We start from the raw sequence: 68,955 nt of genomic DNA, 5'->3' as shown, positions 1-68,955 counted from the left end.
TTATTCAAACATCTCGTGTTGTTTCTCCTGTGAACGTCCTCTGAACAAAACAGCCATGGAGTGTCCCTAATATTTTGTCCACCTCAGGTACAAACAGACCATGAATCAGGTTTAGATGATCTGGGATCAGTTGTCATGCAGAGAAACCTCTCAGACGGCGTTCGCTCTGAGCTCTTTGTGTTTTCAGGGAGTTCAGGTTCAGAGAGTGAACACAAAGCTGAACCAGGATCAGTCTCTGCAGACCCTCTCTGTCCTCAGTGGGACTTTTACTCTGAAAAACAGACTCTTATTTTGGTAACTCCCCTGAAAAATGTTTCTTGGGGGAGAGGGGGCTGCACAGACTGATCCAGGGTCAGAGTGATAGGAGGCAGGTCTGGGGTCAGGTGGTCTGGGGTCAGGTGAGGCTGGTCTCAGAGCAGCAGGTTGAGGTCGGCCAGCAGAGCGTCCACGTCGGCGATGGGAGCTCTCCAGTAGTTAAAGGAGGAAAACTCTGCCAGCTCCACCTGCAGAGGAGAGACAGGTGATGTTAGACCACACCCCCACCAGGAAACATCGCACCTTAGAAGAGACAGGTAACTCACAGCTCTGTCTTGAAAACAAAAAAAAAGTTGTAAATGTGCTAAAGCACAGGTTAGCATGTAACAGGGAACTTAAATGTAGTTAGAAAAAACAGATAGTCCTAAAGTTAAACAGCAAAAAATAAATCCACGTCTTTATACAGCAGCTAGCTAGATGCAAAATCAGAGATGCTAAATGTAAGCTAGCTAGCAGTGTTTCATTGACAGGTTAAGAGGCTAGCTGTCATGGTGCTAGCTCAGCTGTTTCTGTTCAGACTGTCGAGTCTGACTCAGCAGCTGATGGAGGAGAGTTCATCTCTTCATCTGTTTCTGTTCATTTATTCACCATCAACTGTCAGATATGTTTAAAGACCTTTCTAGAACTGGTCTGACAGAGGCTTCAGAAGCCGGCGGTCGATTAAAGTAATTTTGTAGAAATTACTCCACATTTCCACTTAAATCCTGTTCATTCCCATGGAAAGTTTCTGGAAAACTTCCAGAAACTTACTGGATATTTTCCACCCCTCTGCAGCGGCTCTAACCCTGGATCCAGGTGCTGCAGTAGAGGACGGTGTGTGTGGCACGTCCTGAACACCTGAGCCCGCTCGGTGTGATGAACACATGAAGCTTCACTCTGTCATCTCTCACCTCCTCGTCCTGACTCCTCAGTTTGGACTTCTTGTCTTTTGCTTTGCTGCCATTGGTCAGAGGACTGTCAATCAAACCCAGGTCCTCCAGCTCGGACAGGTCGAGGGCCGGGATTGGCTGCCTCCAGAACAGGAAGGAGTCGTATTGGCTGTTTGACTTCTCCATCATCTCTGAACCTGGAGTGAAAACAGACGTTAACACACACACTCCAGTTTCTCCATGTTTTCATCCTCCGACCTCCACTTCAACATGAGTAATAACCAAACATTTAGTTTGTGACCATCAGGACGCAAACACATTAAACACATCCATCAGTCTGGACTCTGGTTCAGATGAATCTGACCCTGGATCAGTGACTGAAAACAGCTTCAGTTTATTTTAAACCTTGTTTTGGTTTTATTTTTAGTCTGTTTACAGGTCAGGTAACATAGAACATAACACTGATCTGGAAACAGTTTCCTCCTCTAACATTAACATTTACAGTCAAGATGAAACATTAATGATCTGACTCTTTATTTAACTGAAGCTATTGAACTGAACCTGATCTGATCCAGGATCAGATCTAAACTCAGCTCAGTTAAATAGAAAGCTCCCGTCAGTCCCTGTGAGTCGTTTCCATCTAAAGAAACTATTCTCAGCTGATCCTTTCTCCTTCTGACTCAGCCTTTTATAGAGCTGCAAACTCCAACAGGACCTGAAGGCCTCTCAGCTGTTTACAGCTCAGAGTCAAAGATTCTCACCTCAATGAACCAACCAGGAATCAGACCAAGTCCAAAAAACATAACTATATATCACTGTACCAGACTCCATTGAGAAAAACAGACATTGTACTGGGAGCTGCTGGAATACCTCTGCCTCCATCTGTTAGTGTGTTTTCCAGCAGCTCCCAGTAAAATGTCTGTTTTTCTCAATGGAGTCTGGTATAGTGATATATAGAGATGTTTCTGGTTAAACTAAAAGGATCTGACTTTAATAAAAAGCTCTGTCTCTCTTTGCAGTGCTCTGGGTCCAAAAAACATGAGAAAATAAAACCCAGGTTCAAAACAGCAGATTTTTCCTTTAAGTCAGTTTAAAATAACCTCAGCTGCATCATGTGTCATTATGCTCTATATTTATATTCATCATTCTTCATTCATCGTGATTTAATAGATGCTCCAGACACGTCCTGCTGATATTTAAAATCCCTGATATTTAAAGGCAGATCCGGCTCCTCGGTCAGGTCTGATTTATTTATCAGATTTCTTTCTATTTATTGTGTCAGACGCAGTTTTCCCTGCGGGTCTAAACCTGAATCTGGGTCATCGAGTCTCAACAGACTGAAATAAACCTCAACACTTCACTGACTCAGCAGTTTCTCTCTCGATTCTCGACGGCTTCAGCTGCCACCAAACTACATTCACATTTTCATCGATTTAACGTTCGGCTGGGTTTATTGTTCGGAACTAATCCTGAGGCGTTGGCCCGAATCTTGGCGGAAAATGACGACGACACGCGACAGTAAATTTTGATGAAAATGAGTCACTTTGACCTGTGTGCACGTGCCGTGTGTTATTGATGAGGTGATGTGATTAAAGGAGGAGTCCAGGTTTTGTTTGAGGCGTTGGCCCGAGGTTCTGGGTGAAGCAGACGATGGATCCACCGGATAAATCCGATTTTACACGACGATTTACGGATATTTCTCACGTTCATTTACCGCAAATTCAGATTCTCTGATGTTTTTCTGTCGTTCATCGGTTTTTACCGAGCAGCACTTTTCACCGTCACCGGCTTTCACCGACACAACGGACACACATTCACCGTTAATCGGGAAAAACGACGGAGGAGAATAACGTCTGTTTACCTGTTTGTTTCCGGTGTGAAAATAAAGGTCTGTTCTGCGGTTTGTTTGTTCTAGATCCTGGTCCTGGTTCTGGTTCTGGTTGCGGACGGTTCAGGTGCCGCTTCTGTCTCTGCCGCCGCTGCAGGTGGAATGAGCTCTGCGCCTGCGTCAATTCACCCGAATATACACACACACACACTTCCTGTTACAGATTTCAAAATAAAAGCAAACTACATACAACGAAGGAAAACCTGCAACAAGAGACTGCAAACTAATAAAAACATATTTTATTTATTGCTTTGATTTATTTTTATAATAAAAACGCAGTAAAACGTAAAATGTGAATTCAAATATTTATCAAATTAGTTTATGAGCATTCAGACACTGAGAGAATTCCTAATAATCTTTAATAATTATTATTATTTATTAATCTATATTGATCCAGTTCAGTCTGAGCTCTCACTGACCCACACACCGAGCATTTATATTCAACTATGTGTACGGTTTATTTTGAAAATAAGATTTCCGGTGTCAACTCTGGAAACTTGACGGTACCGGCACAAAGACACACACACACACACACACACACACACACACAGAGACGCAGCCATCTGGTGTTGTATTCTTCATCCAGATAAAATCTATAAATAGACTGAAATGAATCTGTTTCTGGACAGTGTTCTCTAAAACTAAAACAAATCAATATAATCAATAATCGATATAATTACAAACTGATAATCATGAAATAATAAAAAGATAATATATATTTCCAGGTGCAGTACATGTTTCAGTCAGAGGGGGCGCTGTTTGATTTAAGTACTGTAGCTGAGCACAGCTGTGTGTCCTCGTCATGTTTCAGTTCACTCCTCCTCTAAACTACTCACACAGATCAATAACTGATCAATATTAATCAATATTGATCTGAAACAAGTCAAAAAACTGAACCCAGGTCAGTGAATCATCTGACGGCCCCTCAGATTTATCTGGTGACCCACTGGAGGGGCCTGATCCTCAGGTTGAGAACCAGTGGGCTAAATCCTGCAGCCACGGAGCTGAGAGTTGTAACTTGTAATAGATTACTGTGAGGCTGTCGTCCTCAGTGCAGCTGCTGTGATGAGACAGCTGTGAGACGTTGTCTCCGTCAGCAGGAGGCGCTGTCTGACCGAGGAGCAGAGGGGGGGGGGGTTTCCTGGTCGGAGCCACACCTCAGAGAGAGAGAGAGAGAGAGAGACTAACAGAGAGTCAGATCTGGATCCTGGTCTCAGTCTGCAGTTTTCAGTCTGGGTGTTCGCTGCTGTCTGATCGTCTCTGGTGAGTCTGCTGCTGCTTCTCCTGTTAAACTGTTCTCAGATCAGATCTACTCACAGGAGACATCTGTAACATCTGTGACATCTGTACTCTCTGTGACTGACCTGGTTTAATGTGTTTGACCTCTGACCTCTGACAGTTTTACTTAACAGAAATGACCTGTTGATTCTTTATGTAACTGACTGTACATTTACAGAAAACTGAGGTTTTATCAGGAGTTTTTCAAACTGTGTCCACAGACTTTTGGCCTCGTAGTCAGAGCAGAAACTCACAGTTAATAAGTGATCAGAGCTTTTGTCCAGAAAACAGTGAAAAGTGTAAAGTCTCATTTTCTTTTGTTGTCTGACAAACAGAAACACAAATATATAACAAAGAAACGTGTGTTAAGAATAAAACTGTCAGTTCCTAATCAGTTTTCTAAAGATTGACCAGCAGCAGTGATGGTGACATTAAACTGACCTGTTAAAGTCTGGTCCTGGATCAGGGTTCAGGTTCATTGGAAATAGATCAAGGGTCAGGACAGATTTCAGTGTAACACCGGTGAAGGGTAGTTTGGGTTTTTGTCTTTAGATGTTCTGGCTGGTTAGCAGGCCTGGTTAGCTTAGCTTAGTGCAAAGACTGGAAGCAGAGGGAAACTGTTAGCCTACTGTAGCTCTGACAAGTCTGAAAAAAGTCAAATAAATCTGCTGTGATATCAGTAATTTACAAAGAGAGCTGCCATTAAATGTTAGTCATTACCATCAAGTTGTACTAACATTAGCCAGAAAGTTAACGTTAATTTTAGTGCATTGATTATGTTCTAATTATATTCTGGTTCCCTAAATGTTAGGGTTATGCTAACGTTTGCTAAAGCTAATGATATCAAGCTAACCTGTTAGCTGTAACAAGCTATACCAAGCTAACATGTTAGCTATATCAAACAAATGATTTCAAGCTGAGGTGTTAGCTTGTTGTAGCTAACAGTGAATCATCACAGACATTAAAGGTTCCAGTTTCTCTGGTCAGAGAGTAGCTAACATCTGTAGTGTGGAGGCTAAAGGTCAGAGGTCACAGGGTTCAGGTAAACTCTGCTGTAGCTGAGAAATGTTTCAGAAAACCTGGAACTAAAAATATCCTCCGGTCTTCGCTCCTCGCTGCTGCCTGTGACGTGGTCAGTCTGGTTTCTGGGTTTTCAGTGAGGGGGAGGAAACGCTGCACAGCCTGTTCTCTGGAGGTCTGAATGTTTCCTGGGGAATTATTTGACCGTTACACTGGTTTCACATGCTGAGGGGGAATTAACAGGTCAGTGTGGAAACTCCTGAGTTTAAAATAAAGTGTGAGATTGAAACAGAAACATGAATCAGTTATTAGAACAGTGGCTGATTAATTTTCTGACGATTGACTTTTTGATTACTGATCAATTACTCATCAGCTGATTCCTGCAGCTACAGAACAGACTGTGTTTCTGGACTTCTTCAGACTCTTTTTGTTCCTGGTTTTGGTTCATTAATGTGATTTTCTGTCGATGGACTCAGGAATGATGACGACCTTTTAAAGAATCAGGGACATGTGAGAGGACAGGGGTCCAGCAGAGACCTGATGTGGATCAGGATCGTGAATGACCAGGTTGTTACTCTGATAACAAACTAACTGTTGTTTAACTTCAGAGTCTGTAAACTGAGGACTGGATGGTTCAGGACTCAGGAAGTCTGCACACATCTACAAGAGGTGGTGTCACATTAAAGATCTGGGTCCATCAAAACCTGATCCAACTCTGACTCATCGCTGATTCTGGTTCCTATCCTCAGTCCTCAGTCTTTAGTCCTCAGTCCTCAGTCTTTAGTCTTTAGTCCTCAGTCTTCAGTCCTCAGTCTTTAGTCCTCAGTCTTTAGTCTTTAGTTCTCAGTCCTCAGTCTTCAGTCTTTAGTCCTCAGTCTTTAGTCTTTAGTTCTCAGTCCTCAGTCTTCAGTCTTTAGTCCTCAGTCTTTAGTCTTTAGTTCTCAGTCCTCAGTCTTTAGTCCCCAGTCTTTTGTCCCTAGTCTTTAGTCTTTAGTCTTTAGCCCTCCATCCTTAGGTCCAGTAGCAGATCCTTGTCTGTCTTGCTGAGTCTCTGCAGATGTTTTCAGGACTTCCTGTCTTACTCAGAGGTTTTCAGTCTGTGCTGGTTCTGCTCTGTCGTCATGGAGACCTGAACCTGTTGAACTCTGTGTGAGAATCTTCAGCTGCTGCACAGATTTTTAAACTGGGCTCAGTTTTTCCTGCAGAGGAACAGGAAGTGAGTCAGAGTGGCGTCGGTCTGATCGGGTCCACGGTGTCGGCCTCAGCACCGTGTGGCTGCTGGACTCTGACCTCAGTGTTTGTTAGTGTGGATTTAACCTTCAGCCTCACACACATACACACACACAAGGAAGTTATTATCAGCTGCACTCACACACACTGTTAACACAACTCTAAAATCTGTTCCTGGTTCGTCAGGGAGCAGAGACATTTCAGGACTGAAGAAAACCCAGATCTGATCTGATCTCTGATGGAAAACTAAAACCAGTCCAAATTTAAGGTGCTGGTCTAAATTTTCCGTGTGAGCAGGGCTGTGAAAGTCCTGGTTGTGTGGGGGACAGGAGAGACCGTTAATCAGACGGAAAGTTTCTCCTTTAAACGAATGAAAAGAGTCATTGTGGAGCTGCTCTCTCTCTCTGCAGACACACTGAGGCTCATAGTCTCTCTACCACTCTGACCTACTCTCTCTCTCTGACCTGGATACTGTGTTTACTGTCAGGACTGAATAACTATGGTTCATATTATACAGAGTCTCACAGTGATGAAGTGTTTCTGTCCAACCTGAAGTTAGCTTCAGCCTGGTTCCTCCACAGGAAATAAACTGTGACCAACTAAAGTTTCTGATCCTTCCAGGTTTAGTTCATCAGTCCTCAGTCTTTAGTCCTCAGTCCTCAGTCTTTAGTCTTTAGTCCTCAGTCCTCAGTCTTCAGTCTTCAGTCTTTAGTCTTTAGTCTTTAGTCCTCAGTCTTTAGTCTTTAGTCCTCAGTCCTCAGTCCTCAGTCTTTAGTCTTTAGTCCTCAGTCCTCAGTCTTCAGTCTTCAGTCTTTAGTCTTTAGTCCTCAGTCCTCAGTCCTCAGTCTTTAGTCTTTAGTCCTCAGTCCTTGCCTCTGAGCTCTTCTACAAAAGCCTTTCTTCTTAGAAAGTTAGTGAGAGTTTGAAAGAGCGTGAGTAGAAACACAACGAGGCTGTAAAGGTGGACTGGTGAGTAGATGGGTTTTCATGTTAACGTCCCCGACAACCTCTGTAGTCTCATTTAGACACTCGTTAGCAACCGCCTTTTTTAAGACACGTAAAAGCTTCAAACATCAGGAGTGGGGGATTTACTGACCCATTTTATGTTGGAGAATAAAACCTGAAAATACTGATGAGTTATTCCGTCACTGTGGATGATTCCCTGAGTAAAGTCTGGTGAGGTCTGTAGGTCTTAGTGGACTCTGGGAGTCTTCTGGTGGACTGTGAACAGGTCTGGATCTGTGGGCGTAGTTACCTGGCAGTCATGTGACCTGGTTGGTTTGTCAGAGCACCACAGGTGTGACAGGTCTGTGTGAACCCTCAGGTCCTGACGAGGAGCAGACGTCAGTTTATTCTTCAGACGTGTTTAAATAAAGTTTTCTCCTCTCAGCTGACTGTCCTCTCATCATGTGAGTCTGTCTGACTCCTCTGGGCCACCGTCCCTCTGTCTTAGCGCTGCATTCACTGTCTGCTGGAAACAATCCTGTTGTTGTTTGTGCCTCAGACTGTCAGGTCTGATGAAGTCTCAGCTGATCTCAGATCAGGAGGACGTCACATCGCTGCAACAACACTCTGATTCTCTGAGAGTTCTCTTCCTGTTTGAACCCAGACCACCATCTTTACCTGAACCTTCAACAGGTGTTTATTACCATGACAACAAAGCTCCATACCTCAGGTACCTGAGAGCTAAACATTTCTGACTCAGATCATCAGTCGAAAAGCATGGTGAGAAATAAGTTCTAAAAACAGGATGTGACAGATTTCAGAATAAAAGCTCCATCTGTTTTTCTTCCTCTGACTTTGATCGACTTCCTCAAACTTTATTTCTCTTTTGAATCTGAGTCAGTTTTAGTTCCTGATTCCAACTGTTAAACCAACGGACCGGGCCGTACCATCTGAGGGCAGACAGGGGGGTCTGTCTGTGTGAGGACCAGTTTTTAGTTTTAGATCCTAGAAGTGAAGAGACTCCGTCCTCAACAGCTGTTAGAGGGTTCAGGTTCTGGTTCAGGTTCTGGTTCAGGTTCTGGTTCAGGTTCTGGGTGTTGGGGAATGCATGATGTCACTGAGCGTCCTCACAGCTGAACAGAGAGCAGAGTGTGGTTCACTGTTCGTCCTCCTCACACTGACATCATGGGACAAATATTCAACACACACACACACACACACACACACACACACACACACACACACACACTCAGGGTCATGAGGTTTAGGTCAGGAAACAGTCTGACCCAGACTCACACTCACACTCAGGCTCAGACCCAGACCCAGACCCAGACCCAGACCCAGACTCAGACTCAGACTGTGATGGTTCCTGTGGTCTCAGTCCTGAATGTTGATGTTCAGTCTGAATAAAAGATTCTCTGTTTGTTCTGAGAGAAGCTGCTGCGTCGTCATGGTAACCACATCAGCTGCTTGTGTCTGTTACTGAGGATGACGATGGTCGGTCAGTTTACAGCCGGTGCAGACTGATTATTGATTATAGATACAGACAAGAGCAGAGACAGATGTGACGTCCTCATAATCAACCCAAACACATCAGTCATCTGGACCCCTCAGATATCATCCTGTGATCTCCTCTGGGGGTCGTGACCCTCAGGTTGGGAATCAAAGGACGTCGATCTGATCAGTGACTGTAGAGACATCTCGGAGCTGTGGACTAACAGACTGACTGATGTTTATCTCAGGTAAACTCTATCTGGTCTTTTTACTGAACCAGGTGGAGACAGGTCAGTGTCGGCCATTTTGAAATCCTCACATCACAGAGACAGCTGATTATTTTAAATTATCTCTGTCGTCAGATGAAGATTCAGACTCAGACTGTCAGAGTCCACAGATCAAACAGTTTAGACGTCCAGATCAGTGAAACAAGGTTCTCACACGTTCATCTTAAAGAAATAAAAGATTAAAAAAGCTTACTTTATGCCCAGTTTGACTCCAGCAGATGCTAACGTTAGCCAGCTAACCCAGCTAACGTTAGCACCCACTGGTAAAAGCAGGTTCCCCTGATATCAGTTCTGGGTTTTATGGTTCAGTTCTTTTCTGTGCTGCCCAGCTAACGTGACTAAAGCTGGTCTTAGCTAGCTATCTTCACCTAGCTAAGGTATAAACAGATGGCCATATCTTGCTATTTAGCTAGGTTAGCTAGCTAATGTTAGCACCTGCTGCCGTCAAACTTTGCTTCTCGTCACAGTCTAAGCAGCAGAATGACAACTTAAGAGTTGCTAATGTCAGGTTGGTTGGAGAACCTCTGCAAAGTTGGACCTGGAAACAGGATTTTCATTGGTCAGTTAAACTGAAGAGTCTCAAGCTGCAGTCGACTGACAGTTTAATATTAAAGTTCATCAGTTTCAGTCAGGAAATGAGTTTATTTACAGAAAGTCTCACTTTCACACCTTTAATACTTTCACTGACTCTGAACAGTCTTTAATAAAACAAATGTGGATCAGGACTCAGACAGGATCTGTGTGATCTAGCTGGTTAATGTTTGAACTGAAAGTTTAAAGAAAGTGAAACCGGTTTTACTCAGACCACTGAGGTCCTCTCAGACCGGCTGAGACAGGAAGTGGGTCAGTCGTGTCTGAGCTGAAACCCGGCGGAGCCTCGGGCAGTGAGGGTGAATTCCTCTCTGTAGATAAGTGCTGGATGTAAAGCATGAAGCTACACGTCTCCTGAGTCTCCGGCCTCTCACATTCTTTCTTTATCATCTGCTGAAATGAGCTGGACAGACTCCAGAGGTTCCTCCTGCATGACTGAGAATAGAAACACAGGCAGAGTTTAATGGCCTGCTGTCAGACCTGAACCTGGACCTGGACTCTCTGTGTTTGAATCTGGGCTGAATTTATTTTCCTGCCGTGTGTTAAATGTCTGATGGATGAAGTTCAGTAATTTAATAAAAAAATCTTTTAGAGCAGAGAAACCAGAGTGAGTCAGAGGCAGGAGGAGGAAACAAAGTCTGTGTTTTATGGCTCTAATCAGTTATTAGTCTGTTTGTGTCTCACCTGAGGGGTCAAAGGTCACCTCTGTGTGTGTGTGTGTGTGTGTGTGTGTGTTTGCAGCTGTTTTAACTGACAGTTCAGTTCAGCTCAGTCTGAGCATCAGATTCACTTTGTTTCATCTGGAAACAACAAGAACTGCTGTGTTAATGTGTGTGTGTGTGTGTGTGTGTGTGTGTTACTTCCTGTGCTGTGTTTGGACCACACCCAGTGTTTAGTCAGAGTTAATGTGTTCACTGTGTTGATGTCTCAGAGCTCTGGTTCCCATGCTGCAGAGCTCCTGTTCTTCTATCTCTGTGAGGACCGAGTCTCAGTTTACTTTGAATTCAGTCTTTTATTTTCTGGATGTTTCGGTGAGTGAAGACGTGTTTGGAAATGTTCAGGAAGTGACCACAGTTTTGGTAAATGAGGAAACTTTGGAAAGATCCTGATCATTTGTGGAAAGTTTGGATATTTTTAGAAAGTCAGGATGATTTACATACTGGAGACATGTTGGGGATCAATTTTGGAAAGTGAAAATTGTTTCTGAAAGTAGATATTTTCCTGAACGTGGGGATATTGTTAAAAACTGACGATGGACATTTTGTCCATTTGAAGATTCAGACTTGGTTTAAAGAGTTAACAGTAGAATTTAATTTATTCATCAAGATTTCAGCGGCTTCTCAAGGAAATCAACGTCTTCATATAAATTCTAGATGATATTTTACTGGTTCAACTAAATATTTTGCATTAATGTGTTTTCACAGAAATTAAATCATTTTTTCAAAAGACTTCAAGAAATCTTAATACACTGAGTTTGGAGAGAGTAGATTGAACCTTAATGAAATGAGAAATTAATCTGTGAGAAAAACTAAATCCAAAACACTCAGCCTGATTGCAAAAGATAAAGTTACACAACCAGCAACAGGTTTCTCAATAAGACAATAAGTCATTGTTGAACTTCCTTAATCCTGAGAAACAAACTGCAGACAGAGGTTATTAAATTATTTGATTCTCTTTCTGTGGTGAAAGCAGACCGATTACAAATGTCGGCATCAGGAGAATCGTCATGACCGAAAAATCAAATGTAGAAATGAAATTAAACAAAGAGAAATGTAAATATGTTTGTAACTTGTTTCTTCTTTGTCTCCACAGATCAAACCTGAAGCTCAGTTTGGATTTTAAAACACAAAGTTTGGATTTGTTGTTTTTCATCTGCTGCAGAAAAAGGATGTTTTAAAAAATATTTCTGAGGATCCAGTGAATTTAAATTTTGACTTTCCGTCAGAACTTTTGGATTTTATTTGATATTTTCAGTCTGAACCCTCCTGGAGCCCAGTATTCAGTCTGAGGTGGGGTTCATTTCAGGGTCTTGGTCGTCTGAGTGTCCGTGTTGGTGCAGTTTTTCGTCTGAATGCCCCAGGATTACCCTCAGGCTGCAGTTCCTCACCCGGCCTGCAGGGCGGCAGCAGAGAGTGGCGGCTGGCAGCTGGAGAGGCGGAGCGTCGGCATGAGCGACTTCTGGCACAAGATGGGCTGCTGCGTGGTGGCTAAACCTCCGCCGGTGAGACTCACACACACAGACACACACATCATCCGTACTGTGGTTATACACGAGTCGACCACCCTCCTACAGGGACACGGTGCTCTGCGTGGTTTAGAAGGACGATACCAACATGAGACAAAACCATCTCCTGTACCATGTTGCAGATATATTTTTATTTTCTATTCTCAATAATCAACCTTCTTACAACATAAAAATATCATGTAATGTTTATGTTCTGTGTGAAAGAACTCAAAAACAACAGTTAGAAAAAATAAATTGACTTGCAAATTAATCGAATGACAAACGCCCTCAGTGTGAAAAGACCTTAAACCAAGTCCCTGAAAGAAAGTGAAGTTTATGTCCCCACAACATGAATAAAACAAATCCACACACACTTTTCTCAGGAGTAAACAGGTGGCACAGCTTCCTGTTTCAGTGTGACCTCTGACCTCCTGCAGGGCGACACCCTCTTCCTGTTCTGGCCTCGGAGTCTGTTCCTTTTTTCAGTCAACAATCGTCATCAGTTCAGTTTCCAAACATAAATACACAGAAACTTTTTTCATTCACAAACGTCTGAAAACCTCAGAGGATGAAACATCAGCGTCTGAGTCTGACTGAAACCACCTCAGCTTTTTATTTCAACTAGTGTTAAGGTCGAAAATTAATCAGGAATTCTGATAATCGATGAATCGTTAAAGTCACTCTTCCTGAGGATCTTATTTACTGTTTCATTCAGACATTTGTTCTTCAGTGAAGCTGAGACACATTTCAAACACCAACATGAGAAAAGTTCTGTCGTCAAACTTTCATCACGTTGATATGAAACACCTGTAAAAGGTGAATTAAATAACCTGTGAAATGTTATTGGAGTCAATAAGGAGCCGATCGATCGATCGATCGGTCGTCACCAACACTGTGTGAGGAAGTTTCTCTCTCAGACTCTGCTCCTTCCTCTGTCTCTATTTTTAGTTTTCTGTTTGTTCTATTGTGGCTCTGCAACAATACACACACACACACACACACACACACACACACACACACACTCTGATGACTTCACTCTGAGGGAAGTCAGACTGAGTTTCCTTTGTGGAGCTCGACTGTAAAACTCAGCAGGTTCAGTCTGAAGAAAGAAAAACACATGGAGCTGCCATGAGGGTGAGGTCACCCCCCCCAACCCTCCCGGTCGGCCATCTTGGAGGTCTGACAGAGAGTTTTCGTTTCAGCCTCATTAACCTGAACATTTCATCTCCATGAATCAGCTCTTATTTTGAAATCCCAGCCTCTTCCTGTGCTGTGATGCTGGTGACTCACTGATCACATGATGATGATGATGATGATGATGATGATGAAGCACAGCTGCTGTTTATCAGATCAACACAGTCGTTGCCAGGAGAGTTTTTGTTCTCTGATGGTTGTTCAGTTACACAGTCACACTGCTCTGAGAGCAGCTCACGCCAGGCCTGGAAATCCTGGAAATCCTGGAAATCCTGGAATAGCAGGGAGTTTTCACTGAGGTCTGTCAGACTGAGGTGAGCTCACCTGGCTCAGGTGAGAGTCGAGCTGACGAGTGTCTGATCAGGATCAGGTTAAAGAGTCACACTGAAAACTCTCTAATATCAAATCAGTGATCAGAGATCAATTATTCACTGATCAATAAATAAGTTATTTTATGATGTTAAACTGAACCTGATCCAGAAACTTTAATCTGACCTTTGACCTCTGACTGTCTCCCTCTCGTTGCCGTGACGACAGGTCTGTGGTTGCGATTCAGTCTGACGTCTGATTCGGGATCAGGATCCAGGACCAGGATCACACCTCAGACCAGTCCAGACCACAGTCTGATCCTGGTCCTGACAGAGTCATCATTAAACACAGGTTTCTAAAACCCTCCAGGAAAATTCCCTGAAAGATTCCAGGAATCTTCCTGCTGCTCAGAGGAAAGGTCAAAGGTCACCTGAGTCCAGCTCTGAGGATTTATTCTGATCGTCGTTTCCAAAAACCCAGAGTCAGTGAACTCAGCAGCTGATGGAGGATTTCAGTCTGACGTCGACAGAGACTGACTCCAGATCTGTGAACGACGACTGAGCTCTGCATCGTCATCAATATAAAGATCAATAATGAAATAATTCACTTCAGAACAGATGAAAACACTTCCTGTTAGAGACGGGGTCAAAGGTCAGATCCTAAGCTGAGAGTCTGAGATTGAACCTTTAGATTCTGGTGTTTCAGCTCCTTCAGTCTGACAAACAGAATCCTCTGAAATCAGCGGTTCTGACTGTGGATCAGAACGTTTCCACACATGAAGAAGAATCTTCTTCAAATTCTTCTTCTCTTATTTTCAAACTCGTCGTTTCATTTTTAATCATTTGTTTTCATCTAATTTTGATTGAAACTTTTCTGTTTTCCATTTCAACATTTCTAGTTTCTTTTTAACATTTAGCTTTGTACATTGAATTCAGGACCAGATCATCCTGAGGACTGAAATAATAATAGTTTATTTGGATTGTTATTTTTTTTTACCCCTGTAAGTCTATTGATCGTCGTAGAAATGTCACGAACCTCAGCCTCTCCCCTGAAAGCAGCACAGCCATCTGTGTGAATGAAGATGGTCAATGTGCCTCTGCTTCCTCCCACTGAACAAAATGAAGCCAAAATATCCGGTGGAATAAAATGAAAAGAGTAAATGGGAACATTTTTCTCATATTTTTAAAACCCTGATTTCATATATATCATTTGGTTTTTCACCCATTCTCCCTTTCAGCTTCTTTGGATTGAAACTTTTCTGTTTTCCATTTAAGGATTTTAAATTATTTATTATAAAATTTAATTTACCATTTCACAAAATTTCCAGTTTCATTTTCCTTTTTGTTTTTTACATTGAATTCAGTTCCAGGTCATCAACACTTTATCTGGATGGTTTCTCATCATTTTCCTTTTTCCCTGTGACTCTGAAACGTCATGGACCTCAGTTCGTCCTCTTCCTGTCAGACTCAGGTTGTACCTGATATCTAACCGGAGCGTTTGGTGGCCGATGGTTGTGTTTGTGGAGTTGTGTTGTTGACGTGTGTTTGTTCAGGTTGTGCGTCTGTCGTTGCGTCACAGCTCTGATTCACTCAGACATGTCAGAGGATGAATGGATGATGTGAGGCTGAGAGAATGTGGACGTGTAGAGACGCATCAGACCAACTGAGGTGGATCAACACACTCTGCTACACCTGTGAGGACCTCACCTGGTTTACCTGCTGACACCTGACCTGCGTGTGTGTGTGTGTGTGTGTGTGTGTGTGTGTGTGTGTAGAAGAAGAAGAGGAGGAAGATTGATCGCAGTATGATCGGAGAGCCGACAAACTTCATCCACCTCACACACATCGGCTCCGGAGAGATGGCAGAGGGTCTGCAGCCGGTGAGACACCACACACCTGTCTGTCTGTCTGTCTGTCTGTCTGTCTGTCTGTGCAGTAACAGGAAGTGATGATGAACAGGAGGAAACAAAGAACTGAAGTGACACAGAAACTTTAACTCACCACAGACCTCTGTAGTCCAGGTCCAGGTTTTAATCCAGGTCCAGGACTTCCTGTCTCTGGTGTCTGTAACTGAAGCAGCTCAGAGTAAAACTGGAACAGATGAACACACAGAGCTGCAGACCAGTGTGTGTGTGTGTGTGTGTGTGTGACAGGAAGTGTCACACTGCGCTGCATCCTTCCTGTGTCTATTTTAACTTCACTGCCACATCTCATCTGTTAGAGTCTGAATCTACAGCTGCAACACACACACACACACACACAGATAAACAAACCACCTGTTGATTAAATAAACAAAAACAGAGGTTATTATGGGTCAAACTCTGATGTCACATGACTTCCTGTTACAGACAGATCATCAATAATCAGTGATAAATATTAAAGTCATATTAGAAGCTGAGTGTTGTTTGTTGTTGTTTACTTGTTTACAGTCGGGGTCGGTTCAGGAGCAGATGAGGTCTAAAGGCCCGAACATGAACGGAAGGAACAGTGTGTTATAGCCGGTAAACACACACACACACAGTAACACACACACACACAGAGTAACTCACCTGTGGACTCACCTGTGTGTGTCTCTGGCTCCTTAGGACTCAGACCTTCTGACCGACCTCCTCCCTCCTCTGAACCTGTACCCGGAGCCCCCCCCCCCTCCTGTGGGGGGCGCTGTCCTGATCTCTCTCTTCATAAAGGAGCAGAGGAATTTCTTTAATGAGTGGAGAAGGTGAGGGAGCCACGTTTCTCCTCAGGTCCAGTTAAACACCTGCTCTGCATCTGACTACATCTCCCACAATCCCCCTCTGTTCAGGACGTGGGTTATCTTTAAAAAAAAGACTTCATTTCCCAGCATTCACAGGGAGGGTTTCTCCTCTCACCCAGGAAATAGTGAAGATGACTACAGCTCCCATAATCCCTCACTCCTGTAGAGCTTCTTTGGAGTTTCCTCAGTGGACTTCGTTTCCCAGGATGCTTCACTGCTCAGCTTTCTGTATTTGGCTTTTAAAGGATCATTACGCTGCACTTCCCCCCCCCCCACTCGCCTTGTTTGGTCACATCGCCTCAGTGATGACATCATCGGACTTCGTTACCCAGGATGCCTCACTCTGCCCGTCCCCACACTGCTGGTGCTGAATGATTTAAGATTCTTGTTTTAGGAGATGGGAAAGTCCCACAAACCCCTGCTACACTGGACTGTGTGTGTGTGTGTGTGTGTGTGTGTGTGTGTGTGTGAGACATCATATGGTTTTAATAATCCACCAGTTTAAATATAAATGTTGACTTCACTGAGCTCTCAGAGGGGCCCAGGCACACAGTTCAAAACTTCCATTAGAAAACGACCCGTTTTAGTTAAAGTTGTTCATATGAGCTTTGTGCAGGAGTTAAACACGTCAGACTGTTCAGACTGAACTTTCAGACGTCTGTTGAATATTCAGCTGAAACATTTTGAATCCAATGGAGACAGAAGTGTTTTCATTTTGGGTTCCACTTTGACTTTTTCCAAACTTTTGTTTAAAACATCTTTTGACTGCATCTGGTCAGAAGATCAATTAGTATTTCTCTGCTTTATACTTAACATTGATTTTTAATTTTCTGCTGTTTGATTTCTCCTCATGTCTCTGCCCTCCTGATGAAAACTAACTGAAGCAGGGATGGAAAACAGCAGATTTCTCAGGACAGGGTTCATGTTCAGTTCGATGATGGAGCTGATTTCTGAGACTTGTAGATTAAATGTGTTTGATATATTCTTGATAAAAATGAGACTGAAACAAACATTTTCTGAGATTTATGAGAAAAAAGTTTAAATTCCAGCGCTTTGTAAAGAACACAGAGTAACACACCATCAACCAAACTCACACAAACTTTTAAAAACGAGTGACAGATTTTCACATTTATTTATTCGTGTAAACGTTCGATTGTATTTTTCCAATAATTATATCTCCCTACATGACGGTCAAAATGTTTCAAAACCTTCTCTAACTAACTCTAATTCAAACTAATCTATTTAGTTCTGTACCAAACCTCCACTGACAAAACAACACATTTAACACAAACATCTGTACCATCAGAGTCTGGTGTGTGTGTCTGTCTCTGTGGATGACAGGGCTGGACCAAACTAACACCACAATCCAATGGAAGTGTTTCAGTATTGATTAACTGATTGACTGATTAACTGATTGACTGATTAACTGATTGATCAGTGCTCATTCATCACCATGACAAACATCCCAAAACAAACAAGACAAAAAGTTAATAAAGACTGTAGTGTGTGTGTGTGTGTGTTTGGGGGGGGGTGTGTCATCCCACTCAGCTGTTGTCTGCACTACCCTGGGTGGTTGCCGTGGAAACGGCTGAGTCACAGTGTTCCCCCTCGCCATGGTGACCGGCCACTTCCTCCTCCTGCGGCCGAGACTGAAGAGGCCGAAACATCTATTTCAGGAAAATCTGAGCCTCTGCTGCTCGTCTCAGCTTCCTCAGGACGGCGTGGTGTGTTCACTGGACTCCTCAGAGCGTGGGAGGTTTTAACACTTCCTCCCTGACCTCCTCAGTCTAACAGATTCTCTCTGCTACTCCTCCTCAGTGTCAGTTAATTAGACTGTGTAGGAGCTGTCTGACCTGTCTGTAATTACCACAGCCGTCATGTGACTCTCAGTCAACTGCTCAGATCAGCTGACAATGTAAACAACAGATGGTAAACAGCCTCTCACATGAAACAGAGCGTTACTAATCAGTTTGTTTGGCTGCACTGGAGCAGCTGCAGTTACCACCAGTGACCACAGGTGTCGCCAAATGAACAGGACACTCTTTAGTTCTGAAAATGGAGGACAGTTTGAACATTTTGAATTTGTTTGATCTTGTCTTGTCTTGTCTTAAAAACTGACAGCTGACAGCCCATCAGTCAGTGATTTTGTCTTGTTTGATGCGGATTTGGCGACACCTGTGGTTTCTGGTGGCATCTGCAGCTGTTTTTAATAATCCAGGTCCCAGAGTTCTGCTGAAAATATGGACCAAAAATAAACAACTATTTCAAAATAAAAGAAAATGTTTTAAAGTTCAGTAAATTCACAGAACTTCAGCTCAAATGGAAACTGGACTTCACGTTTTTCCCCTCAACTTTAACTGAATGTTTCAGGTTCCACATTCTGATCATACATTTACTTTTACTGTAGTTTATCTGCACAGCACAGCCTCTCTCTAACATCAACCATACTGTCGCTGATGTGTTACCATACTGTAGAAACTGAGAATCTGGGTCCAACATGTTTGCTCCAGTCTGGTGACAGGGTTGAAAAATCTGTGGACTCTTTTACAGGTGTTTGAAACCTGTGGTGATTGGGACTTAAACACATCCATGTTTGCAGACACATGTATGAACTGTACACAATATCAGGGACTTTACAGCTTTGAAAGTTTCTGACGAGACCTTGACTCAGTTCAGATCCACATCAGTTCGGTCTCTCTGGGTTTAAGTCTTCAGGTTTAAGTCGTCATCGTCCTCCTCGACCTCTCGGCTCATTTCTCCTCTGATTCTTGGAAACTCAGACCTGTTCTCAGGATCAGTCATTGGCTGCCAAAGTCTGGCTCCTTTGTGTTTATCAGGACCATAGTTCCTCTCTTCCTCTTCCTCTTCCCCTTCGTCTCGTCCACATGGGATTCCCCTCCTCCCGGCTTACAGTTCAACAACACTGGAGAGCACTTTCCCCTCGATCTCGCCCTCAGGCAGAAACACGTCTCTGTCCTGATGAACTCAAGCTTTCTCATTATCAGTTTATTTTTATGCTTTTTTTTTGCTGTTTATCAAAGATGTTGTTGATTTTATTGACCTGTGTTTGTATTATTGAACAATCTCTTTCTGAATAGGTGTTGCGTAACTAGTATTGTATGAATGCATCCATTAAGAGTATTGATCACAAAGCATTTCTGTGACGTTTGGCACCTTGAGCCTTCGTTGGTCCTGTGGTTTAAACCTGCAGGAGGAACAGATAAAAAGTCAACCAGAACCTTTATTTTTCATATTCTTCTAACTCTAAATAAAGTTTAATCTGACGTGAACCGAGCACGAACCTCCACGGCCGAGTGTCGGAGTGTGTGGAGCTGCAGTTCCTCTCACGTCCACCGGGGCAACAGTATAAATTATTGTTTCGTTAAGTAGAATTTCAGGCTTAAATTCATGTTTGTGTGATTGACAGGTGTGTCAGCCAATCACATTCAGCTGTGGAGGTGGTTCTGGTCGACGGTCCAGAAAACTGTGAGCACGACAAACAGATGTAAAGTCGTAATATATAAGAAACATCCTGCTGTTTTAATGACGATCTGCCGACAGGCCAGATTTGAAAAACAAGAACATGAATCTGTTTCAGTGTCAGTAACTTTAAAGATGATTAATGCCAAAGAAAATCATGACGACCACGTGAGAGAAACATCCTGAGAAAAAGTTTGAGTATTAAAGAGTTTACAGAGACCTGATGTCCAGAAAGACGACATTTTAATCTTGTGTGATCGGAGTAAATAAGATAGTATCTCTAAAGAGTAAAAAACTGATCTGTTGGAACAAGATTTCAAATCTGAAAACAGCATAAAACCCTGTGTTGACAAAATAAACAAGATCAAATCTCGTATGAACAAGATACAGAGTTCTGAGAACAAGATCATTTGAGAAAATACGACAAAAACTTTGGTGAACAACACATGGATCTAAAACAAGAAAATTTGTACGAACAAGAGGATAAATTACTGAGAACACACGATTTAATCTCTGGTGTTGAGACGGTAGCATCTGCAAACACGATCATTTTAACAAATAACATAAAAACCTGCGGCATGAAGGAAAAAATGAAATCATCTTTCAGGACTTGAGGTTTTCTGTAAATCATTTTAGAGAAAACATCAGAGATAAAGTTTCACATTTTATTAGAAAACATCAAAATGTTTCGAGGCTTTAATAAGTTAGTCTGAGAGTCTGAATCCATTACAAACCAACACAGAATCTGATGTTTAGTGTTAAAGTGAGATGAATGTGTGATTTGTGTTGATTTGCTGGTGTTTGTGTTGTGTGTGGTTTTTGTTATGTAACCTCCTCCTCTGCAGAAACAGAAATACAGACTGACTTTATTCCTCCTCTTTATGTAACGTGTGTCATGACGGCTCAAATAAATCTGCTGTTTTCTCTCCAAATGTGTCTGTGTTCAGTTTGAATGTCCGTGTCTTTATTAACACACAACAGCAACACAACATAAAATCATCTCCCAGGTCGAGAGGCAGCAGCACCCAGACCACGTGAACGTCAGCAGGTGAACGTTATTGATCACTGATCAGGTAGAGGAGGGGGTGGAGCTACAGAGAGGAAGAGGACAAACAGCAGCAGGAACACACACACACACACACACACACACGCATAGTTATAAAAACTACAACCACACCATTCATTTGCTGCAGTGACCAAACACTAACGCTGATTATAGTCAGTCACCACACACAGCTTCAAATCCTCCATCTTCCATCCAGATCTCCTGTGGAGTGGAACACATCATAAGCTCTGGGTTTTACAGGATGAAACACGTCTGTAAATGTGGCTCTGTAAAACCCAGATCTTCATCAGGGGGACCTGCCTATACCAGCAGTTGCTAACGTTAGCTAGCTTAGCTGGCTAACAGGACACAGCACTGAAGCATCTTGAAAACAGGAGAGACTCAGAGAGGTATTTTCATCTGTCATGATGTCAGACTTTCTCTTCAGGCGTCTGGTGGTTGATGCTAATGTGAACTCACAGAAAGCAGGTTTAACGTTAGCCGGGAAGTCTGAAAACATCATGTGACCATCAGGTGACATCACACCTTCCTGCATCATCACTGTGGGTGAAACATGTAGAAATGTTCATGAATGACTCTGATCACATGACAAGTTTCCTCCTCCACTACAGCTGGAGTTATTACAGGCAGCTGCACAGAGACCACAGAGCTGACATAATGATGGGGTAAGTGTGTGTGTGTGTGTGTGTGTGTGTGTGTGTGTGTGTGTGTGTGTGTGTGTGTTGCCATGGAAACCACAGTCCAACTGAGGAAGAGGAAACAACACAAGTGGAAAAATTAAAGACGTGGTCGCTGATAGCTTGTTTTAAAACCAAGTGTGTGGGAAACACACACACACACACACAGACACACACACACACACAGACTGAGTGACTGAGTGTGTGTGTGTTACTTGTATTACTTATGTTGTGGGGACATAAATCAATTTACACATCTACATTGTGGGGACTCGACTTCCTTTTGGGGACAAAAAACAACTCCTCTAACATGAATGGAGGCAACAGTCATATCAATACACCAAGTTTAACTAAACATTTTACTGATTGCTAACGAGTGTCCTCTATTTTTCAGTCTAGTGTTAGCTAGCTAGTTAGCTAGGCTTGTTGGCAGCAGATCACAAAGAGGGAGCTAGCTAGCTAACGGGACTAAAAGTTGTCACATCAGGTTGCTTTCAGTGTCTGTGGTAAAGTTAATTATTTGATCAGGAGAGATGTGATAAGGCTGTATTAGCTTGTTAGCTAACTAGCTGTTAGTAATATTACAGTTCAGCAAAGTATGTGATGTGATTTTTGTTATGTTATGTTGTAGTTACTTATTTTATTTATATGTTTGTTTTAGAGAACTGTTAAGATGAACTTTTAAACTGTTAAATATTTTCAACAATTTGTCCTGAAAGTTGATTTTCTGTTTGTAGGTTAAACTGTGATTCACGTGCAGTAAAACTTAATCAGAACAGGAAATCTGAAACTCAAGTTTTCCTGGTAAAAGTAAAAAAGTACAAATGTAAAATAGCTCTATTAATGCTTTGCAGTGACTGTGTGTTTGTTTTAAACAGCTGTATAAACAGAGGATGAGTCACAATCTGACAACATGCTAACGTCACTGAGCTGAGGGAGAGTCACAGTCACAGTTTGGTAACAAACCACAGACACAGACTCACATCACCCTGGGAAAACATGGTTAGCTTAGCTTAGCATGGGGAAGGAGAGGAGGATGGGGGAAACATCTGGGTTGTGGGCATTCAGGATCATGTCATCAACCAGTGTTGTGGTTTGGTGAAGCGACCACAGCTGAGCAGCATCACATGACGACAAGTCATCTCACACACACACACACACACACAGTCTGGCATTTTGACAGACTCTCTGTTCAGTTCAGAGACCAGTCCAGAATGTAGTTAGCCTAGCTTAGCCTAGCTTAGCATAGACATACATTTATTTATTTGTTCCATATTCCACTCATTCCATATTTTGTGAACAAAAGTGTTTTGACATTCTTATAAATCACCTGCCGATGCAGCTATCAGGCTAATGTTAGAGCACACCCTGCACTAACTGTGTATATGCCCCACAGTCGTATTAATCCACCAAATAAGACTTAACTTCAGTCAATTGGAACTGATCTCTCAGTGATAAACAACTGTGTTTCTGTCATATTAACATTAAATATTTATCATGTTCATATATGTTGAATATGTCTGTTCACAGCCTGTGGTACAACTGAACAGCAGCACCTCTGAATGAGATTTTGTATCAGCTAAACATTATCAAGCTAGCTAACTAATTAGCTAATGTTAGCAAATGCAATCTAATGTTAGGTAGCTAGTTAGTTAGGCTTGCTAGCAGCATCAAAGAAGCTGTTCTGGTGGCAGGTGTAGCTAGCTAGCTAACAGTGCTAAAATTGTCACATCAGGTTGCTTTCAGTGTCTGTGGTAAAATTAATTATTTAGTCAGAAGAAACGTGATGAGGCTGTATTAGCTTGTTAGCTAACTAGCTGTTAGTAATATCACAGTGAGCAAAGAGTGTGAATGCTAAATTAGCTAACAAGCTACGTAGCTTTAAAAATTAGCTTTTTTTCCAGAATATTTTCAACTAATTGTCCTAAAATTCTATTTACTGTTCGTAGGTTAAACTGTGATTCACATGCAGTAAAGATTCGTCAGAACAGGAGATTACTTCTGAGACTCAGATTTTCAGTATAAAAAGTATAAATGCAAATTTGACTTTTGTTCACACACACATTCTTATACTTCTGTCTTTTCGAGGACACTCATTTTTTGTCCTCACTGTGTAGCATTTACAAGTACACACACACACGCACACACACACACACTCTGTGTTGGACTGTGTTCCTGTTTATTGAATTTTCTGAGCAGTTACATCACTTCCTTCCTGTCAGCCTCCATTTCCTGACCAGCCGCTGGGTTTACACACACACACACACATCTGTTTTCTTGTTCTTTATAAATGACCACATTGTTCTCTCTCTCTCTCTCTCTCTCTCTCTCACACACACACACACACACACATAATAAACGTCCTCACAGGTACTCAGAGCAGACAGGTAACTGCTCCACTCGCAGCTCTGATTGGCTGGTTCAGGTCAGGTCTCATGTTGGTCTGTAGCAGACTGGGACTTTTGGACTCCTCTGAGTCTCTGATTTAAAACCTCAGCTCCTGTTTCTTCACATTATTTATCATCACATGATTTTACATTTTACTTTTCATCATCCATCAGCTGATCTCAGGTTCCCAGAGGTCAAAGGTCAGAGTCCGTCAGGTTACTACAGGTCCAACAAGATCATAGGAGTCTCTATGGAAACTAAACTACACTTCTTACTTAACATTTTTTCTGAAGTAATAAAAGTAGCACTCACATTATGCACAGTTACAGTTAAATCCACGTTTCACAGCTTCAGGGAGACAAATCATAACCCAACACACACAAACACAACTTAAAACACAACACACACAAAACTACAGTTACACAGTCTGTCCAGTAGGTGGCACATGTTAACTTTTATGCTAGCTATCATTAACCAGGGGGAATATGCAGCGTCAGGTCACATCATGTCAGGTAGTGTCACGTGACATAGCATCAGGTCACTTCATGTGACGTCAGGTCGCGTCACATACAGTATAAACCTTGCGAAACTTACACGATAAACTGGTACAACACATTACAACAAAGAAGGAGGAGGAGGAATACGTAGGAGATATGCTAACCGTATAGCTATAGTATAGTAAATGAGGATGGTGTTAACTTAGCTAACATTGATGCATGTTGCTAGCGTAGTTAGCTAAACTGATTCTGTGGTCAGAACTATGAAACTCACTACGTTAGCTAACTTCAGGCACACGCTAGACATATAACAACAAATTTAATTTAACGCTAACAGCAAACTCTACATCACATAGCTGCAGCCGCATTTAATAACCTAAACATCAGGGAGCTAATGTTAGCTATGTTGATACGTATTGTCAAGCACTTTAAGCAGGTATAGTTTGTGGTTGTACGGTGTGTACCTGTGCATCATGTCAACTGGAAACGAATCAGTCGATCAGTGATGACCTCTGACTTCACAGACACAGAAAACACAACCACAGATCAAAACAATGAACCATCATCATTTTATTTCATTCAGCACCAAAAACATTTCACCTTTGACCAAAACTAATGATTCTTCAGTTCTGAAGCAAGGCATTAACCCAGGCTGGGTCGACGGTTCATCTCCTGCTGAAAATACTGAAAGTGCAGCGTCGAGAAGGAGACGTTAAAAAACCTTCACCAGGTTCTGAAAAATCCCTTCAACAGATAAGCACACAGGCTCTAATTCAACTTAACTTAAAAGTTTTAAAAACAGAAAAGACACTTTTCACCTTTTGTTTTGAACTTTATGAGTAAAAACGACAAATAAAATAAAAAATTATGTGTTTTCGTATGAGACACAAACAACAGGAAGCTGCGGAGGAAAACAAGGTTTGTTCGGTTTTAAAGTTTCTTATCATATACATAAAACATCAGATCTGTCTGATGCTCAGATAATAACGTTTATATAATAACGTTTGTGGACTTGTTGCACATTAACGTTCAGTTTATCTTTGAAATGTTTCTTTTTTTAATTATAAAAATTGAATTAATAAAAATGTGTTTGTTGTATTTCTGTTGTTTAACAGCAGGATGAACATTAACACTGTTTCTAAGACGACAGCAGCTCCGTGACAACTTTGTTCTTCAGGTCTCTGATACAGTCGGTGTTAGTCCTCAAACACTGACCAAGTGCCACTGAGCAAGACACTGATGCTCCACCTGGATGAAATCCTCCAGCAGAATCTCACCTGGACAGGTTCTGATCGTACCTGTAAACAGCAGAAGTGATTTTATCTTTGTGTTCAGGTGTTGTTCTGGACACCTGAAATCCAGGTAAAGAAAGACTCACTGTCGGACACAGTCTGGGATCTGCACGTGCTCAGTGGGGATGAAATGAGAAAGATCCTGAAGACTGTTGACGAACTGGAGCTTCCTGCTGAACTTAGAGCTGAGGCGGAAGAGGAGGGAAAAAAATTTTGATTACCAAGAGGAAAAGAGTTTAAAAAAAGACAAAGATGGTTTAATTAGCTGTTAGCTGGTTTAGTTAGCTGGTTTAGTTAGCTGGTTTAGTTAGCTGGCGTCACAGCAGCAGACAGGGTGAGTGATGAAGAGGAGGGTAACTGACCTGATGAAGGGTTTGATGATGGTGATGAGGGCCTTGATGTACCAGGTTGGATGAACCACGTAGAAACCTTTCAGGTTCTTCCTCAGTCTGAACAAACACACACAGGTAAACTCTGAGAGACAGCAGCAGCTCAGCTTCAGCACACCTGTACCTGTCTGTCTGTACCTGTCTCTACCTGTCTGTACCTGTCTGTCTGTACCTGTCTGTCTGTCTGTCTCTACCTGTCTGTACCTGTTTGTCTGTACTTGTCTGTATCTGTCTGTCTGTCTCTACCTGTCTGTACCTGTCTGTCTGTACCTGTCTGTACCTGTCTGTACCTGTCTGTCTACCTGTCTGTACCTGTCTCTACCTGTCTGTCTGTACCTGTCTGTCTGTACCTGTCTGTACCTGTCTGTCTGTCTCTACCTGTCTCTACCTGTCTGTACCTGTCTGTACCTGTCTGTCTGTACCTGTCTGTACCTGTCTGTCTGTACCTGTCTGTCTGTACCTGTCTGTCTGTACCTGTCTGTACCTGTCTGTCTGTACCTGTCTGTATTGTGTCTGAATGGTCACTAACTGTGTTTAAATCTTTGAATCATCAGGGTATAAATTAGATCACAGTTGATTTAAATTCATTAGAAACATCAGACTGAGATTTACTGTGACTTCACTCTGTTCAAACTGTGTGTTACAGTTAAAGTGACTCATGAATGGAAGAAAAGCAGCTGAAGAATGATTTGTGTTTTTAACAGTGAAACTCTGACGCCACCTGGTGGACACAGGTGAACCAGCTGATCAGACAGAGGTGATCGTACCTCCTGTCGATGGTGGTGTAACACTCTTTGAGCCAACTGATTCCTGGGAGTTTGTCTGTCTGACCTCCAGCACAGAGATACACCATCACATAGTTCTCTGCTACCATCAGATCCAGAGTTCCCACCACATACCTGCACAGGTAGACAGAGAGAGACAGGTAGAGGACAGGTTAGCATGTTAGCATCGTCGCTGTTAGCATCCCGTGAGGTCCAGCGTGCTTTTACCTGAACAGGTTGTCCATCACATACTGGTAATTCTCCAGACTGTTCTGTGGCAGGTAACAGGAAGAAAACACGATGATGTCATTCATGCCGTCTCCATAGTAACCTGGGGGGAGAAGACCAGGTGTTTAACACGAGGGAGGGGCCACACAGGTAACTCCTCCACCTGCAGGGCTGTTGTACCTCCGTGGGATAGAACCTGGAGAAACGGCTCCAGGACGCTCATGTTGACCCGGGTCTCCTGAGGCGGGTCACCTGTGGAGAAACAGCGCCACCTGGTGCCCTGACCGTCCACCATGTCCTCCCTCTCCAGAACTCCCAGTCCGCTGTGGTCCGGCCCCGGTACAGAACTGGTCCTGGAGTCAAACCTGGACCTGGGACTGGAGCCGCGGGGTCTGCGACGGTAGGACGCCACACCGAGGCGCCGCAGGTCATCTGGGAAACAAACCTAAAATAAATATCCAGTGTTTTCACCTGTTTCCTGTTTGACCTCTGACCTCTCACCTTCCAGGTCCAGGTCGTAGATGGGGAAAGGCAGCGACTCAGTGTCAGAGGGCGTTTCCATGGCGTCCAGGTCGAAGTCAAGCCCCGTGTCATCGTCATCTTCAGGTGAGGGGGAGAGGAAGGCCGAGGGGAAGTCGTCAGAGACGGTCGACTCGCTGCGACCTTAGGATCATCGACAGAAACTTAGTCACGATTTTAAGTCAGAGAAGAAGAAAAACATTAACAATTAACAAACAAAACAAAACAAACAGAAATGTGCAGGTGTTGTTTTCACCTGTGAAATATTCTGTTTTCTCGGTAATAATACTGTCTTACCTAAAGACAGACTGAGAGCCGGAGCAACCAGGACTTTCTTCTTCGTTGGTCGTGATAAGGCCAGACTGTTGGGAGGATCTGCAGACAGGAAGTGACATCACACACAGCTCTACATGAGATTTAATTATAAATATTAATATTTGGTTCTGGTCCAGGTTTCTGATGAACCTGTTCTTTTATGTCATTATGAAATAAATAAATGTTTATTGATTTCTTTCCCTCTCATATTCCTGCTACATTTCACCAGCTGCTGTTCTACCTGTGGAGTTGTGGTCATACCTGGTCTGTCTGCGGTCGGAGTCAATGATTCCTGCTGAGACTCGACCTCAGCTCCTCCTGACGACAGGAAGACAGGACATCAGACAGAAAACCCAGTCCAGAGGAAAAAAAGAAGAAGAGGAGGAGAGAGGAGGTTACCTGGCTGGAAATCAAACACCTGTTCACCGTCAGCTGCTGGGAGAGAGGAGAGGCCACAATGAGAACAGACAGAGTTTAATCTGACGGTGAAGATGGAAGAGTTTCCTCACCTTCCTCGTCTCCGGCCGACGTTTCCCCCTCGTCTGAAAAACAGAAGATGAGCAGAACAGAGACGACAAAGACTCACCTGACACTGACACACCTGCTGACTCAGCACCTGTCGCTGCCATGGCAACACCGTTTCCCGTCACCAGGTCACCTTTTTCCTCCTCCTCTGAGGAAGACGATAAGGAATGTTTAGATTAACGTCAAGGTTACTGCTGTTGCTCCTGAAAATAAGTTAATATTAACAGATGTTATCACGGTGACTCAGCTGAGCTGCAGCTGGATCTCTGCTTCTTTAACTTCATTCTGATTCCATTCACTCAAACTGACCAATTAAAAGCAGCAGAATTAGTCATTAGCAGCTCCTGTTGTCAGAGTCTCCACTGATGTTCAGACAGCTCTCTCTGTTTCACTGTGATACTGAAGGAAACTTAAAAACAGGAGGATTCTGAATGAAGTTCTGCATGAAGTCTGAACTGGGCCTCAGTTACGTCTCAGTGCGAAAACTGTCACAGACAAATCAGACTTTGTTTTTTTAGGGTTTTAAAGTTTCTTGTGTCTTTTCCTCTCGTCTCTTCCTCCATGATGTTGAATTATAAACAGCACTGACGTGACGAGGACGAGAGTTTTACAATACGTTGTTTTAATAAGTTTATGATAAAAATGTCGTCAGTACCTGTTTGATCATCGTGTGGAGCAGCAGGAGTCTCTGTGACAGCTGGACAACTACTGACAGCTACAGTAATATCAGTAATATCAGTAACATCAGTAATATCAGTCGTCATACTGTTACTGTTGGTGTTCTCAGTGTCCTCAGTCAGAAATAACCTGCACAGAAACACATGGAGAAAGTTAAACACTACAAACTCGACCCGTCTCCAAAACAACTCACATATTTGGTTTGAAATTATAATTTTGTATTTCTTGTGTTTCCAGTCTTTTGTTTTTGGTTCCAGTTTGAGTCTGTGCTTCTGGTTTCTGTCTTTGATTTTAGTTTCTCTTTCCCTCGTGTTCCTCATCTGGAGCTTCCTGTTTTATTTTGAAGTTTCTCTCCTTGGTTTGTCTCCGGTGCTTTTACTTCTAGTCTTTGTTCTGTTTTTGTCTGTTTGACCTGTGTCACAAAAATGTGACAGAATAATTTCTCATTAAATTATGTAAGAAGAAGAAGAAAAATGAAACTATTCAGTTTGCAGATGACACTCAACTATTTCTGAAAGACTCCACTGGATGTAACAGGTTTATTTTCTAAATCAAAAGTTTCCTTCTGCAGTGTTTTCTGGTCTCTAATGTTGTATTAACTCTTCTACCAAGAAAAACCAACAGCTGGTGAATGAACTTTGACCTGTGAGTGTCGTCCTCTTGTTCCTCCTCTCTGGACTCCATGTTGTTGTTCCTGAAGATAAAAACAGGATCAGAATCTGACCATAAGAAGCCGTCGTCGCATGTCGTCGCTGAGGTTCTGCATTTCTTGTTTAAACGTCAACAGTTTGTATCAAACTTTTTAAACTACGACTTATCTTCATCCAACAAACATCACTGAGTCAGGCGAATCAGCCTTTCCTCTACAACTAAGGTTTTTTAAATGTGATCACTCTTTAAAATTTACATATTCCAACTACATTTTCCAATCGGATGAAAAGGAATTTTTTACTGTTACATACTCAGTTACAATAAATATGAACACATGTTTTTAAGTTTAAGTTGCTCCAGTTGTTGCATATTTTTTTTAACAATATGCATTTGATTTATAATAAATACCCTCAGTGAATGCTCTGTACTGACTGTCACCATTACCAAGATGGTGGAGAACAATTAAGTTGTCAAGCCAGTTTTTTTAATTACCACAACTTAAAATTTGTTTTTAATGAATTAACTCATGAATTTGAATTTATATTACACACAATATTAAGTTGATTTAGTTACCAACATTATTGTTTCAACACAGCTCATCAAAATAATGTTTGCAACTCAGACAGTTTCTGTAAATCAATGAATTATAATGTTTATATCACAGGACGACCACAGAGAAATGTACTCCTGTTTAATAAACCTGTTTCTCTTATAACACGACCAGGACAAACTGACATGTAATCTGACTCCAGACAAACAAAGTGCTGCTTCAACACATCTGCTCTTTAACACCAGGAAATTATTGGATTAAAAGACCACACCTGAAATCAGACTGAATGTCTCTGGACTCAGCAGGGAGAGAGTTTCATCTTTAAACTCTTTCTTCTTTCCATAATCATAAAAACTCACATTCATTCAGGATGTTTCTGACTGAACCAGTTTGTTTTCACTGTAAACACTTCAGTCTGCTGTGTTTACCTGGAACACACCTTGTTTCCTCTCCTCCTACACAGCAGCTGAGTTAACGTACATTAAACCGTGTGTCCACAAACTTTTGTCCACATGACGTCTGAACTTGACTCATGTCAAACTGCTGAATTAACTTTATTTAAACAGCTCTTATCTCACAGAAACAGTTCACAGGAGGAAGAGAAGGTCCAACGACAAAATGAGACAAACTTCAGAAAGTAAAGACTTACAGCAGGTACGCAGGTCGACGCTCACACGCTGCAGCAGCCAGGTCAGGTGAGACAGGACAGGTGAGACGGGTTCAGGACAAACAGATCACTGAGAAACCTGCTGCTGCTGCTGCTACACACCTGGAGACTCACCTGATGACATCACTGCTGCTTTTTATGGGTTTATGAGCGGACTCTGACACCTCACCTGTTTCTCTCTGTCTCTCTCTGCCTCACCTGTCTCTTTCTACACCTCACCTGTCTCTTTCTACACCTCACCTGTCTCTCCCTCTCTGTGTACTTTTCAGACGACCTAACGGCAGAGGTGTGGCGCGTTGCTGCAATGAGGGCCTGGCCCTGTTACCATGGCGACCGTGACTGTTCAAGCAAAGGTGCAGTGTGCATGTTCCTACCTGCAGAGCAGATTTCACAAATGATACGAGTTATTATTCTCCTGCTGTGTTTGTGTTGTGAGGAGGTCTGGGTGTGTGAGAGCAGTGAACAGAACAGAACAGAACAGAAAAGAGTAGAATAGAATAGAATGCTATGAGAGCAGAAAACATAAAGAATAAACATGGTGACCTCTGACCCCCACAGCTTCTGGTTTAATCCTTCTTAAATTAACTGAATCCTTGAGGACCTCAGGCTGTTCCTAGAAAACTCAGATCCTACCAGAGTTCTATTAAGAAACCTGAACTTTTTCATGGTTACACAATGAAACAGAGCCTGGGAAACAACATGGAGGAAAAAAAAATTGAAGGTTAAAGGTACTTTTGCAAAATCTCAAAACTTTCTCAAGATCTTGAGAAAAATCGAGGGAAAGCTTTGTAAGATCTACAGAAACGTTTGTGAGATCAGATCATATTTATTTGATTTGACTGTTTGTAAATCGGCTAAAAAGAAGAATTGTGTGTTTGTGACATTTCCTGTGATCAACAGAGGTCAAAGGTCAGGACATCACGCACATGAACAGAGGCGAGGACGGTGGAAAAACACGGAGCCTGGGAGTGGACATGGAGTTTACATTAATTTTTTAATGATGATTTTTAATATAGTAACTAACTCACCCAGAGTTTATTAATATGACCCATTAATGAAGCTGTAGTTCATAAAGCCACCACCAGGCGTCACTGTCACACTGAACAGGTCTGTGAACACAGGAAGTTACATCTCTCCTGTTTACATATGAAGACAATAAGAACAGTTTACTGTTTAACAGTCTTTATTATATCCATTTTATATATCTACATCAGCCGGGTCCAGCTGGTTACAGAAGTAATCGGCTTGATTTCATGGTGAAACCACTCATTGTGTTTCATTTGTAGGTTCAGATTCCTTCAGTGTTGATGGTTCAGGATGTTTTTACTGGGAGCCGAATTATCCGCACAGGTCTCCTCCTCTCCAGAACAAACAAATCTGATGAGTACTTCAGTAAAAACACTGAATAAAACAGTTTCGAGTCAAAAATCGATGGTTCTCTGTGGTGCTCTTGGGTGGACACAGGACGTGGAGAGAGGACAAACTCCTCATTGGAAACGGACAGAGACGGTTGGTCTTTCTAAAGGTCAGAAATATGAAACACCCCCTGTGTCGATGTTGGAGCATAATTTTAAGTTTTGAGTTGTTAGCTAACATATTAGCTGAATTATATCTCACTATAACTGCGTGTGTTGTCCTTGTTTATTCGTGAGGATATATTATAAGACTAGATGTAAACTTCATGCTAACGTTAGCCGCTATGAGCTAGCTTGTAGCTGTTAGCTGCAGTAACCTGTGATGGCGGTAAATTTAGTTTTAGGATGAATATTGATCAAATTAATCGATCAATAAATGTGACTCAGTGTCTGTAAACTAATTATATTTCTACACTGGACAAATGAGAGACATTAAGTTTTATTTGAGTTTAGTGAATATTTAATCTTCTATAATATTTTGGTTTCCGGAGGAATTCATCACTGTGAACGTTCATCATCAGCGCTGAGGCTTTTATTTTCTAGGTCTCTGTTTGTTGTGTTGTTGTGTTGTTGTGTTGTGTTGTGTTGTGTTGTTGTTGTGTTGTGTTGTGTTGTGTTGTGTTGTGTTGTTGTGTTGTTGTGTTGTGTTGTGTAGACTCTAACAGCAGAGGTCTGCTCCTGATAACACTGTTATCCTCTATGGTTTCACAGTTAATCAGACTCTGCTGCTTTAATGGCACAGTAATGTTTGTTTCTGTCAAAGCTGCTCAGCCTGATTCTTTACATTCCAGCAGCAGCTTCTCTGGAAACTTTAAACTGAAACTCTTTATTCTCTTCAGGAGGAAATAAGTCGCCGTGAGCCTGTGTGGTGGATCATGGTTTGGAAGAAACAGAGTAAAGACTTTGTCGGAGGTTTGTTGAAGCTGTCGGTGGAGTTTGTGATCGTCGTCCTGCTCGGTAAGAAAACTAAATATCTTCACGTAAAAACACTGCCATGTTTGTAGCTCGGTCTGAATGTGTAGAGAGGATTATTACACCCTATACAGTGGACTCAAAGTATCCCACAATGCATTGTGAAAAGTAGTGAACAACCAGTGGTCACTAACCAGACGGTATATCCCATAATGCATTGTGTGGGCGCTGTGAGAGACACAAAGGGCCACAGCCTGAGTTCATCTGAGCACAACAACTTTTTTACATAAAACCTGAAAAGTTTCAAAACAAAGTGAAACAGAAACTCATTCAAGTACATTTCAATTTAGTTATTAAAAATAAAAACAACCTAAACAAACAAACAAAGACAAACAGAATAAAAGAATAAAAGTTCTGATACAGAGAAGCAGAGAGAAGTGATTGAATGTGGACACGTTTAAACGATGAATGAACATCACAGAGAAACAGTTCACCTGTGAGCTCAGGTTATATTCCTCCACACTGAGCTGAGTGAGTGATTTCCACCTTTTTTTCTGTCCTCCTAGTTTCCCAGCATGCTCTGGCTCTGCAAGTGGAGGTGTATGAGGGGGCGGAGTCAGTCCTGCTGCCCTGCCGTGTCTCTTTTTTCTTAGAGGACACCACGGTGCTGTGGCACTGCGACGATCTCTATCCTGAAATCGTCCACTCATGGCGGGACGAGAGAGACGAGCTCACTGGTCAGGACCAGCGGTTCAGAGGCCGGACATCGATGGCGAGCGACGGAGCGGAGTCTGGAGACCTGAGCCTCACCCTGAGACAACCACACCTGTCTGACAGCGGGAACTACACCTGCCTCATCCGCAAACAGAGCAGTGAACTGACACTGACACTCATACAGCTGAGGGTCAAAGGTCAGGAACAAACACAGACAGAGAATAAATATGTGAATAGAGTAAATCAAAGTCGTCTCTGTTTTATGATATAAAGGATGTTGCAGAGATGATTTTTCCAGGTGATTGTTGATTGATTATTGATTATTTGACTGAATACGTGAGCAGTCAGTTGGTTTCACACTAAACTCAGCTCTTTGTTTGGTTACACCGTCACAGTGAAACCATCTTCTGGTTACAGGAATCGTGACTGTAAAGGACTGACAGCAGCCAGTTAGCCTAGCTTAGCATAAAGACTGGAGGTGGAGGGAAACAGCTAGCCTGGCTCTATCCAAATGTAAAAAACCCACTTAAAGATCTCTGACTCTGAGCTGTGGTTACAGCCAACAGCTTCTTAGCTTAGCTTAGCATAAAGACTGAAGACAGGGGAAACAAAAGTGTAAAGAACGTCATGTCATTTTCACACCTTAGTTTTTGTACAGATACAGCATGTTAATCTCTTTATCGGCTGTGTTGTCTTATCCTCTCAGTCTCTCCTGTGGAGGTGAAGGTTCAGGAGGGGTCAGAGTTCATCCAGCTGCCTTGCCAAATCCCTCCTCCTCTACCTGAGGACGCCAGAGTGGAGTGGAGCCGGTCTGAGCCCAAACCCATAATCGTCCATGTCTATCCGAACAGCAGCAACCTGCTGCTGGAAGAGTTTTTCTGTGGCCGAACACACATGAACAAAGACCTGCTGAAGACCGGAGACCTCAGTCTGACCCTGAAATACCCAACAGACCGAGACAGCGGCACCTACACCTGCACTGCCCACAGAGACGGAGACGTCCTGAGACAGAAAGTAGTTCTGCACCACGTCAGAGGTCGGTGCTGTGGATACAGGTCAGTCGTTCACACAGTCACTTTCAGATCAGGTTGGTTATTTTCCTTTTGTCCACAGAAAAATTTTCAGTGTGGGCCAAGGTTCTCCTGGCTCTCCTGGCTGTTGGTCTTGTTGCTGGAGGAGGTCTTGCCATATACTTCTGGAATTACTTTAAAACCAGTATGTGTGTGATTGAGTGTTTATCAAAGTTTGTAAATGTTGTCTTTGTTTTTAGATCATGAAATACTATTACTAATACCATCAGCTTCAGGTCTGGTTCTGGTCTCACAGCAGTAACGCAGCACAGTTGGTTTGTTGTCCCCTCAGTCTCCAGGATGGAGGTGGTGGAGTCGCCGTGAGCCTGTGTGGTGGATCATGGTTTGGAAGAAACAGAGTAAAGACTTTGTCGGAGGTTTGTTGAAGCTGTCGGTGGAGTTTGTGATCGTCGTCCTGCTCGGTAAGAAAACTAAATATCTTCACGTAAAAACACTGCCATGTTTGTAGCTCGGTCTGAATGTGTAGAGAGGATTATTACACCCTATACAGTGGACTCAAAGTATCCCACAATGCATTGTGAAAAGTAGTGAACAACCAGTGGTCACTAACCAGACGGTATATCCCATAATGCATTGTGTGGGCGCTGTGAGAGACACAAAGGGCCACAGCCTGAGTTCATCTGAGCACAACAACTTTTTTACATAAAACCTGAAAAGTTTCAAAACAAAGTGAAACAGAAACTCATTCAAGTACATTTCAATTTAGTTATTAAAAATAAAAACAACCTAAACAAACAAACAAAGACAAACAGAATAAAAGAATAAAAGTTCTGATACAGAGAAGCAGAGAGAAGTGATTGAATGTGGACACGTTTAAACGATGAATGAACATCACAGAGAAACAGTTCACCTGTGAGCTCAGGTTATATTCCTCCACACTGAGCTGAGTGAGTGATTTCCACCTTTTTTTCTGTCCTCCTAGTTTCCCAGCATGCTCTGGCTCTGCAAGTGGAGGTGTATGAGGGGGCGGAGTCAGTCCTGCTGCCCTGCCGTGTCTCTTTTTTCTTAGAGGACACCACGGTGCTGTGGCACTGCGACGATCTCTATCCTGAAATCGTCCACTCATGGCGGGACGAGAGAGACGAGCTCACTGGTCAGGACCAGCGGTTCAGAGGCCGGACATCGATGGCGAGCGACGGAGCGGAGTCTGGAGACCTGAGCCTCACCCTGAGACAACCACACCTGTCTGACAGCGGGAACTACACCTGCCTCATCCGCAAACAGAGCAGTGAACTGACACTGACACTCATACAGCTGAGGGTCAAAGGTCAGGAACAAACACAGACAGAGAATAAATATGTGAATAGAGTAAATCAAAGTCGCCTCTGTTTTATGATATAAAGGATGTTGCAGAGATGATTTTTCCAGGTGATTGTTGATTGATTATTGATTATTTGACTGAATACGTGAGCAGTCAGTTGGTTTCACACTAAACTCAGCTCTTTGTTTGGTTACACCGTCACAGTGAAACCATCTTCTGGTTACAGGAATCGTGACTGTAAAGGACTGACAGCAGCCAGTTAGCCTAGCTTAGCATAAAGACTGGAGGTGGAGGGAAACAGCTAGCCTGGCTCTATCCAAATGTAAAAAACCCACTTAAAGATCTCTGACTCTGAGCTGTGGTTACAGCCAACAGCTTCTTAGCTTAGCTTAGCATAAAGACTGAAGACAGGGGAAACAAAAGTGTAAAGAACGTCATGTCATTTTCACACCTTAGTTTTTGTACAGATACAGCATGTTAATCTCTTTATCGGCTGTGTTGTCTTATCCTCTCAGTCTCTCCTGTGGAGGTGAAGGTTCAGGAGGGGTCAGAGTTCATCCAGCTGCCTTGCCAAATCCCTCCTCCTCTACCTGAGGACGCCAGAGTGGAGTGGAGCCGGTCTGAGCCCAAACCCATAATCGTCCATGTCTATCCGAACAGCAGCAACCTGCTGCTGGAAGAGTTTTTCTGTGGCCGAACACACATGAACAAAGACCTGCTGAAGACCGGAGACCTCAGTCTGACCCTGAAATACCCAACAGACCGAGACAGCGGCACCTACACCTGCACTGCCCACAGAGACGGAGACGTCCTGAGACAGAAAGTAGTTCTGCACCACGTCAGAGGTCGGTGCTGTGGATACAGGTCAGTCGTTCACACAGTCACTTTCAGATCAGGTTGGTTATTTTCCTTTTGTCCACAGAAAAATTTTCAGTGTGGGCCAAGGTTCTCCTGGCTCTCCTGGCTGTTGGTCTTGTTGCTGGAGGAGGTCTTGCCATATACTTCTGGAATTACTTTAAAACCAGTATGTGTGTGATTGAGTGTTTATCAAAGTTTGTAAATGTTGTCTTTGTTTTTAGATCATGAAATACTATTACTAATACCATCAGCTTCAGGTCTGGTTCTGGTCTCACAGCAGTAACGCAGCACAGTTGGTTTGTTGTCCCCTCAGTCTCCAGGATGGAGGTGGTGGAGGTGGTTTTTGGGTCAAAGTCTGTCCAGCTGCCGTTTAAAGCCACCACCACCCTGCCTGAGGACGCCTCAGTGGAGTGGAGACTCTCCGGCCTGATGCTCAAACCGACAATAGTCCATGTGTGTAAAGGTGGCGGTGACCAGGCGGACACACAGAACGCTGAGTACAAGGGCCGAACAGAGATGGTTAAAGATCTGACAGATGGAGATCTCAGTCTGACCCTGAGTCAGCCCACAGATCGAGACAGTGGAACCTACACCAGCACCGTTAAGGACAGGGACGGACGAATTCTGGAGAAGAAACAGCTGACGCTAAAGGTCAAAGGTTAGTACTGTGGATAGAGGTCAGAGGTCACTGAAGGTCCTGATACCATCAGTATTGCTGCTGTTGCTGCAGCTGATGTTATGATTGGTTGTCCTCAGTTCCCCAGGTGAAGGCGGAGGAGGGGGTGGAGTCTGTCGTGCTGCCCTGCAAAGACATGTTTCGGCCTTCTGCAGACGACACGGTGGAGTGGAGCCGGCCTGAACCCTGGCCCATGACGGTCCACATGTACCAGAACAGCGCAGACTATCATGAGAAACAGAACTGGATTTACAGGAGCCGCACAGAGATGAAGACAGACCAGGTGATGAACAGAGACCTGAGTCTGACCCTGAAGAATCCGATGGCGTTCGACAGCGGATCGTACACCTGCACCGTCAGCAGGGACGGAAAAGTCCTGAAGAAGAGAAACGTCCAGCTGCTCGTCACAGGTCTGTGTTCGTCTTTGGTCGAGTTTGTCTGTTTGTGTTGGTCATGGGTTGTGAACTAACTGTCCTGTCTCCTCCTCAGAGACTGATTCATCGTCTCTGCTGACTGATCATCAGGAATAAGTATTGATCAGTGGCAGACAGCACTGCTGTTATTGATCATTGACAGCTGATTGAACAGTGACATCAGCTGTTTGATTCAGACTGAACCATGAAAACTTGTGAAACTTTGTCGTCATGTCGTTCTACCAGACCAGAGAATCACAGACTTTATGGAACGTTGAGTTGAACTGATGCTTGGACGACAAACTACAACCTTCAGGTCCAGACGATGTTACACTCATGTTTATTTTACAGGTAGAAACATGATGCTGAATTGTCCATTTTCCATCAGTAACCGAGCACCACAGGGCTCTGTTCTTGACCTACAACCATTTACATTACACACAAAGAGCAGTGATATTTCCACTCAATAACTCAGTGTTTGTTTCTATGCAGATGATACCATGTTGTGTTGCTCAGTCTCTGACTTATCTTCAGTCTTTCCAATGGTTATTTCTCGATCACAGACTTGTTTTAAAATCTGAAAAGACAAAACATTCACCACTGTTTCTGTTCTGCCTTTAAAGGTTTAAATGTTACCCAGATTTCTCTCTCTGTCATTCATGATTCAACATTTGACTCAAAAACTAAAAATTAAACAAGGTTCTGTTTTTGTTTTTATGTATTTTCAGAAGCATAAGCCTGATATTCAGTCAACTTACGTCACGTTACGTCACCAACAGCAACTCACATTGTTTTACACTAATATTGCAGTAAAGTATACACTGACATACACACAACATGTAAAAGATGAAACAACTCTTAATTGTGTATGACATACTCTTGGTTTATTCAGTGTTTATTTGAAGTACAGTGGTTCTGTTTGCAGTGCGCAGCTTTAGTTAATTTTTATATTTAACATTAGTCAGTTTATTTGGTTCGTTGTTCAGAGGATGGATTTCAGGAAACAGTGAGCATAAATACAGGAAGTCCCAGTCAGGCTGTACCAAGTGCTCACCACACAGGGGGAGACTGAGGATATTCAATGAAGATATTTTCTACATTTTCAGTAGATTTAACTTTGTTTTGATACTTTATTAGTTGTATATTTATTTCATTTTATAGCCTAACTGTCTTTAGTACTTTTGTACTTAGTGTGTGATGTGTTTGATGTTAGATATTATCCCTGTTGTGTTTAACTGTCCCCTCTCGTTCTCAGCTCAGTTGTTTGTTGAATTGTTTTGTATCGTAACCTGAGTTGAGTTCTGTTCGTTCACGGACTTTATTGTTTATTACTGGTTTCTGTAAATCTACCTGTGACTCCTCATCCCTTCCACATGTATGAACTTACTGAACGACTCACTGTGACCACATCGTATCACATCTGTCAACTTCCATCTCCTGAACAAGTCCAAAGCTTCTTTTAATCAATCAAACAAACTCAGATTATTTTCAGCATCATTTACTCACTTACATCAGAGAACAGTTTAATACAGATCATCTCTCAGATTTGAAGCAGAATCAGGTTTATCTTATTTATTGTTATTTTTTAAGTATCGGCCTTCAAAGAATTACAGCATTTCAGGTGATGCCCCCCCCTCTAGTTCCCCCTCCCCACCTGCTCCTCCTCCCCCCCTCCCATCCTGCTGAATTTCTCCAGTAAAGCCTCCTGGTTGAAGCCTCCATCCAGCGGGCAGCCGTCCACCAAACTGTTCATCGGCGGCGGCGGCATCATCCTGCCTCCATAATCCTCCTCTACGCTCCCATAATCCTCTGCTCCAAACTGCAGCCGCCGCCGGTGGTGACGGCAGGCGGAGTAAACGTGGGGCAGCCAGCCGGCGTCGGAGAGGTCAGCTGACTCTTTGTTGACGGAAAACGTGTCAGAGATCATGACGTCTGATTGGTTGAACTGGTCGTCCAGGTCCTCGCCATCTGCCCCACAATGCATCTCTCTCTGCCACCAGTCAGACAGGAAGTGTGTGAGGACAGGAAGGACTGCTCTGCGAGAGGCCAGAGCGTTGCCCTGGTGATAAGACAGGATGTCCTTATATGGGCTGGTGGCTGGAGACAGGCAGAGGGCGGGGCTACAGGACTTGAAGAGGGCGTGGCTAATCTGAGGGGCGGAGCAAAAAAATACAACCATTAGACAAACAGTTTAATCCTTTTTCTTATTTTATGTTAATCCCAATCTTAATTCTAATCAGAATCTTAGTCCAAACACTGATCCTGGTCTTAGTCTCAATCCTGAACCCTTATCGACAGTCCTGATCCAAACTCTAATCCCACCTACCTCCTGCCCGTACAGAAGGTTGGAGCTGTAGACCGCGACCTGCCTGACGGGCTCGTCTGATTGGTCGTTGAAGGATATTGTCATGGCGACCACTGCGTCCAGACGGTGCGATTGGCAGAAGTCGCGGAGCTCCTGCTGCAGGTTCTTCCTCTGAAGGAACCACTGGAGGCAGAGACAAGGTGAGGAGAGACATCACAAATACACGACTACAACTCCCAGCATGCACCACACCTGCTCTGAGAAGAGAGGCTCGGAGGCGCCCCCTGCTGGACAGGGCTGATGTATAATGACACACAACACACTTTCCTTGGTTTTTTTATGCAAGTGTATAAACATCTTTAATGATATAACACACACGCACACACACACACACACACACACACATATATATATATATATACGTAAAGTTAATATTTACGTCCAGACTCATGTAGACGATGCTAACGGCTACTCTCACATCGCCCCCGGCAACAGTCTTCATGTTGTTCAGGAGAATCTCCTCTGTGGTGAAACCTGACAAACGTGTTATTTCAGACAGGAGACTTTTATCAGCTCTTATTGTGAAGGAGACTTTTATTAGCTCTTATTGTGAAGGGTCTGAAATACGCTCTTAATGGCTGCATACATGATGTCGTGCTAACGCGCGCCCACAGTGCCACATGTGTGTTTACCTGACAGGTCAAACTTTGCTGTGTGCAGAGCGTTGTGAAGAGCGCCTCTCTGTGGCAGGTCAGGGAACTGAGTCTGCAGCAGGTGGATCATGTGACCATCTTTAACGGTCACTTTACCGACCACACAGTCTACCACCATCACACCTGCAGGGAGGACAGAGAGGAGACACGTTCACACCTGCACCTCACGTTCACACCTGCAGGAGACATGTTCACAGCTGTACCTGACTCGGTGTGAACGGTCTCTGAGAGTCTCACCATACAGCAGTAAAGCCAGCTGTCGGTCCAGGATCTCCGGGGCTCTGGACAGAATCCGCTCTGTCACCAAGGTGGCGCAGGATGCCACCGTCTCCACGGTAACAGGACAGGAGAAGGAGGCGGTCCTCTCCAGCCGGTGGTGGTCGATGACCTCTGCTACTGCCCCCTCCAGGTCACGGTCGGTACTGAAAACCAGGACACAGTTCTTCAGATCAGCACCAACCTGATCAGGACATTTCAGGACGTTTTGATGTTTCAGACCTTGGCAGGACGTTGTGGTCCACCAGGGTCAGGTCCAGCCTCCTGTTGCTGTGGAGACAAGCCAGGTCCACCTGGTCTCTGAACACCAGGGTCTCCGTGGCGATGCCGGCCTCCATCAGCAACAGGAGGATGTCGGCTCTCAGGTGGAACTGCGACCGGGGAATGTTGAGAACGGGAAGAACCAGAGAACGACCTGGAAGACCTGAGGACGTCTAAGAGAGAGAAGAGGTTTCATTACAGGGACGTCGGTCTGACTATGATCCAGATCCAGATCCAGAACTAAATCTGGTCTGAGCTTCAGGATTCAAACCATCGACTCCCTGCTCTGGTCTGAGTCAGCTCACCCTGGACAGGAAGTAGGCCATCGCCAGCGATGACGCCACTGAGTCCAGGTCACATGACTCGCTGCCCAGGACGACGTGGACCCTCTGGTTGCCATGGAAACCGGTCTGGGAGGAGGAAGAGAGTCAGGAAACATCACAGTTTGATTGATTTTGGTTTTAACATGAAACTAACACTGTATCAGTGGTTTCCTCTGCTCAGCGTTTGTTTGTGAGATGAAGTCTGTTCATGTCTCAGTCCTCCTCTGGATCTGGATCTGGATCTGGATCAGACCCTCAGACCTTTACTCCAGACAGAGACTGTCACAGATCCAATCCAAATATTTGAACACCTGATGGTTCTGAGGTCTGAAGGTCACTGAGCAGACACCAACAGTCTGGACTGAAACTGGGAGCTGATAGGCTGAGACACCTGTCAATCAACCCCCCCCCCCGTAAAACAGCAGTGTGTTTGATGTGTTGATCTAACCTGCTTCTCTGTCTGTAAATATTTGCTGTGTCCTGTTTGTCCTCAGGTAACGGAACAAACAGGTGTGAGTTGAGCTCAGGTTGATCATTAGCTGCTGATTCTGTGTTTCAGCTGCTGCATCTGTTTCTCATCTGTTTATTAGAATGAAACACAACAATCACCTTTGACCTTTAATCACCATCGACTGCAGCTCAGAGAGTTTACAACATTAAGTTTGACACTAACGTGTCTTTAACCTCAGCGTCAAAGTGAGGTTAAAGTTCATCAGTGTCTGAATTAAACTTCAGTAGAAACAGTAGAATCAGAGTCTAATGTGTCAGGTGATTAACCCTGAACAGCCCCGACACTTGAACACATCACTGCTGCTTCTCTACAGTCTGAACACCTGTTAGCTCCTGATGTTTGTTTGTTTGTGACACACACACACACTGACACACACACACTGACCTGGGCTGCAGCTCTGCTCGTCAGCAGCAGCTCGTCCATGTCGTCCCATCAGAGACTCAGCTGATCTGAGAACAGAAACATCCTCCGTCCTCACTCCACTCGCACCACTTCCTGTCTGACCTGTCAAAATAAAACTCCTGTCTGATGACGTCCCCTCACTCAGATCTGATTCATCACATCCACCACAGAGGAAGAACGCCAGCTGAGTCCAGTCCTGGTCTCGTGGACTGACTCTGAGTCCGGACCGGAACAGTCCACCACAGGACACCTGTGATTACCTGCATCATCAACCTGTCAACTGACCGTTAATAATCAGCTGATTGATCCTGATCAGTGTCTGGGAGGAAATAATGAATCCAGACTGAGACCAGCTGAGCTTTTATTTAAACTTCTTCATGTTCAGCTTCAGCTTCACAGGTTTAACTGACAGAAAAGATGAAAATATAAAATCAGACACAAAAGAAGAAGAAGCTTTAAGTAAAGAGGTGTGAACAGCTGGAGAGAGACCAGGTGTAAAACCAGGTAAATTAAATTCACTGATAAAATAAACAGCTAAATATAAATAAACACTGTTATTAAACATGAATATTTCTCCTGTCTCACTCTCCAGGCAGGTAGACAGGTAGGTGGTCTTCTCACCTGATTGGATGCTGAACCTGTCCCTTCTTATGTAACACCTGCCTGTCCCGGGTGAGCGGGGACTAACCGTAAACCGACATGGCTGACCGCACCGCCCGTCGGAACTACGCTGTAACCCAAATCTAACGCATCGCAGCTGTGTCGGGGTGTACCGGGTGAGACGGTAAAAGTTGCCCTCTGATGTTTTCTCCTCATGTCAAACTGAATCAGACAGAAGCATCCGGGACACAAAGGTAAATAAAACAGAGTAAAGTAAAGATGCTGCGTCTGATGTAACTGTCCTCAACCGACACCAAACTCCATTCAGATTATCACTCGGTTGTGTTGTTTTGATATTTCTGTGTTCGGATGCGTTACAGTCAAAATGACTTTATTCTCTTAAAGCTTCGGTGTCTTATTTAAATTCGGCTCATTATTTAAACCAAACTCTGAGTCTGTCGTGGTCTTTTTCTAACAGTAACTCCAGCTGTCGGGCAGAGGCAAACCGAGCTGAGCTGAACTGACTATCCGTTGTAAAAAGTAGATATTTATTTTAAACGTTCGCTGCTCGGGTGTTATTTGTTAGTCGGGTTTATCAGTGTCTCCTAATGAGGCAGTGGGAATGGTTAAACCGCTACTGGTTATATGTTACTGTGCTGTTATGTCCAAATGTCTTAAATTGACATTTTGTTAAATGGAGTTCTGCGGGGTCATTGTCGAACAGTGAGGCTAGCCGTGTGCTAGCTAACTCTCTTTAATAAACGTTTGGACGAACATGGTGGTGACGGTGTCAGGTCCAGTTATTCGTCCTGTTTGTTTTCACTACAGTCACACTGTGTACGCGGAGTACACTCACTGCCTCTGTTTCACCTTTAACGTATTTATTTACAAAACAAAAACTTCTGCGTTAGCTAGGTGGCTAATGGCTAACGCAGTTATTTAAAGTTGGGCGGATATGACGTCACGTGGTGTTGTTTGCACCCTGCGGTGGGCGGGGCATGTGAGCGGAGAGGAATGTAAACAGCTAGCACGCCCGTTCACCCGCCACCGTCAGCGCAGATCAACACGCCCGCGCCCGGTCTCGGTAAACAGCATCTCACCCGCCCGCCCGACCGACCGTTTGTTGTGACGCCGACACGGGGGTCAGGGCCGCGTTCCGGGGGCGGACTCAGCGACGTCTCTGCGGAACACACGGCGAACTTGGCTGAGTTAGCTTCGCGGAGCTAGCGTCAGGTCGGCTAGCTCCCGGAGCAGAAAGCGGCTTAACGCGGATCCGCGGGTTTCAGGGTCTGTGCCGGTCTGTACTGAGCTGAGTCCGACAGGCCGGAGCCTCCTGTTCGCTGTGAGTACTGACTGTCACTGTGTGTAGTTTGTTGTGGGACTGAGCTGCGTTAAAGGAAACTTCAGCACCTGTTTGTTTGAGTACTCACTGTCCTCACCCCCACCCTCACCCTCAGCCCGATGAACACCCGGTCTGTCCTCCAGCTGCAGCTCAGGAAGAGATCAGGTGTACAAGGTCACCTGTTCAGCAGCAGCTCTCTGTAGCTGCAGGATGGAAGTGAATGCACCTGACCTGGATCTCTGAGCAGGTCCTGGGGGGGCAGGACCACAGACTCTTACAATTAAAGACAAAACGTAAACGTGATGTAAAACTTAAAGTCAAAGTGTCTCTTCACTGATCCTCCACATCAGATCAGGTCCTGGTCCTGGTCTTGGTCAGTCTATGAACTCAGCTCGATGACGTCCTGTGGTCTGATGACTCAGGTTTGGATCATCCTGTTTTTAATCTGACTCTCACTGGTGCTTTCTGGAAGAGACAGACTGAAGGACTGAGTGTTCAAAGGTCCTGGTTCACACAGTGAGGTGTCTGTGGTCTTTAACGTTAACTACTCGAGCTGTGTTATTGTTTGTTGTTGTGAAGATGTTTTATTGAAGCTCAGAGAGATTAATGAATTATTTTGTTGAAGCTGTATCTGGAGGAGAGGAGCAGGTCTGTCCTCCTGTCAGCTGAGCCTCAGCTGTCAGACGTCTGTCCGTTTGTCATGTTACACAGACCTACAGACGCCTGTAGCAGCTTGTCTGTCTCTGAACGCAGTGAGGTGTCGACCTGTCTCCTCAGAGGCGGCGGCCATTTTGTTTTTGTTAGTGGGTGTTAACACAGTAGCTCTGACTTGTGATTGGTGAGTGTGACTGTCTGTCACACAGAGACAAAGATGAGACCTGATGAAGCTCTGAGAGTCTGAGCTGGACTCTGTTGTATCAGCGTCTTTACTGACTCCTGCTTCTTGTTTCTCCTCCTCAGGTCCGACCGGACGTCTGTCGACTGTTTAGACGACAAACTGAAATAATCCTCTGACGCCCGTCGCACCTTCAGAAGGAGTTTGTTTTTCTCTGTTCTGCCTGTTGATTCATCAGGAGGAGGGACCTGTGCTGGAGACTGGTGCGTTTGTTTTGCGTCACCCTGAGCAGGCGGCAGGAGGCCATGTTAAAGCGTCAGCTGCTCCTCCGTCACGCCTCCATCTTGAAGCAGCATTTGTGACCTTGCGACCTCCTGACGCCGAGGCTGCTTCTCTCTGATGACGCCGTTTGTGTCCTGACTCGTTTCTTCTTCGCTGGTTGTTTGTGTATAGAAGGAGGAGTCAGCGTTTGTTCTGTGAAGCCGTCGGATCCTGTTTCCAGTCGATCGGCTGACGATGGCGGAGTCCAGCTCGGAGCCAGCATCAGACCTGCTGATCAAACCCGTCTCCAAAGAACTGATCGTAACCACGGCGATGGAGGGACTGGGCCGGACGCCGGGATCCGACACCGGAGCCGAGGTCCAGAGGAGCAATGGGGACGCAGACAGTCCTCTACCCGCCAAAGTCCCGAAGGAGGAGGAGGAGGAGGCCACGCCCTCGCCGCCAGAGTCCTCGTCTCTGTCGTCTGAAAACGGGACGATGACCGCCATCACCACAGAAGAAGAATCTGTGTCAGCTCTGCTCAGACACATGGAGACTGAGGGGGGACGGGACAGAGGAGCAGACCCAGGTAAGACCCAGGTCCTGAGGATGAAGTTAAACAAAGTGAGTGAAACCAGGTGTCAGGGTTCAGCCTGTGTGAGCTGTTGGTTCAGAGTCTGGTTAACATTCAGGAAGTGGAGCAGGGAAACAGGCAGCCAGTCAGGAGACGCCTTCAATCAGCCATTGTTGTTCTGGGATGTGATTGGCTGCAGGCCAGCGTGTGAGAAAACTCTGATTATAAACAGCGTTCAGATGGATAATGTGCTGTTTACTGGACGTCACAGAACTCTCTGGTCTCTAAACTGATCCTGTGTCTGCAGGTCTAGACCTGGACCTGGAGGACAGCTCGTCTGTAGCGACGGGTGGTGGCTCAGAGGACCAGAGGGAGTCCACGGACTCGGCGTCTTTCTCCATCCCCAGTCTGGAGCTGTCGGACGGGGCCGCGGCTGCAGGAAACTCCCTGGACGTGGAGGACGGCCTGTCCTCGTCCTACTCGGCCCTGGGCGTGGACGGCTGCTCTCCGTCCGCCGAGGTCCCCGGTCTGAAGGAGGACGAGGCGCTGGAGGCTGCAGGTGAGACGTCACCTGAGGGTTCAGGGGTCAGAGTAAGGCTCCAGCTGCAGCATGGTTTATTAAACTCTGAGTTTCCCTGAACGCCTCAGATTAGTTCAAGTGCTGGTTCCATTTTTTATTCCCAGAAAATCAGTAGGTAAATATCAGTGTTTAATGTGTTGGTTTGATGAATCAGGAGGAAACAGTGTGAAGAGAAGCTGTGAAGTCAAAGTTCTGACACGTTAACAGACAGTCAGCAGTGATATCAACGTTACTCACCACTGCTTTAAACTGCAGCTGCAGCAAAATCAACCTGGAGGAGAGGGAGGAGAGGGAGGAGAGGGAGGAGGAGAGGGAGGAGGAGGAGGAGGAGGAGAGGGAGGAGGAGGAGGAGGAGGAGGAGGAGGAGGAGGAGGAGGAGAGGGAGGAGAGGGAGGAGGAGGAGGAGGAGAGGGAGGAGAGGGTCTCATTCTCTGTTCTCACTTTATAAACAGGAAGTTGTGAAGCTTCTGTCTCATTCTCATGAACATGAAACATCAGAACGCCTTAATTTCATTACATCTGACACAGAGTTCACAGAGTTCACAGAGCTGCAGGACTGATCCTAAAACCAGGAAGTAAGTTAGCATGTTAGCATGTTAGCTCTTCCTGTTGTCAGTGTGTTTCTGGTTAAATGTCTGAAATAAGGTCTGTGGTTTTAACACAAGCTCAAGACATTTTCAGGTTTTATTCTCGGACATAAAATGGGTCAGTAAATCCCCCACTCCTGATGTTTGAAGCTTTTACGTGTCTTAAAAAAGGCGGTTGCTAACGAGTGTCTCAATGAGACTACAGAGGTTGTCGGGGACGTTAACATGAAAACCCATCTACTCACCAGTCCACCTTTACAGCCTCGTTGTGTTTCTACTCACGCTCTTTCAAACTCTCACTAACTTTCTAAGAAGAAAGGCTTTTGTAGAAGAGCTCAGAGCTAAATGAAATGACCAGTTGGAAGCTTAGTGGTGGAGACGTTGACGTCATGTGACCGTGGTGTAGTTGGTTTATAGCCTAACATTAGCTTCTTACTTCAAACATCAGAACAGTGGTGTTCATCTGTGAAGATGATCTGATCAACTAAACCTGAAGGATCAGAAACTCCAGGTCTCAGTTTATTTCCTGTGGAGGAACCAGACTGAAGCTGACTTCAGGTTGAACAGAAACACATCATCACTGTGGGACTGTGTTTTCAGGAACAGATGAGTGATTGTCGTCATGTTTCCTGGTTGGCAGAGTCAAACAAACACTAAGCTCCAGTTCTTTAACTTCCATAAATATCCATCTCAGACACATTGGTTGTTTCTTTAGGCTGAAGTTGAATGTGTTGAGGATAAAGGATCGTCTCCCCTCTGTGGTTCAGCTGTGACTCGTCCTCAGCTGCTCTGACTCATTTCACAGTTTCAGGCTTTTGTCTGATGAGTTCAAACCAGAAATCGGTGCCGGGGCCGAGCAGGGGAGAGGTCAGTTTATTTCCACAGAGATGAATCAGAGAAAATAAAGGGATTAAATAAGAATAGAGAAAATTACAGGAAGGAGAAAGACAAACAAGGTGAGAGAAAACAGCGAGTGAAAACTCTGATCATTGTTTCTCAGCAGAGGAAGCTGCTTCTTATTCTGTGATCCTGACATATAAACATCAGGATATCTGCTGATAATAGACTATGCACAAGCACAGAGACGGACGTCTGGTTTCACTGCCGGGGAACTACTTTATTTCCTCAAACAGTAAAATGAGAGTAGCGCAGAAAAACAAGAGATTTAATGCTACAGAAGAGTTTATGTGGCTCTAATGAACTCTGTTCCTCTGTGCTCAGCTTCCAGCTGATGGAACAGCAGCCTCCACTGTTTCCCTTTAAAGCCGAGTTTTCTGTGATAAAACATACGAAGGTATGAAGACCATGAAATCCTCCACACTGCTAACAGTTAACACTTTAACATCTCCCTCCAGTTACAGTTAGAACAACAACGAACACAGAAACACATTGTAAAGCAATACGCTAGCCTGTCGCTAACTAACGCTAGCTCTAAGGCAGACATGTTAACGCTCACTTGGCCTCATGAGCTGATGAACAGTGATGTTTTTTGTCGTTGATGTTTTTCACAAACCTGGAACTAGTATGATATGTGCTGGTATACAGCGACGCTGGAGACTGAGTCTTCAGCTCCTGCCTTTGTTATTGTCATAAGTTAAAGTCTTCACACACTGAGGGCAGTTTGATTCATACGATTCATTCAAACTTTGTCATCAGCACTTTCACACAGAGTGAGAATATGATGCAGTGAGAAGTGATGGAGGTGGGTTTTTCTGAGCTTTTCTCACCGTGAATAAAGACGAGAGCAGTGACAGGATGAACCAGGCTGGGATTACATGGGATTAACTAACATTAATCTGCTAGTGAGGGTCTGTTATTAGCTTTACATGTGGTTCACTTCTCTTTCTTTTTCTCACTCCAAGATAAAAAGAGACATTTTAATATTAATATTAAACCAGTGGCTCATCATTTATAAACAGAATAATAATTTGTTTTATCTGCTTTAACACATCTTTCTCTGCTGCGTTCAGGGACATCATGTCTCTTCTTTTTGATCGCTTTTCATTCAGGGCAACGGACAGAAAAAACAACAGGACAGATGTTAGCTTTAGTTCAGCGGTTAGCTGTTAGCCCTGCTAGCTGTTAGCCCTGCTAGGACAAACAGCATCTTCATCCTGTGTGGTATCTGTGATGTGAAACTAGAGTTAAAGGTGGGTTTGTTTGTTTTGTGGTAAAATAAATATGAGAAACCTGAAGTGATCAGTGCTCAGTGAAATCTGTGAGGAACAGATAACCTGGAAACAACACCTCAAAGATTCAAGGATTCAAGGATCATTTACTGTTGTTTCCAAAACATGTTGATACATGAAGCAGAACGAATTTAGAAACTCCTGTTTACAGAAAAACACAGTGAACTTAAATTTCTAATGAGAATAAATATCTGAACAGAGAGTAAAGTTCTTAAACAAAATAAAAGTCTAAGATAACAGGGTTTAACTTAAAGTGTGACTGTAGTTCTCCTGTCGTCCACAGGAGGCGCTGCAGCAGCAGCTGCTCCTCCTGCCACCTCCTCCTCCTCAGCTGCTGCTGCTGCTGTGGAGCCCGGGCCGTCCATGCCCGTGTATTACCTGGTGAAGTGGATCACCTGGAAGGAGAAGAAGACGCCCATCGTCACTCAGAGTGAGAACGGACCCTGCCCCCTGCTGGCCATCATGAACACACTGTTCCTGCGCTGGAAGGTAAAAGATCAACAGGCTGATTCCTGTCGTCACAGAAACGTTTTAGACAAACAGATCCTCCTCTTCCTCCAGGAGGAGGCTGTAGTTTCACTGAGGGGAGGAGAATGATGATACAGTCAGACTGTGGGAGAGTCTTCATCTAAACCTTCATCACATGGAAAACCAGTGAACTACAGCTCTCTGTGTGTGTGTGTGTGTGTGTGTGTGTGTGTGTGTGTGTGTCCAGGCGAAGCTTCCTGCTCAGACTGAAGTCGTCACCACTGAGGACCTGATGGCTCACCTGGGTAAGATCACACAGAGCTGTCAGCCAATCAGCTGTCAGAGGAGGGTCATGGTTTTTAAGGTGGACTGATCTGAGGTCAGTCAGTGTGAGGAAACACACAGCTCTGCTCCGTTCAGTCCGATTCTCTCAGATCAGACGTCTCTTCTTCTTCTTGTGCAGAAAATGAACTCACATTTATCATCATCAGCTTTTACTGAACTGGAATCAGGTCAGACGTCACTGTCGTCCTGTTCATCCTGTAGATACTCAGACTCACAGCGCCACCTGCTGCTGTGGAGGCAGAGTTATTTCTAGAAAAACCTCAGGACAGAAACTGAGGAGAGAAGTTTGTGTGTTTGTTTGTTTCTGTTTGTTTGTTTGTTTGTGTGTGTAAACCTCAGTGTCTGTTAGTGAATCAGTTTGTTAAAGTGAAGCAGTGACACTGATGTGTGTGTTTGTTGTGTAGGAGAGTGTGTGTTGTCGGTCACACCCAGAGAGAAGGCTGATGGGATGGAGCTCAACTTCCAACAGGTAACACACACACACACACACGCACGCACGCACGCACGCACGCACGCATGCACGCACGCACGCACGCACACACACACACACACACACACACACACATACACATACACACACACGCACACACACACGCACACAGGCTGCAGATGTGGAACATGTTCACCTGCAGCCGACTCACCTGTGTGTGTGTGTGTGTGTGTGTGTGTGTGTGTGTGTGCAGAACATGAGCGATGCGATGGCCGTCCTCCCGAAGCTCTCCACAGGTCTGGACGTTAACGTGCGTTTCACCGGAGTGTCCGACTTTGAATACACACCTGAGTGTATCGTGTTCGACCTGCTAGACATCCCTCTGTACCACGGCTGGCTCGTTGACCCACAGGTAACACACAGGTGTGTGTGTCTCTGCGTGTGTGTTAGAGAGGTTATTTGGTCATTTGAAGAAATTTCCTTGATCAGTCATCAGGAAAATGAATCAATTATCAGGCTGTACAACACACTACACTACACTACACCACACTACACTACACACTACACCACACTACACTACACTACACTACACTACACTACACACTACACTACACTACACCACACTACACTACACACTACACACTACACTACACTACACCACACTACACACTACACCACACTACACACACTACACCACACTACACTACACACTACACCACACTACACTACACCACACACACCACACCACACCACACCACACACACCACACTACACTACACCACACCACCACACCACACCACACCACACACACACACTACACTACACTACACTACACTACACCACACTACACTACACTACACTACACTACACACACACACTACACCACACTACACACACTACACCACACCACACTACACTACACTACACCACACTACACTACAACACTACACTACACACTACACCACACCACACACACTACACTACACTACACTACACTACACTACACTACACCACACCACACACACACCACACTACACACACTACACTACACTACCACTACACACACTACACACACCACACTACACCACACTACACTACACTACACTACACTACACACACACTACACTACACCACACCACACCACCACACTACACCACACTACACTACACTACACTACACCACACCACACTACACCACACCACACTACACCACACCACACACACCACACTACACCACACTACACTACACTACACTACACTACACCACACTACACTACACACTACACCACACCACACTACACTACACTACACCACACCACACCACACCACACCACACTACACCACACTACACTACACCACACTACACTACACTACACTACACCACACTACACTACACCACACTACACTACACTACACCACACCACACCACACCACACCACACCACACCACACCACACCACACTACACCACACTACACTACACTACACTACACTACACTACACCACACTACACTACACACTACACCACACCACACTACACTACACTACACTACACCACACCACACCACACCACACCACACTACACCACACTACACTACACTACACTACACCACACTACACTACACCACACTACACTACACTACACTACACCACACTACACTACACCACACTACACTACACTACACCACACCACACCACACCACACCACACTACACTACACCACACCACACTACACTACACTACACTACACCACACCACACTACACTACACACTACACTACACTACACCACACCACACTACACTACACACTACACCACACTACACTACACCACACCACACCACACTACACTACACCACACTACACTACACCACACTACACCACACTACACTACACTACACCACACTACACTATGTCAGATGGTAACACAACACAACCTCACTGATACAAACAAATCAATGAAGTGTCACTTTGTTCTTAGGGATCAATAATCAATTCATAGATAAAACAGCTGCAAACAAATAAAAGCTGTGGTGTGTGTGGCAGCAGGACAGTGAGTCAGGATAAACTACAGTGTGTGTCTGTGTGTGTGTGTTCAGAGTCCAGAGATGGTGGCTGCTGTGGGGAAACTGAGCTACAACCAGCTGGTGGAGAAAATCATCGACTACAAACACTCTGCAGACAGCAGCCGAGTCAGTGAAGGTAACACACACACACACACACAGGTTTGATGAATCACAATGAATGTGAACCAACACGTGTGTGTGTGTGTGTGTGTGTGTGTGTGTGTGTGTGTGTGTGTGTGTGTGTGTGTGCGTGTGTGTGTGTGTGTGTGTGTGGTGCAGGTCTGGTTGCGGAGCAGTTTCTGGAGTCGACAGCGACTCAGTTGTCGTATCACGGTCTGTGTGAACTCAACACGACGGCTAAAGAAGGAGAGATCTCTGTGTTCTTCAGGAACAACCACTTCAGCACCATGATCAAACACAAGGTGGACACACACACACAACACACAACACAACACAACATACAATACAACACACAACACAACACGACACACAACACACACATATTCATAATCAATAATCAATAATTTATTTGATGCTCTTTAAAAAACTTGACTTGTTAATAAAGTTTTCTCTCTCTCAGGGTCACCTGTACCTGTTGTTAATAAAGTTTTCTCTCTCTCAGGGTCACCTGTACCTGTTGTTAATAAAGTTTTCTCTCTCTCAGGGTCACCTGTACCTGTTGTTAATAAAGTTTTCTCTCTCTCAGCGTCACCTGTACCTGTTGTTAATAAAGTTTTCTCTCTCTCAGGGTCACCTGTACCTGTTGTTAATAAAGTTTTCTCTCTCTCAGCGTCACCTGTACCTGTTGTTAATAAAGTTTTCTCTCTCTCAGGGTCACCTGTACCTGTTGTTAATAAAGTTTTCTCTCTCTCAGGGTCACCTGTACCTGTTGGTGACAGATCAGGGTTTCCTGCAGGAGGAGGCTCTGGTCTGGGAGTCTCTTCATAACGTCGAGGGCGATGGAAACTTCTGTGACTCAGACTTCAGACTGTGTCATCAGAGAGCTCCGCCCACCTCCGCCCTGCCCCCCTCCGCCCAGGACCAGCAGAGACAGATCGACCAGGTGAGACAGACAGACCAGGTGGTTCTGACGTAGCAGAGTGGATCGCTCCTCTAACGTGTCCCTGTCTGGTCTCTTGGTGTCAGGACTACCTGGTGGCGGTGTCCCTGCAGCAGCAGCAGGGCGGGGCCCCGGGGCCCCTCAGCGACCTGGAGTTGGCCCGACAGCTCCAACAGGAGGAATACCAGCAACAGCAGCAACTCCAGCAACAACAGCAACAGCAGCAACAAGGATCAGGACAGGTGGCACAGCAGGTAACTCAGAGTCCAGACCGGGATCAGAGGACCAGGATCAGAGGACTAGGTCTATTCAGGGACTCATGTTGTTGACAGTGTTTGTGTTTGTTTGTTTACAGGTCAGAGGTCAGGGGTCACAGCAGGCCAGGAGGAGAGACAAGGACTCAGACTGTGTCCTCCTATAGACTCTTCATCATCCTCATCATCACCTGTAACACACACACACACACACACACACACATACACACACACACACAGCTCGATGCCAAACCCCAGTGCTTTGTCCAACAGGAGACGGTTTGGGATTCCAGGTTTTGGAAAGTTTGTAAATTTGTAAGCAAAGACTGGAGTCTGATAAAACAGGTTCAACTGTTCAGTGTCTTTATTATTGATCAGGAAAATTATTCACTGATGTTGAATTGATCAGTTATAAACCATTAATAAGAGAAATTTATAACTGATCAAATTAATCTTTAATAAAGTCATCAGTTAAAATGTTTGTGAGACAGTGACGCCAAAAGAAGATGAAGGAAAACCGGTGGAAAATCCGTTAATTGAACTGAACGACATGAAAACTTTAATCTGACTCGACCAGTTTCACCACAAGAGGTCGCACACGAGCAGATATCATGTTTTTACACCACAGAGGAACAGTTACTGTTCTCCACTGATTCTTCTCTTAGTTTAAGAAGCAGAAACAGCACAACCCTTAACTAAAATTATTTCATCATTTTGATGTTTTTAATTCAGGTTTTTCCCTCTGATCGCTCCATCAACATTAAAAAGTTCCTGTCATGTGACCTCCTCTTTAATCAGCTGCAGACGAAACTGAACTTCAAACCAGGACGTCATCAGTTTGTCACTGAACCCAGAGTCAATACAAAACTCCCTTCACTTTTCCACTGATTTTTGTCTCCTGTAGATCATCAGCTCTGACGACCAGTAAAGTTTCTCATCTTGAAAAACTTGATTTTTGAAGTTTTTCATTCAGCCCACTGATGCTCAGACGTTTGAATTTTAAATAAAAAAATGACAAAACCACTGTTCTGTTAATTAGAAATGAACAACTTTTGAACAAGTTTTTCAGAAATAACTGATCTATAAAGTTATGTGAAAATAAATAAAGCAAAATTTATTTTAGACTCTTTTACTTAAACTGTGAATTTGTATTTAATTGGATATTTGTTAAATTGGAGTAGTGTACCGAACTTTTTTCATTCTGACGCTAAAACAAACCATAAAATTACCAAATATTTCCTAAATAAAATAATAAAAATAGTTGAAATATTAGTTTTTGTAATCACAGCAGAAATCTGAGGATGTGTGGTCTGTTTTCAGTCACAGGTTTGATTCCTGATCGTTATTGATCATTTTTGTGTTTGTGTCGACTGCAGAGCTCATTTTCATTCATCAGGAACTTTGATCTGTACGGAAGCTTGAACCTGCCAGGAAAATTGATTTTAAAAAATGAAATGATTCAAAAATGACAAAATAATTATTTAGATGTATGTCCAAATGATTTAATATTTGAATTTTTTTCTTATAAGCCTGATTTTTCATCTGTTTTTTTATGATTTATAGTCTCAACAATATGACTAGAAGTAAGAATTTAAATGTACAATTTTCATGTTTTTTTTTTCCCTGGCGTTTTCAAGCCTCTGCACATGGAAACACACTGAAGGAGTAAAAAGTTTCTGAATCGACTCAAAAACAGTTCAGACTTAAAAAGACAAACTGGATTTGAAGCATCTTTGAACTAAATCCAAATTAATTCTGCTGCTAATTCACAGATGTTTATTTAACTGTTTGGTCCTGGTTTTAAAGTTTTTTTCCTCTTTTGAACCAGTAAAAATCCAGGACCCGGTTTTGGTCTCTGACTTGAAGAAGAAAACCTTAAAAGGGATAATGGATAATTCATTAATACACTGGTCGTGATTTAAAACGACTTATTTTAAGCCACATTGAATAAAACAGCTACCTGAAACTGAGAAAGGTTTTCTTCTAAAATCAGAAGATTGTCAAGCAGTTTCAGATTCGCGAAGAAGATTTAGTACTTAAAACTTTCTCATCATGCCTCTGTGAGTGTGTCAGGCGTTGTCGGTATTTTCTGTAGTTTTTTTTTTTTTTTTTTTTTTTTGGTGTGATTGTTGACAGCTGAGCTTCAGTCTGACCGCTGCCATGCTCTGTTTGTATTTAATTTGTCATGATGTCAAATTGTCAGTAAAAACAAAATCAAACTCTGACGTCTCGACTCTTCACTCGTGTCGTTTTCTGTCCCCAGAGTTATCAGTAATTTCTGTCTCACACATTGTGATATAAATTTACACTCAATTTTCAAAATTATTAGTTAAAATTTTAACTCTGGGGATAATTTTGACTTTAAAAAACTACTAATTCTGATGTACGAGATGTGATTTATAGTTAATATAAAAAGTTAAAATATAATGAAAATATTACAATTCATTCTTTAAATCTCATTTAATAAATGAATTATTTTTGTGTCATAATTTTGACTTAAACATTTATCATATATTATTTATAATTTAGGATTTTTACTCCTTTATCTTATTAATGTATATGTCAAAAATTCATTTTTAGGAAGTCATGGTTTGGCATTCAAAAAATGTAATTTGTCAGTTTTTTTTAATACATCAGAAATAATATCTACATAAGATCACAGTTTTCATTCCTGTAATTTCTACCTAAAAAATTGTTCTCACAATTTCACTTTTTTCATTATCTCATATTTTATACTTAAAAAAAATATAATTTACCCTTAGAGTTGATAGAATTTTCACCCAGAATCTCATATTTTATACTCAAAAGATTTCAGACGTAATTGTGTCATTATGTTACAATAATTATTTTAAGAATTATATAATTCAGTATCTCAACTTGTACATATGAAAGTAATGATTTTGATTTAAAAGTTTAAAAGAATATTGACGTCATATTTTAGGTTTCTGACTTTAACTCTCAGTAGAAATCAGCTGATGTTCACACCTGGAGATGGACACATCTGAGTGGAAACTCCTCTTCAAAAGGTAAATGGAAAAAATGATCTTTATTCTCAAAACATGTACACCCATTGAGGACAAAAGCCAGATGTTAGTGGGTTTTGTCTAGTGTGAAAGAGGCCGGAGTGTAACAAATGTGTTAGCAACTAAACAGATAGCTACTTTAGCAAGTGCTAGCTAACATACATTAGAGTGTGTAAATGTGAAGTGAGTTGTGGTCCCTTAAGGTGGACGGATGACAGCACAGTGTGGATCTCCTGGCAGTTTGATTACATCTCTCTGCCGTCACTTGGCAGACATCTTAAACTGTTGATGAGGAATAGGTAGTAGTGTATTGATCATCCTTTGTATGTCTCTCTTTGATTTCCTCCAGGTGTCACCACTTCGTCCACGACATCGTCCATGATCACAGAGACATTGTTGAGGGAGACATCGTCGACGATCAGAAACATTTTCCATGATCACTGAGATGTGCAAAAGTTGGTAGCGATGGAATTCCCTGATTTGATGGCATTGTTTGCGAGAAACATTGTTGATGATCACAGAGATGTACCCCACAATTAACTAGTAAGGAGTCAGAAATTGTCAAATGTCATTGTGTTGTAAAGAATCAAAACACGTCATAGAATACTATGGTGTCAAAAAACATCAAAAAATGTTATGTTAAATATCAAAAAATACAGTAAGGCATCAAAAAGCAAAAAAATGACAATATAGTAAGGTGTCAAAAATTTTTCAAAAGATGACATAGTAAGGAGTGAAAAAATATTTTAAAATGACAGTATAGTATGGCATAAAAACACTTAAAAAAAATGACAGTATAGTATGGTGTCAGAAAATGTCATAATATAGAATAGTGTCAAAAAATGTCAAAACGTCATAATTTAGTACAGTGTAAAAAATGGTGAAAAAAATGTTCTAGTATAGTATGGTGTCAAAAAGCGCAAAAAAAAGGTCATAGTATAGTATGGCGTCAAAAAATGTATTAGTATAGTAAGGAGTCAAAATATATCAAAAAATGACAATACAGTATGGCGTCAAAAATGGTCAAAAAATGTCATAGTATAATGTCAAAAAACATAAAAATTTGTCATAGTATAGTAAGGAGTCAAAAAATGTCAAAACGTCATAATTTCGTACAGTGTAAAAAATGGTGAAAAAAATGTTCTAGTATAGTATGGTGTCAAAAAGCGCAAAAAAAGGTCATAGTATAGTATGGCGTCAAAACGTTTCAAAAAAAGTCATAGTATAGTATGGAGTCAAAAAATGTCAAAACGTCATAATTTTGTACAGTGTAAAAAATGGTGAAAAAAATGTTTAGTATAGTATGGTGTCAAAAAGCGCAAAAAAAAAAGTCATAGTATAGTATGACGTCAAAAAATGTCAAAACGTCATAATTTAGTACAGTGTAAAAAATGTTCTAGTATAGTATGGCGTCAAAAAGCGCAAAAAAAAGGTCATAGTATAGTATGGCGTCAAAAAATGTATTAGTATAGTAAGGAGTCAAAATATATCAAAAAATGACAATACAGTATGGCGTCAAAAATAGTCAAAAAAATGTCATAGTATAATGTCAAAAAACATAAAAATTTGTCATAGTATAGTAAGGAGTCAAAAAATGTCAAAACGTCATAATTTCGTACAGTGTAAAAAATGGTGAAAAAAATGTTCTAGTATAGTATGGTGTCAAAAAGCGCAAAAAAAGGTCATAGTATAGTATGGCGTCAAAACGTTTCAAAAAATGACATAGTATAGTATGGTGTCAAAAAATGTCATGATATAGTATGGCGTCAAAAAACAAAAATTTGTAATAGTATAGTAAGGAGTCAAAAAATGTCAAAACGTCATGATTTAGTACAGTGTAAAAAATGGTGAAAAAAATGTTCTAGTATAGTATGGTGTCAAAAAGCGCAAAAAAAGGTCATAGTATAGTATGGTGTCAAAACGTTTCAAAAAATGACATAGTATAGTATGGTGTCAAAAAATGTCATGATATAGTATGGTGTCAAAAAACAAAAATTTATCATAGTATAGTAAGGAGTCAAAAAATGTCAAAACATCATAATTTCGTACAGTGTAAAAAATGGTGAAAAAAATGTTCTAGTACAGTATGGTGTCAACAAGCGCAAAAAAAGGTCATAGTATAGTATGGCGTCAAAACGTTTCAAAAAATGACATAGTATAGTATGGTGTCAAAAAATGTCATGATATAGTATGGTGTCAAAAAACATAAAAATTTGTAATAGTATAGTAAGGAGTCAAAAAATGTCAAAACATCATAATTTCGTACAGTGTAAAAAATGGTGAAAAAAATGTTCTAGTATAGTATGGTGTCAAAAAGCGCAAAAAAAGGTCATAGTATAGTATGGCGTCAAAACGTTTCAAAAAATGACATAGTATAGTATGGTGTCAAAAAATGTCATGATATAGTATGGCGTCAAAAAACATAAAAATTTGTAATAGTATAGTAAGGAGTCAAAAAATGTCAAAACGTCTTAATTTAGTACAGTGTAAAAAATGGTGAAAAAAATGTTCTAGTATAGTATGGTGTCAAAAAGCGCAAAAAAAGGTCATAGTATAGTATGGCGTCAAAACGTTTCAAAAAATGACATAGTATAGTATGGTGTCAAAAAATGTCATGATATAGTATGGTGTCAAAAAACAAAAATTTATCATAGTATAGTAAGGAGTCAAAAAATGTCAAAACATCATAATTTCGTACAGTGTAAAAAATGGTGAAAAAAATGTTCTAGTACAGTATGGTGTCAACAAGCGCAAAAAAAGGTCATAGTATAGTATGGCGTCAAAACGTTTCAAAAAATGACATAGTATAGTATGGTGTCAAAAAATGTCATGATATAGTATGGTGTCAAAAAACATAAAAATTTGTAATAGTATAGTAAGGAGTCAAAAAATGTCAAAACGTCTTAATTTAGTACAGTGTAAAAAATGGTGAAAAAAATGTTCTAGTATAGTATGGTGTCAAAAAGCGCAAAAAAAAGGTCATAGTATAGTATGGCGTCAAAAAATGTATTAGTATAGTAAGGAGTCAAAATATATCAAAAAATGACAATACAGTATGGCGTCAAAAATGGTCAAAAAATGTCATAGTATAATGTCAAAAAACATAAAAATTTGTCATAGTATAGTAAGGAGTCAAAAAATGTCAAAACGTCATAATTTCGTACAGTGTAAAAAATGGTGAAAAAAATGTTCTAGTATAGTATGGTGTCAAAAAGCGCAAAAAAAGGTCATAGTATAGTATGGCGTCAAAACGTTTCAAAAAATGACATAGTATAGTATGGTGTCAAAAAATGTCATGATATAGTATGGCGTCAAAAAACAAAAATTTGTAATAGTATAGTAAGGAGTCAAAAAATGTCAAAACGTCATAATTTAGTACAGTGTAAAAAATGGTGAAAAAAATGTTCTAGTATAGTATGGTGTCAAAAAGCGCAAAAAAAAGGTCATAGTATAGTATGGCGTCAAAAAATGTATTAGTATAGTAAGGAGTCAAAATATATCAAAAAATGACAATACAGTATGGCGTCAAAAATGGTCAAAAAATGTCATAGTATAATGTCAAAAAACATAAAAATTTGTCATAGTATAGTAAGGAGTCAAAAAATGTCAAAACGTCATAATTTCGTACAGTGTAAAAAATGGTGAAAAAAATGTTCTAGTATAGTATGGTGTCAAAAAGCGCAAAAAAAGGTCATAGTATAGTATGGCGTCAAAACGTTTCAAAAAATGACATAGTATAGTATGGTGTCAAAAAATGTCATGATATAGTATGGCGTCAAAAAACAAAAATTTGTAATAGTATAGTAAGGAGTCAAAAAATGTCAAAACGTCATAATTTAGTACAGTGTAAAAAATGGTGAAAAAAATGTTCTAGTATAGTATGGTGTCAAAAAGCGCAAAAAAAGGTCATAGTATAGTATGGCGTCAAAACGTTTCAAAAAATGACATAGTATAGTATGGTGTCAAAAAATGTCATGATATAGTATGGTGTCAAAAAACAAAAATTTATCATAGTATAGTAAGGAGTCAAAAAATGTCAAAACATCATAATTTCGTACAGTGTAAAAAATGGTGAAAAAAATGTTCTAGTACAGTATGGTGTCAACAAGCGCAAAAAAAGGTCATAGTATAGTATGGCGTCAAAACGTTTCAAAAAATGACATAGTATAGTATGGTGTCAAAAAATGTCATGATATAGTATGGTGTCAAAAAACATAAAAATTTGTAATAGTATAGTAAGGAGTCAAAAAATGTCAAAACATCATAATTTCGTACAGTGTAAAAAATGGTGAAAAAAATGTTCTAGTATAGTATGGTGTCAAAAAGCGCAAAAAAAGGTCATAGTATAGTATGGCGTCAAAACGTTTCAAAAAATGACATAGTATAGTATGGTGTCAAAAAATGTCATGATATAGTATGGCGTCAAAAAACATAAAAATTTGTAATAGTATAGTAAGGAGTCAAAAAATGTCAAAACGTCTTAATTTAGTACAGTGTAAAAAATGGTGAAAAAAATGTTTATTATAGTATGGTGTCAAAAAGCGCAAAAAAAGGTCATAGTATAGTATGGCGTCAAAACGTTTCAAAAAATGACATAGTATAGTATGGTGTCAAAAAATGTCATGATATAGTATGGCGTCAAAAAACATAAAAAATTGTAATAGTATAGTAAGGAGTCAAAAAATGTCAAAACGTCTTAATTTAGTACAGTGTAAAAAATGGTGAAAAAAATGTTCTAGTATAGTATGGTGTCAAAAAGCGCAAAAAAAGGTCATAGTATAGTATGGCGTCAAAACGTTTCAAAAAATGACATAGTATAGTATGGTGTCAAAAAACAAAAATTTATCATAGTATAGTAAGGAGTCAAAAAATGTCAAAACATCATAATTTCGTACAGTGTAAAAAATGGTGAAAAAAATGTTCTAGTACAGTATGGTGTCAACAAGCGCAAAAAAAGGTCATAGTATAGTATGGCGTCAAAACGTTTCAAAAAATGACATAGTATAGTATGGTGTCAAAAAATGTCATGATATAGTATGGTGTCAAAAAACATAAAAATTTGTAATAGTATAGTAAGGAGTCAAAAAATGTCAAAACATCATAATTTCGTACAGTGTAAAAAATGGTGAAAAAAATGTTCTAGTATAGTATGGTGTCAAAAAGCGCAAAAAAAGGTCATAGTATAGTATGGCGTCAAAACGTTTCAAAAAATGACATAGTATAGTATGGTGTCAAAAATGTCATGATATAGTATGGCGTCAAAAAACATAAAAATTTGTAATAGTATAGTAAGGAGTCAAAAAATGTCAAAACGTCTTAATTTAGTACAGTGTAAAAAATGGTGAAAAAAATGTTCTAGTATAGTATGGTGTCAAAAAGCGCAAAAAAAGGTCATAGTATAGTATGGCGTCAAAACGTTTCAAAAAATGACATAGTATAGTATGGTGTCAAAAAATGTCATGATATAGTATGGTGTCAAAAAACAAAAATTTATCATAGTATAGTAAGGAGTCAAAAAATGTCAAAACATCATAATTTCGTACAGTGTAAAAAATGGTGAAAAAAATGTTCTAGTACAGTATGGTGTCAACAAGCGCAAAAAAAGGTCATAGTATAGTATGGCGTCAAAACGTTTCAAAAAATGACATAGTATAGTATGGTGTCAAAAAATGTCATGATATAGTATGGTGTCAAAAAACATAAAAATTTGTAATAGTATAGTAAGGAGTCAAAAATGTCAAAACGTCTTAATTTAGTACAGTGTAAAAAATGGTGAAAAAAATGTTCTAGTATAGTATGGTGTCAAAAAGCGCAAAAAAAAGGTCATAGTATAGTATGGCGTCAAAAAATGTATTAGTATAGTAAGGAGTCAAAATATATCAAAAAATGACAATACAGTATGGCGTCAAAAATGGTCAAAAAATGTCATAGTATAATGTCAAAAAACATAAAAATTTGTCATAGTATAGTAAGGAGTCAAAAAAATGTCAAAACGTCATAATTTCGTACAGTGTAAAAAATGGTGAAAAAAATGTTCTAGTATAGTATGGTGTCAAAAAGCGCAAAAAAAGGTCATAGTATAGTATGGCGTCAAAACGTTTCAAAAAATGACATAGTATAGTATGGTGTCAAAAAATGTCATGATATAGTATGGCGTCAAAAAACAAAAATTTGTAATAGTATAGTAAGGAGTCAAAAAATGTCAAAACGTCATAATTTAGTACAGTGTAAAAAATGGTGAAAAAAATGTTCTAGTATAGTATGGTGTCAAAAAGCGCAAAAAAAAGGTCATAGTATAGTATGGCGTCAAAAAATGTATTAGTATAGTAAGGAGTCAAAATATATCAAAAAATGACAATACAGTATGGCGTCAAAAATGGTCAAAAAATGTCATAGTATAATGTCAAAAAACATAAAAATTTGTCATAGTATAGTAAGGAGTCAAAAAATGTCAAAACGTCATAATTTCGTACAGTGTAAAAAATGGTGAAAAAAATGTTCTAGTATAGTATGGTGTCAAAAAGCGCAAAAAAAGGTCATAGTATAGTATGGCGTCAAAACGTTTCAAAAATGACATAGTATAGTATGGTGTCAAAAAATGTCATGATATAGTATGGCGTCAAAAAACAAAAATTTGTAATAGTATAGTAAGGAGTCAAAAAATGTCAAAACGTCATAATTTAGTACAGTGTAAAAAATGGTGAAAAAAATGTTCTAGTATAGTATGGTGTCAAAAAGCGCAAAAAAAGGTCATAGTATAGTATGGCGTCAAAACGTTTCAAAAAATGACATAGTATAGTATGGTGTCAAAAAATGTCATGATATAGTATGGTGTCAAAAAACAAAAATTTATCATAGTATAGTAAGGAGTCAAAAAATGTCAAAACATCATAATTTCGTACAGTGTAAAAAATGGTGAAAAAAATGTTCTAGTACAGTATGGTGTCAACAAGCGCAAAAAAAGGTCATAGTATAGTATGGCGTCAAAACGTTTCAAAAAATGACATAGTATAGTATGGTGTCAAAAAATGTCATGATATAGTATGGTGTCAAAAAACATAAAAATTTGTAATAGTATAGTAAGGAGTCAAAAAATGTCAAAACATCATAATTTCGTACAGTGTAAAAAATGGTGAAAAAAATGTTCTAGTATAGTATGGTGTCAAAAAGCGCAAAAAAAGGTCATAGTATAGTATGGCGTCAAAACGTTTCAAAAAATGACATAGTATAGTATGGTGTCAAAAAATGTCATGATATAGTATGGCGTCAAAAAACATAAAAATTTGTAATAGTATAGTAAGGAGTCAAAAAATGTCAAAACGTCTTAATTTAGTACAGTGTAAAAAATGGTGAAAAAAATGTTTATTATAGTATGGTGTCAAAAAGCGCAAAAAAAGGTCATAGTATAGTATGGCGTCAAAACGTTTCAAAAAATGACATAGTATAGTATGGTGTCAAAAAATGTCATGATATAGTATGGCGTCAAAAAACATAAAAAATTGTAATAGTATAGTAAGGAGTCAAAAAATGTCAAAACGTCTTAATTTAGTACAGTGTAAAAAATGGTGAAAAAAATGTTCTAGTATAGTATGGTGTCAAAAAGCGCAAAAAAAGGTCATAGTATAGTATGGCGTCAAAACGTTTCAAAAAATGACATAGTATAGTATGGTGTCAAAAAACAAAAATTTATCATAGTATAGTAAGGAGTCAAAAAATGTCAAAACATCATAATTTCGTACAGTGTAAAAAATGGTGAAAAAAATGTTCTAGTACAGTATGGTGTCAACAAGCGCAAAAAAAGGTCATAGTATAGTATGGCGTCAAAACGTTTCAAAAAATGACATAGTATAGTATGGTGTCAAAAAATGTCATGATATAGTATGGTGTCAAAAAACATAAAAATTTGTAATAGTATAGTAAGGAGTCAAAAAATGTCAAAACGTCTTAATTTAGTACAGTGTAAAAAATGGTGAAAAAAATGTTCTAGTATAGTATGGTGTCAAAAAGCGCAAAAAAAAGGTCATAGTATAGTATGGCGTCAAAAAATGTATTAGTATAGTAAGGAGTCAAAATATATCAAAAAATGACAATACAGTATGGCGTCAAAAATGGTCAAAAAAATGTCATAGTATGGTGTCAAAAAACATAAAAATTTGTCATAGTATAGTAAGGAGTCAAAAAATGTCAAAACGTCATAATTTCGTACAGTGTAAAAAATGGTGAAAAAAATGTTCTAGTATAGTATGGTGTCAAAAAGCGCAAAAAAAGGTCATAGTATAGTATGGCGTCAAAACGTTTCAAAAAATGACATAGTATAGTATGGTGTCAAAAAATGTCATGATATAGTATGGCGTCAAAAAACAAAAATTTGTAATAGTATAGTAAGGAGTCAAAAAATGTCAAAACGTCATAATTTAGTACAGTGTAAAAAATGGTGAAAAAAATGTTCTAGTATAGTATGGTGTCAAAAAGCGCAAAAAAAGGTCATAGTATAGTATGGCGTCAAAACGTTTCAAAAAATGACATAGTATAGTATGGTGTCAAAAAATGTCATGATATAGTATGGTGTCAAAAAACAAAAATTTATCATAGTATAGTAAGGAGTCAAAAAATGTCAAAACATCATAATTTCGTACAGTGTAAAAAATGGTGAAAAAAATGTTCTAGTACAGTATGGTGTCAACAAGCGCAAAAAAAGGTCATAGTATAGTATGGCGTCAAAACGTTTCAAAAAATGACATAGTATAGTATGGTGTCAAAAAATGTCATGATATAGTATGGTGTCAAAAAACATAAAAATTTGTAATAGTATAGTAAGGAGTCAAAAAATGTCAAAACATCATAATTTCGTACAGTGTAAAAAATGGTGAAAAAAATGTTCTAGTATAGTATGGTGTCAAAAAGCGCAAAAAAAGGTCATAGTATAGTATGGCGTCAAAACGTTTCAAAAAATGACATAGTATAGTATGGTGTCAAAAAATGTCATGATATAGTATGGCGTCAAAAAACATAAAAATTTGTAATAGTATAGTAAGGAGTCAAAAAATGTCAAAACGTCTTAATTTAGTACAGTGTAAAAAATGGTGAAAAAAATGTTCTAGTATAGTATGGTGTCAAAAAGCGCAAAAAAAGGTCATAGTATAGTATGGCGTCAAAACATTTCAAAAAATGACATAGTATAGTATGGTGTCAAAAAACAAAAATTTATCATAGTATAGTAAGGAGTCAAAAAATGTCAAAACATCATAATTTCGTACAGTGTAAAAAATGGTGAAAAAAATGTTCTAGTACAGTATGGTGTCAACAAGCGCAAAAAAAGGTCATAGTATAGTATGGCGTCAAAACGTTTCAAAAAATGACATAGTATAGTATGGTGTCAAAAAATGTCATGATATAGTATGGTGTCAAAAAACATAAAAATTTGTAATAGTATAGTAAGGAGTCAAAAAATGTCAAAACGTCTTAATTTAGTACAGTGTAAAAAATGGTGAAAAAAATGTTCTAGTATAGTATGGTGTCAAAAAGCGCAAAAAAAAGGTCATAGTATAGTATGGCGTCAAAAAATGTATTAGTATAGTAAGGAGTCAAAATATATCAAAAAATGACAATACAGTATGGCGTCAAAAATGGTCAAAAAAATGTCATAGTATGGTGTCAAAAAACATAAAAATTTGTCATAGTATAGTAAGGAGTCAAAAAATGTCAAAACGTCATAATTTCGTACAGTGTAAAAAATGGTGAAAAAAATGTTCTAGTATAGTATGGTGTCAAAAAGCGCAAAAAAAGGTCATAGTATAGTATGGCGTCAAAACGTTTCAAAAAATGACATAGTATAGTATGGTGTCAAAAAATGTCATGATATAGTATGGCGTCAAAAAACAAAAATTTGTAATAGTATAGTAAGGAGTCAAAAAATGTCAAAACGTCATAATTTAGTACAGTGTAAAAAATGGTGAAAAAAATGTTCTAGTATAGTATGGTGTCAAAAAGCGCAAAAAAAGGTCATAGTATAGTATGGCGTCAAAATGTTTCAAAAAATGACATAGTATAGTATGGTGTCAAAAAATGTCATGATATAGTATGGTGTCAAAAAACAAAAATTTATCATAGTATAGTAAGGAGTCAAAAAATGTCAAAACATCATAATTTCGTACAGTGTAAAAAATGGTGAAAAAAATGTTCTAGTACAGTATGGTGTCAACAAGCGCAAAAAAAGGTCATAGTATAGTATGGCGTCAAAACGTTTCAAAAAATGACATAGTATAGTATGGTGTCAAAAAATGTCATGATATAGTATGGTGTCAAAAAACATAAAAATTTGTAATAGTATAGTAAGGAGTCAAAAAATGTCAAAACATCATAATTTCGTACAGTGTAAAAAATGGTGAAAAAAATGTTCTAGTATAGTATGGTGTCAAAAAGCGCAAAAAAAGGTCATAGTATAGTATGGCGTCAAAACGTTTCAAAAAATGACATAGTATAGTATGGTGTCAAAAAATGTCATGATATAGTATGGCGTCAAAAAACATAAAAATTTGTAATAGTATAGTAAGGAGTCAAAAAATGTCAAAACGTCTTAATTTAGTACAGTGTAAAAAATGGTGAAAAAAATGTTTATTATAGTATGGTGTCAAAAAGCGCAAAAAAAAGTCATAGTATAGTATGACGTCAAAAAATGTCAAAACGTCATAATTTAGCACAGTGTAAAAAATGGTGAAAAAAATGTTCTAGTACAGTATGGTGTCAAAAAGCGCAAAAAAAGGTCATAGCATAGTATGGCGTCAAAAAATGTATTTAGTATAGTAAGGAGTCAAAATATATCAAAAAATGACAATACAGTATGACGTCAAAAATGGTCAAAAAAATGTCATAGTATGGTGTCAAAAAACATAAAAATTTATCATAGTATAGTAAGGAGTCAAAAAATGTCAAAACATCATAATTTCGTACAGTGTAAAAAATGGTGAAAAAAATGTTCTAGTATAGTATGGTGTCAAAAAGCGCAAAAAAAGGTCATAGTATAGTATGGCGTCAAAACGTTTCAAAAAATGACATAGTATAGTATGGTGTCAAAAAATGTCATGATATAGTATGGCGTCAAAAAACATAAAAATTTGTAATAGTATAGTAA

The 68,955-nt window shown here is 41.3% G+C and overlaps 6 protein-coding genes and 1 long non-coding RNA gene across 23 annotated transcripts in view; 4 read left to right on the top strand and 3 right to left on the bottom strand.

Annotated features, from left to right (window-relative positions):
* The window catches only part of mllt11 (MLLT11 transcription factor 7 cofactor), a 3,738-nt gene extending 523 nt beyond the window's left edge, over positions 1-3,215 (bottom strand). The window contains exons 1-3 of the mRNA XM_018686650.2: positions 3,046-3,215; positions 1,206-1,381; positions 1-503 (exon numbers count right to left, since the gene is read on the bottom strand). The exon at positions 1-503 is cut by the window's left edge and continues 523 nt beyond it. Coding sequence (XP_018542166.1) covers positions 411-503; positions 1,206-1,373 — 261 coding nt within the window. The 5' untranslated portion in view covers positions 1,374-1,381; positions 3,046-3,215 and the 3' untranslated portion in view covers positions 1-410. The remainder of the gene's footprint in view (positions 504-1,205; positions 1,382-3,045) is intronic.
* A 1,050-nt stretch (positions 3,216-4,265) lies between these two features.
* On the top strand, positions 4,266-20,810 carry cdc42se1 (CDC42 small effector 1). Of its 2 annotated transcripts, none has more exons than XM_018686639.1 (5): positions 4,266-4,335; positions 11,730-12,138; positions 15,419-15,523; positions 16,073-16,144; positions 16,229-20,810. In XM_018686639.1, exons 2-4 carry the CDS (start codon positions 11,989-11,991, stop codon positions 16,139-16,141), a joined length of 324 nt encoding a protein of 107 aa, XP_018542155.1. In that variant the 5' UTR covers positions 4,266-4,335; positions 11,730-11,988; the 3' UTR covers positions 16,142-16,144; positions 16,229-20,810. The 2 variants fall into 2 exon arrangements, with proteins under 2 accessions (XP_018542155.1, XP_018542157.1); XM_018686641.2 differs by lacking the exon at positions 4,266-4,335 and adding an exon at positions 10,832-10,948.
* Positions 20,811-25,055: 4,245 nt separating this feature from the next.
* Positions 25,056-31,345, bottom strand: LOC108889934 (BCL2/adenovirus E1B 19 kDa protein-interacting protein 2). 7 transcript variants are annotated; one of them, XM_051069603.1, is made up of 15 exons: positions 31,199-31,345; positions 31,067-31,094; positions 29,860-29,910; positions 29,194-29,345; positions 28,600-28,686; positions 28,413-28,448; positions 28,275-28,331; positions 27,996-28,073; positions 27,681-27,842; positions 27,360-27,611; positions 27,180-27,282; positions 26,955-27,086; positions 26,161-26,247; positions 25,885-25,983; positions 25,056-25,804 (listed from the first exon to the last, which is right to left on the bottom strand). In XM_051069603.1, exons 1-15 carry the CDS (start codon positions 31,206-31,208, stop codon positions 25,780-25,782), a joined length of 1,359 nt encoding a protein of 452 aa, XP_050925560.1. In that variant the 5' UTR covers positions 31,209-31,345; the 3' UTR covers positions 25,056-25,779. The 7 variants fall into 7 exon arrangements, with proteins under 7 accessions (XP_050925560.1, XP_050925561.1, XP_018542154.1 ...); XM_051069604.1 differs by having other exon boundaries at positions 28,413-28,445; XM_018686638.2 differs by having other exon boundaries at positions 31,067-31,345.
* Positions 29,936-39,145, top strand: LOC108889931 (uncharacterized). Of its 5 annotated transcripts, none has more exons than XM_051069524.1 (10): positions 29,936-31,071; positions 31,354-31,437; positions 31,985-32,609; positions 33,339-33,456; positions 33,978-34,322; positions 34,832-35,161; positions 37,400-37,501; positions 37,649-37,993; positions 38,092-38,421; positions 38,501-39,145. In XM_051069524.1, the coding sequence occupies exons 4-10, from the start codon at positions 33,375-33,377 to the stop codon at positions 38,539-38,541; spliced, it is 1,575 nt and encodes a 524-aa protein (XP_050925481.1). In that variant the 5' UTR covers positions 29,936-31,071; positions 31,354-31,437; positions 31,985-32,609; positions 33,339-33,374; the 3' UTR covers positions 38,542-39,145. The 5 variants fall into 5 exon arrangements, with proteins under 5 accessions (XP_050925481.1, XP_050925488.1, XP_050925486.1 ...); XM_051069531.1 differs by lacking the exon at positions 37,400-37,501 and adding an exon at positions 35,239-35,340; XM_051069529.1 differs by lacking the exons at positions 33,978-34,322; positions 34,832-35,161 and adding exons at positions 36,139-36,483; positions 36,993-37,322 and having other exon boundaries at positions 29,937-31,071.
* Positions 39,146-40,060: 915 nt separating this feature from the next.
* Positions 40,061-43,355, bottom strand: LOC108889933 (prune exopolyphosphatase 1). The gene is made up of 8 exons (XM_018686637.2): positions 43,198-43,355; positions 42,285-42,389; positions 41,941-42,152; positions 41,680-41,864; positions 41,422-41,565; positions 41,169-41,263; positions 40,751-40,912; positions 40,061-40,573 (listed from the first exon to the last, which is right to left on the bottom strand). The coding sequence occupies exons 1-8, from the start codon at positions 43,234-43,236 to the stop codon at positions 40,061-40,063; spliced, it is 1,455 nt and encodes a 484-aa protein (XP_018542153.1). The 5' UTR covers positions 43,237-43,355.
* Positions 43,356-43,853: 498 nt separating this feature from the next.
* Positions 43,854-57,026, top strand: mindy1 (MINDY lysine 48 deubiquitinase 1). Of its 4 annotated transcripts, none has more exons than XM_051069497.1 (13): positions 43,854-44,069; positions 46,118-46,842; positions 47,135-47,386; positions 50,467-50,672; positions 50,899-50,956; positions 51,401-51,465; positions 51,680-51,838; positions 53,521-53,623; positions 53,767-53,909; positions 54,320-54,550; positions 54,634-54,801; positions 54,903-54,994; positions 55,534-57,026. In XM_051069497.1, exons 2-12 carry the CDS (start codon positions 46,509-46,511, stop codon positions 54,966-54,968), a joined length of 1,785 nt encoding a protein of 594 aa, XP_050925454.1. In that variant the 5' UTR covers positions 43,854-44,069; positions 46,118-46,508; the 3' UTR covers positions 54,969-54,994; positions 55,534-57,026. The 4 variants fall into 4 exon arrangements, with proteins under 4 accessions (XP_050925454.1, XP_050925450.1, XP_050925463.1 ...); XM_051069493.1 differs by having other exon boundaries at positions 43,860-44,069; positions 46,118-46,255; positions 46,446-46,842; positions 54,903-57,026; XM_051069506.1 differs by having other exon boundaries at positions 43,874-44,069; positions 54,362-54,550; positions 54,903-57,026.
* A 2,744-nt stretch (positions 57,027-59,770) lies between these two features.
* LOC127142300 (uncharacterized) overlaps positions 59,771-68,955 on the top strand; it is a 10,736-nt gene continuing 1,551 nt past the window's right edge. Inside the window, exons 1-4 of one of the 3 annotated variants that reach the window (XR_007812834.1) lie at positions 59,771-59,935; positions 60,370-61,944; positions 63,215-63,429; positions 64,574-65,843. This is a non-coding gene — a long non-coding RNA (uncharacterized LOC127142300). Of the gene's footprint in view, positions 61,945-63,214; positions 63,430-64,573; positions 65,844-68,955 lie in introns of all 3 variants that reach the window. The other 2 variants (XR_007812832.1, XR_007812833.1) reach the window with 2 other exon arrangements.

This window comes from Lates calcarifer, linkage group LG3, assembly GCF_001640805.2.
Source record: "Lates calcarifer isolate ASB-BC8 linkage group LG3, TLL_Latcal_v3, whole genome shotgun sequence".
Taxonomy (NCBI): domain Eukaryota; kingdom Metazoa; phylum Chordata; class Actinopteri; family Centropomidae; genus Lates; species Lates calcarifer.
This window is presented reverse-complemented; position numbering and strand designations above follow the sequence as displayed.

Coding starts and splice junctions, on each gene's coding strand:
- LOC108889934 (XM_051069603.1), bottom strand. Junction 27,612..27,680: donor CTACGACCTGGACCTGGAAG/GTGAGAGGTCAG, acceptor TTTGTTTCCCAG/ATGACCTGCGGCGCCTCGGT. Junction 27,283..27,359: donor CCAGGTTCTATCCCACGGAG/GTACAACAGCCC, acceptor TTCTCCCCCCAG/GTTACTATGGAGACGGCATG.
- LOC108889933 (XM_018686637.2), bottom strand. CDS start 43,236: ATGGACGAGCTGCTGCTGACGAGCAGAGCTGCAGCCCAG. Junction 42,153..42,284: donor TGGCCTACTTCCTGTCCAGG/GTGAGCTGACTC, acceptor TCTCTCTCTTAG/ACGTCCTCAGGTCTTCCAGG. Junction 41,264..41,421: donor AGCAAAGTTTGACCTGTCAG/GTAAACACACAT, acceptor CACGTTTGTCAG/GTTTCACCACAGAGGAGATT.
- mindy1 (XM_051069497.1), top strand. CDS start 46,509: ATGGCGGAGTCCAGCTCGGAGCCAGCATCAGACCTGCTGATCAAACCC. Junction 51,466..51,679: donor TGGAGCTCAACTTCCAACAG/GTAACACACACA, acceptor GTGTGTGTGCAG/AACATGAGCGATGCGATGGC. Junction 54,551..54,633: donor AGCAGAGACAGATCGACCAG/GTGAGACAGACA, acceptor TCTTGGTGTCAG/GACTACCTGGTGGCGGTGTC.
- LOC108889931 (XM_051069524.1), top strand. CDS start 33,375: ATGGTTTGGAAGAAACAGAGTAAAGACTTTGTCGGAGGTTTGTTGAAG. Junction 33,457..33,977: donor TGTGATCGTCGTCCTGCTCG/GTAAGAAAACTA, acceptor CTGTCCTCCTAG/TTTCCCAGCATGCTCTGGCT. Junction 37,994..38,091: donor GCTGACGCTAAAGGTCAAAG/GTTAGTACTGTG, acceptor GGTTGTCCTCAG/TTCCCCAGGTGAAGGCGGAG.
- cdc42se1 (XM_018686639.1), top strand. CDS start 11,989: ATGCCCCAGGATTACCCTCAGGCTGCAGTTCCTCACCCGGCCTGCAGG. Junction 12,139..15,418: donor TGGTGGCTAAACCTCCGCCG/GTGAGACTCACA, acceptor GTGTGTGTGTAG/AAGAAGAAGAGGAGGAAGAT. Junction 15,524..16,072: donor TGGCAGAGGGTCTGCAGCCG/GTGAGACACCAC, acceptor ACTTGTTTACAG/TCGGGGTCGGTTCAGGAGCA.